The 71,046-nt window shown below is 45.3% G+C and overlaps 4 protein-coding genes across 4 annotated transcripts in view; 2 read left to right on the top strand and 2 right to left on the bottom strand.

Annotated features, from left to right (window-relative positions):
* The first annotated feature begins 14,491 nt into the window (after nt 1-14,491).
* LOC120058504 (POU domain, class 2, transcription factor 1-like) lies at nt 14,492-26,953 on the top strand. Its single transcript, XM_039007217.1, has 13 exons — nt 14,492-14,561; nt 16,913-17,004; nt 20,781-20,963; nt 21,900-22,026; nt 22,149-22,240; nt 22,342-22,518; nt 22,667-22,808; nt 22,930-23,075; nt 23,160-23,354; nt 23,504-23,609; nt 23,729-24,050; nt 24,319-24,407; nt 25,592-26,953. The coding sequence occupies exons 1-13, from the start codon at nt 14,498-14,500 to the stop codon at nt 25,864-25,866; spliced, it is 2,010 nt and encodes a 669-aa protein (XP_038863145.1). The 5' UTR covers nt 14,492-14,497; the 3' UTR covers nt 25,867-26,953.
* Nucleotides 26,954-32,409: 5,456 nt separating this feature from the next.
* On the bottom strand, nt 32,410-36,857 carry LOC120058505 (high affinity immunoglobulin epsilon receptor subunit gamma-like). Its single transcript, XM_039007218.1, has 7 exons — nt 36,689-36,857; nt 33,964-34,058; nt 33,607-33,651; nt 33,460-33,513; nt 33,314-33,349; nt 33,101-33,160; nt 32,410-32,764 (listed from the first exon to the last, which is right to left on the bottom strand). Exons 1-7 carry the CDS (start codon nt 36,744-36,746, stop codon nt 32,699-32,701), a joined length of 414 nt encoding a protein of 137 aa, XP_038863146.1. The 5' UTR covers nt 36,747-36,857; the 3' UTR covers nt 32,410-32,698.
* An 8,898-nt stretch (nt 36,858-45,755) lies between these two features.
* On the top strand, nt 45,756-54,070 carry LOC120058503 (lysosome-associated membrane glycoprotein 1-like). The gene is made up of 6 exons (XM_039007216.1): nt 45,756-46,103; nt 49,231-49,430; nt 49,727-49,855; nt 50,135-50,201; nt 50,684-50,851; nt 51,090-54,070. The coding sequence occupies exons 1-6, from the start codon at nt 46,046-46,048 to the stop codon at nt 51,227-51,229; spliced, it is 762 nt and encodes a 253-aa protein (XP_038863144.1). The 5' UTR covers nt 45,756-46,045; the 3' UTR covers nt 51,230-54,070.
* Nucleotides 54,071-68,840: 14,770 nt separating this feature from the next.
* The window catches only part of LOC120058124 (growth hormone-regulated TBC protein 1-A-like), a 9,610-nt gene continuing 7,404 nt past the window's right edge, over nt 68,841-71,046 (bottom strand). The window contains exons 6-8 of the mRNA XM_039006597.1: nt 69,493-69,665; nt 69,175-69,360; nt 68,841-68,945 (exon numbers count right to left, since the gene is read on the bottom strand). Of these exons, the coding sequence (XP_038862525.1) occupies nt 68,841-68,945; nt 69,175-69,360; nt 69,493-69,665 (464 nt within the window). The remainder of the gene's footprint in view (nt 68,946-69,174; nt 69,361-69,492; nt 69,666-71,046) is intronic.

Here is a 71,046-nt window from a genome sequence, read left to right as displayed (position 1 = left end):
AAACCTAGCTATAGACACCCTAAAGACTCTGGCAATTGGATGCAAACCTAGCTATAGACACCCTAAAGACTCTGGCAATTGGATGCAAACCTAGCTATAGACACCCTAAAGACTCTGGCAATTGGATGCAAACCTAGCTATAGACACCCTAAAGACTCTGGCAATTGGATGCAAACCTAGCTATAGACACCCTAAAGACTCTGGCAATTGGATGCAAACCTAGCTATAGACACCCTAAAGACTCTGACAATTGGATGCAAACCTAGCTATAGACACCCTAAAGACTCTGGCAATTGGATGCAAACCTAGCTATAGACACCCTAAAGACTCTGGCAATTGGATGCAAACCTAGCTATAGACACCCTAAAGACTCTGGCAATAGGATGCAAACCTAGCTATAGACACCCTAAAGACTCTGGCAATTGGATGCAAACCTAGCTATAGACACCCTAAAGACTCTGGCAATTGGATGCAAACCTAGCTATAGACACCCTAAAGACTCTGGCAATTGGATGCAAACCTAGCTATAGACACCCTAAAGACTCTGGCAATTGGATGCAAACCTAGCTATAGACACCCTAAAGACTCTGGCAATTGGATGCAAACCTAGCTGTAGACACCCTAAAGACTCTGGCAATTGGATGCAAACCTAGCTGTAGACACCCTAAAGACTCTGGCAATTGGATGCAAACCTAGCTATAGACACCCTAAAGACTCTGGCAATTGGATGCAAACCTAGCTATAGACACCCTAAAGACTCTGGCAATTGGATGCAAACCTAGCTATAGACACCCTAAAGACTCTGGCAATTGGATGCAAACCTAGCTATAGACACCCTAAAGACTCTGGCAATTGGATGCAAACCTAGCTATAGACACCCTAAAGACTCTGGCAATTGGATGCAAACCTAGCTATAGACACCCTAAAGACTCTGGCAATTGGATGCAAACCTAGCTATAGACACCCTAAAGACTCTGGCAATTGGATGCAAACCTAGCTATAGACACCCTAAAGACTCTGGCAATTGGATGCAAACCTAGCTATAGACACCCTAAAGACTCTGGCAATTGGATGAAAACCTAGCTATAGACACCCTAAAGACTCTGGCAATTGGATGCAAACCTAGCTATAGACACCCTAAAGACTCTGGCAATTGGATGCAAACCTAGCTATAGACACCCTAAAGATTCTGGCAATTGGATGCAAACCTAGCTATAGACACCCTAAAGACTTTGGCAATTGCGCTAGTCCGGTGTCACTTTGATTATGCCTGCACATGAATGGTTCACCAGCAACCGCAAACATCTAAAGAATAAGCTACAGATCAGCCAAAACAAGCTTGTAAGAATTGTACTTATAAACTCATCTGGATGTTGAGCATTTTAAGCAGCTAGGCTGGCTATCTGTGGGAAAAAGACTAGTATTAATTTACCTTGGTCTAGTCCACAGAATTATCACGGACTCAGCCCCCAGGTAACTATCCAACTATTTTTTTCATTTTTTAGAGATGTCTACCAGCATAATACTGAAGCCAGAGACTTTAATATTCCCTGTTTTAAATATAAGAGTTTATCTGGTAAGAACACATTTTTATATTCCGGTGCTGTTGAGTGAAACAAACTACCACAGCAACTCAAAGCCATACCAACCATAACCACTTTTAAAAAATCATGTCAAAAGCTGGCTGATGGAGCCTTTTTTGAATGTATCGCTGTAATGTGGGGCTGGCATAATATACATCCACAGCACCCGAGGAACAGTGGGTTAACTGCCTTGCTCAGAGCCCGGGGAACAGTGGGTTAACTGCCTTGCTCAGGGCCCGGGGAACAGTGGGTTAACTGCCTTGCTCAGGGCCCGGGGAGCAGTGGGTTAACTGCCTTGCTCAGGGCCCGGGGAACAGTGCGTTAACTGCCTTGCTCAGGGGAAGAACAACAGATTTTTACCTTGTCAGCTCGGGGATTCAATCCAGCAACCTTTCGGTTACTGGCCCAACGCTCTAACCACTAGGCTACTAGGTATCTCTGTTATTGTAAATGTATTTATGTAAAAAATAGGGACCACAATGGAATTAAGTCCCCACCTTATTGTGCTATCCCGGTCACTTAAAAAATCTTTGTACTGTGTATATATACAGTACCAGTCAAAAGTTTGGACACACCGACTCATTCCAGGGTTTTTCTTTATTTTCACTATTTCTTATATTGTAGAATAATAGTGAAGACATCAAAACTATGAAATAACACATATGGAATCATGTAACCCAAAAAGTATTAAACAAATCAAAATAATTGTATATTTGAGATTCTTCAAAGTAGCCACCCTTTGCCTTCATGACAGCTTTGCACACTCTTGGCATTCTCTCAACCAGCTTCATGAGGTCTTCACCTGGAATGCATTTCAATGAACAGGTGTGCCTTGTTAAAAGTTAATTTGTGGAATTTCTTTCCTTCTTAATGCGTTTTAGCCAATCAGTTGTGTTGTGACAAGGTAGGGCTGGTATACAGAAGATAGCCCTATTTGGTAAAGGACCAAGTCCATATTATGGCAAGAACGGCTCACATAAGCAAAGGGAAACGACAGTCCATCATTACTTTAAGACATGAAGGTCAGTCAATCCGGATCATTTCAAGAACTTTGAAAGTTTCTTTAAGTGCAGTCACAAAAACCATCAAGCGCTATGATGAAACTGGCTTTCATGAGGACCGCCACAGGAATAGAAGACCCAGAGTTACCTCTGATATAGAGGATAAGTTCATTAGAGTTACCAGCCTCAGAAATTGCAGCCCATATAAATGCTTTACAGAGTTCAAGTAATTGAAAGGAGACTGCCTGAATCAGGCCTTCATGGTCGAACTGCTGCAAAGAAACCACTACTAAAGGACACCAATAAGAAGAAGACACTTGCTTGGGCCAAGAAACACGAGCAATGGACATTAGACTGGTGGAAATCTGTCCTTTGGTCTGATGAGTCCAAATTTGAGATTTTTGGTTCCGACCGTCGTGTCTTGTGAGAAGCAGAGTAGGAGAACAGATGATCTCCGCATGTGTGGTTCCACCGTGAAGCATGGAGGTGTGATGGTTTGGGTGTGCTTTGCTGGTGACACTGTCAGTGACTTATTTAGAATTCAAGGCACACTTAACCAGCATGGCTACCACAGCATTCTGCAGCAATACGCCATCCCATGTGGTTTGCGCTTAGTGGGACTATCATTTGTTTTTCAACATGACAATGATCCAACACACTTCCAGGTTGCGTAAGGTCTGCGTGGAGGCCAGATGATCTGGCCTCCACAATCACCAGACCTCAACACAATTGAGATGGTTTGGGATGAGTTGGACCACAGAGTGAAGGAAAAGCAGCTGACAAGTGCTCAGCATATATGGGAACTCCTTCAAGACTGTTGGAAAAGCATTCCAGGTGAAACTGGTTGTGAGAATGCCAAGAGTGCGCAAAGCTGTCATCAAGGCAAAGGGTGGCTACTTTGAAGAATCTCAAATATAAAATATATTTTGATTTGTTTAACACTTTTTTGGTTACTACATGATTCTGGGCGGCAGGTAGCCTAGTGGTAAGAGCGTTGGACTAGTAACCGAAAGGTTGCAAGATCAAGTCCCTGAGCTGACAAGGGAAGAATCTGTCATTCTGCCACTAAACAAGGCAGTTAACCCACTGTTCCTACGCCATCATTGAAAATAAGAATTTGTTCTTAACTGACTTGCCTAGTTAAATAAAGGTAAAAGAAAAAAAAGAAATTCCATATGTGTTATTTCATAGTTTTGATGTCGTCACTATTATTCAACAATGTAGAAAATAGTACAAATAAAGAAAAACCCTTGAATGAGTAGGTGTGTCTGCACTTTTGACTGGTACCGTATGCATTTTTTAAACTGACAAATAAAATCAATCACTGGGTAGGCTTACAAGGTAGGGAGGGATGTATTTTCTGTTTGTCGCGATTGACATACAGTAGTCTATTTATTGTGGTGTTGAAAATGCAAACCATTATATTGTGTGCTTGAAGTTTGTTAAATTGGTTGTGTGGTGCGTTGGCGTAGAAACCTGTAGGTATATTTTATAAATATAACATCAAAATGTTGAAAATCAGATTTCCCCCTAGCTGATCATTGTATGCTGCCGACTCTGTTCGTAGTGTAGGCCTACCAAAACAGGTAGGTAGAGTAGGCTTGTCTGTGGTGATCGGCGAACCCTCAACCTTCTGGCTCATAGCCCTGCGTGGCATCGACTGTGTGACAAAAACATGCTGAAGGGGTGAAGACGATATCCACATTTATAAACACAGGGTTGCTACAATAGTTATTTGTTGTCGTGAACATTATTTTGAGTTAATTCTATGAGGGGAGGGTGTGCAATTATTTTACAGTGCAAAGGGGAGGTCATGAAAATGTTTTTAATGTTGGGGAGGGGGGTGCCTTTTTTCCCCCGAACAACTTTAATTGGACCAGTGCCCTCCCCCCAATAAATGTCTATCTGTCCCTTATTTTCTTCCTTGGGAAGCATTATATGTCCTTTGTAAAAAAAAAAAAAGATTTTCACATTCACCCTCCTTACTTTCTCCCAGTTTTACATCTCCACCACCCTCATTCCATCCCGAGAGTTCTGAACATGAATATTCATGAATGTAAACATAGTAATCGTGAATAATGCATTATGTTCAGTAATAGATGCAGGGCATCAGAAAGGTGTGCATGAAGTACATACAGACAAGCTGTTCTAGAGTGGGAGTTAGAGAGGAGCATGTCATGTGCAGATAGAGATGTTCTGTAAATGACTCGAATCAGACAGATAGTAAAGGGCATTTCCATGTAAAAGGACACATGAGCACCAACATGTGAAGTTCATAGGTGCATATTCAATTGGGTGTCAAATGAAAGCTAAGAGTCTATATTTTGAGGAAATGAAGGCATATATAAATTTTTCAACCATTTTCAATCCTAAAAATTAGGCATAAGTAAAGGCTTTGAATCTGGATTAACAGATGGAAAAGGGTCTTAGAAAACATCTACCTGAAAAAGTCTTGAACGGTATCAGAAATACATCCAAACATAATGATGTTGACGTTAAGACCCCTGCCAACTAATACTTATATTTTGTTTTGGAGAAATTGTTTACCTTCTGTAAGTTTAAGAAATATTGACTTGTGACTTGTAATTCCGTTACCAAAAACTCCCATATCTTAGAGTTATTTTCTAATTCCTCTCCATCATTAGGAGGTAGGATAATACAATTTCACAGAAGTAACAAGTAATGGTAATGGTAACAAGTAATGGTAATGGTAATGGTAACAGTAATGGTAATGGTAATGGTAATGGTAATAGTAATAGTAATGGTAATGGTAACAAGTAATGGTAATGGTAACAAGTAATGGTAATAGTAATGGTAGACCTACCGATTAGTTATAGTGATTTTACTGATTCCAATTTTGTTTATGAATTACTAAGTGATTAAAACTCTGTTTTTCTAAAGGAATTACAAAAAAATCGAACAGAATTACTGCTACAGAATTGGCTAAAATAGTCACAATAGTCACAATAGTCACAATAGTCACAATAGTCACAATAGTCACAATAGTTTCTGCCGGTAATAGTCATGCAAATAACTGCCGGTCTCAAGGTAATTGACCGTTAATTAACATAAACACGTTTAGCATCTCCAGGCCTCCACGCATTATGCGCACCTTTGGAACATCTACATTTTAAAAAGTCTAGTAAATACCATCACAATAAATTCACAATTTATTTTAGTCAGGTCTAAAGAAACATGATATGAAGAAAATGTATTTCACTTGAATAGAATGTGAGTTGGCCTACTGTGAGTTGGCCTACTGTATGTTATCTGGCTATGCGTAATCTAATTCATTTAGCAGAAAAGATATGCTTATAAGTGCAGTGCCATTATTTTATATAAAATATTTTTTTTAGTAAGAAGAATAAAATAGAAAGGATATTTTTCCTATTCCACAGTGAGTGTTATTACAAAGTTGCCATGTTGAGCGTAAAAGGGATCATTTGAAACAGGTCCTATATGCTAGATTTAGAGTTATTTGGCTACTTTAGTTGTGAATGATACAAACCTTAGAATGATATGGGCGGCATGATGCGACTAAAGGATATTGATGACTTGAGAAAGTCACAAATAAAGCTGCCGCTCTGTTCCTTGCCTCAGGCTCCATACGCTGTTCTCTCATCAAGTGATCATATTTTCAATCATCAGACTATTCTCAATTTGATCTGGTCTTTACTAATGTGTAAAATTAGTTTAGATTTAGAATAGCCCATTATGAAATGGGCAGGGGGGAAAAGACATCCGTATGCACTCTAATAACGAATGGAGGCCGCTATCCCGCAGTTAGTTTTTCAATCATGCTGCGTAGGCTACTCAAGTTTTATAGCGGAGCATGTGCTTAATATGAACAGCTGAGAAATAAATATAGCAGCAGGTGGGATCCTCTTCTTTTTAGTGGCAACCATCAAACTCTGCTTTCACATTGCACATAGAAATGTCTGGGCTTATAGGAACACTTTTACTCCATGCATCAACCACTGTTTGAGGAGCATGCAGCCTCTTGCTGTATGTATGTATTGTATGTATTGTATAACGGCACAGTCATTATTTGAATTCAGTTTTTTTCCCCCGGGCTTGGGCTCATATACATATGTATAAGCTCTTATATGCATATGGGTGTTTTGAATGAATCATCACCTTAGAAAGCGCTGTCCATTTCATTGTTAGGCTTTGAAACAACATCCACAACGACCATGTTCTCCACTCAATTTCAGCCTGTTGTTCAACTTCTTTGTTCAACTTGATCGATCACAGTGTGGTGAGTTTTAAAAGCATGATACTGTTTTGATGATAAGTGTTTGATGTGATTTCTGATTGCATTTGATGTCCACTGGCATACTGTTATGTTCAGCTCATAACTGTTTTCTTTGTGTTTCTGTCATCTGGTGGTCAAACCAAGTGTTAAAACAATTTGTCTGCCCTCTCTCTCTCTCTCTCTCTATTTATTTCTTTCTCCCCCCCAGTCTCTATTTATTTCTTTCTCCCCCCAGTCTCTCTTTCTTTCTTTCTCCCCCCAGTTAATGTCACCTCTCCCAGCTGTTTCTAACACCTACCCGTGAGACCCCTCTCTTTCCATTTACTGTAACCAGCATCCTCAGCCACTGAGCACCAACTGACACCGTACGTCCATGGACGTTGAAAAGTAGAAGACATTTGGTCAGTCCACCCTGGCCTTGATGTTATCGTCCACGACCGGACTGGACCAAATCTGAACCTATCATATCAAATCAAAATCAAATTTTATTGGTCACATACACATGGTTAGCAGATGTTATTGCGAGTGTAGCGAAATGCTTATACTTATAGACTTGTGTTTCACAAGTTTGGATAGTACAGTGAGTAGAGTACAGTCCAATACAGTAGTACAGTAAAGTAGAGTATAGTACAGTAGAGTATATTGTACTGTACTGAACTATACTCTGCTTTACAGAATTCCACTGTACTCTACTTTGCTGTACTGCACTGTACTCTACTGTGCTCTGCTGTGAAACTTGTAAAACATGAGGAGAATAACATTCAAATCCAGAATTATGCATTTCTGTGTTGTACAAATTAGGGACCCATCATGTAATTCCGTTACCGTAATTCCGTTACCGTTTGTAAATCCACTTCATTTACTGTAGTTCAATGACCAAAAAATATTTTTTCAAACTCAAGGTGCCATGTCATAGCTGACACCCCGTTCTTTCTGCAGATATCTTTGAATCTTAATTCAGAGCAAATATTTAACAACGTGGTCGTATTAAAACCTGAGGGGGATTTTACTGTAATTCTGTTATCAAAGTTGGCATCGGCACAGTTCTTCCACTAAATTCGTTTTTTGTACAAATAACAAATATATCATAGCCAGAGAAAATATATAGCGTAGTTCAGGTATCTTTTAGAATGTACTTTAATCAAGGTTGCCAGTAGCCTACTCAAAAGTGAGGACAGAAATACATGATAGATAGGATCAGACACATCCTTACTCAGGCCTCTGCTTTATCCACACATTCTATAGCTCCCCATTTCCTCTGTTTAATTTTTTTTGGGGGGGGTAACAACTCTCGTTACTTGTGAGTTACACCAGCCTACCAACAGCTAGCCTACCTGTGACAAATGGAGAAACATTTGGTCACCGTAGTTGTAGAACAGTGAAATGCCTTAATGCAGACACTGTAACATGCTAAGTACTGTTCTAACAAAGTAGTTTAGGCCCATAGGCTCAACTCGACTATGATATTAATGGGAACTTAGCTTGTAGTGTTGCCGTGACTTCCATACCATGGGTGAAGTTAAATGTCAGTGGAATTTGAATATATACTTATTATTCTGCGCTCGCTATGCCTCATGTCACGTTGAATGTCTCCGCTCACATGAACTGTTCCGTTATATTCACTCTCAATAAAACCGCGCTAATGAGTTACCTATTTAAAATTCTCTCTGCTAAAATATTTGCATAATGCATTGTTCACGCTCCACATTTGGGTTTTGCAAGACACTAGCAACTGCGTTTTAAATAGAGTGCCTTTCTCCTTACTGCTAATGTGTGTTTTGATATTTTCCTCTTTGTTTCTGAACCCTTCTGTTTTCTCTTTAAGAGAGGTAGAGTAGTGTACCGGTTTGGAAGGAGGAAGATGGGGCCTCTGTAGCTTGGTTATCTCTATGATATTTTTTTCCATCAACAAATGTAGGCCTACATGTTGTATTGATTGGTACTATTATATTCTGCAAGGCCCGCTTATTCAGGGACAAGCACCAATATTCCACCCTAATTGAACCAGTATTTTAATTGAACCAGTTTCTGAGAACCTATTCAGGACATTTTAGTCATTAGCAACAACGACCTGATATGGCCTTTTTGGTTGAGAATAACATTGGAGAGTTGGTGGTTGAGACATACTTGCTGTGGCTTTGAGAAGAGGGTTTAAATGTTGTAACCTGGCCTAAATCGGCCTTCTGAAGAAAATGTTTAGTCATAAGTTTCCTTGGCTGAAAAAGTTCTCAAATAAACTAGGCAAATGCCCCACTGGCTGCTGTTTGGTTAGTCCTGGCCTGTCCCCAGCATGGCTACTGTTTGGTTAGTCCTGGCCAGGCCCCAGCATGGCTACTGTTTGGTTAGTCCTGGCCAGGCCCCAGCATGGCTGCTGTTTGGTTAGTCCTGGCCAGGCCCCAGCATGGCTGCTGTTTGGTTAGTCCTGGCCAGTCCCCAGCATGGTTGCTGTTTGGTTAGTCCTGGCCAGTCCCCAGCGTGGCTGCTGTTTGGTTAGTCCTGGCCAGGCCCCAGCATGGCTGCTGTTTGGTTAGTCCTGGCCAGGCCCCAGCATGGCCGCTGTTTGGTTAGTCCTGGCCAGTCCCCAGCATGGCTGCTGTTTGGTTAGTCCTGGCCAGGCCCCAGCATGGCTGCTGTTTGGTTAGTCCTGGCCAGGCCCCAGCATGGCTGCTGTTTGGTTAGTCCTGGCCAGTCCCCAGCATGGTTGCTGTTTGATTAGTCCTGGCCAGGCCCCAGCATGGCTACTGTTTGGTTAGTCCTGGCCAGGCCCCAGCATGGCTGCTGTTTGGTTAGTCCTGGCCAGTCCCCAGCATGGTTGCTGTTTGGTTAGTCCTGGCCAGGCCCCAGCATGGTTGCTGTTTGGTTAGTCCTGGCCAGGCCCCAGCATGGTTGCTGTTTGGTTAGTCCTGGCCAGGCCCCAGCATGGCTGCTGTTTGGTTAGTCCTGGCCAGGCCCCAGCATGGTTGCTGTTTGGTTAGTCCTGGCCAGTCCCCAGCATGGTTGCTGTTTGGTTAGTCCTGGCCAGGCCCCAGCATGGCTGCTGTTTGGTTAGTCCTGGCCAGTCCCCAGCATGGTTGCTGTTTGGTTAGTCCTGGCCAGGCCCCAGCATGGCTACTGTTTGGTTAGTCCTGGCCAGGCCCCAGCATGGTTGCTGTTTGGTTAGTCCTGGCCAGGCCCCAGCATGGCTACTGTTTGGTTAGTCCTGGCCAGGCCCCAGCATGGTTGCTGTTTGGTTAGTCCTGGCCAGTCCCCAGCATGGCTACTGTTTGGTTAGTCCTGGCCAGTCCCCAGCATGGTTGCTGTTTGGTTAGTCCTGGCCAGGCCCCAGCATGGCTACTGTTTGGTTAGTCCTGGCCAGGCCCCAGCATGGCTACTGTTTGGTTAGTCCTGGCCTGTCCCCAGCATGGTTGCTGTTTGGTTAGTCCTGGCCTGTCCCCAGCATGGCTACTGTTTGGTTAGTCCTGGCCAGTCCCCAGCATGGCTGCTGTTTGGTTAGTCCTGGCCAGTCCCCAGCATGGCTACTGTTTGGTTAGTCCTGGCCAGGCCCCAGCATGGTTGCTGTTTGGTTAGTCCTGGCCTGTCCCCAGCATGGCTGCTGTTTGGTTAGTCCTGGCCAGTCCCCAGCATGGCTGCTGTTTGGTTAGTCCTGGCCAGTCCCCAGCATGGCTACTGTTTGGTTAGTCCTGGCCAGGCCCCAGCATGGCTGCTGTTTGGTTAGTCCTGGCCAGTCCCCAGCATGGTTGCTGTTTGGTTAGTCCTGGCCAGGCCCCAGCATGGCTGCTGTTTGGTTAGTCCTGGCCAGGCCCCAGCATGGCTACTGTTTGGTTAGTCCTGGCCAGTCCCCAGCGTGGCTGCTGTTTGGTTAGTCCTGGCCAGGCCCCAGCATGGCTACTGTTTGGTTAGTCCTGGCCAGTCCCCAGCATGGCTGCTGTTTGGTTAGTCCTGGCCAGTCCCCAGCATGGCTGCTGTTTGGTTAGTCCTGGCCAGGCCCCAGCATGGCTGCTGTTTGGTTAGTCCTGGCCAGGCCCCAGCATGGCTACTGTTTGGTTAGTCCTGGCCAGGCCCCAGCATGGCTACTGTTTGGTTAGTCCTGGCCAGGCCCCAGCATGGCTGCTGTTTGGTTAGTCCTGGCCAGGCCCCAGCGTGGCTGCTGTTTGGTTAGTCCTGGCCAGGCCCCAGCATGGCTGCTATTTGGTTAGTCCTGGCCAGGCCCCAGCATGGCTGCTGTTTGGTTAGTCTACTGTCCTCAGGTCTGCTTTGTCATGTCCTTTGTTCAGTCTCTGTTCGTCCTGGTCAATGGTGTGAAGTATTTTGTGAAGGAGTGGTTGGAATAGTTGTAGTTGGGGAGCCGAGAAAAGAGAAGAATGTTTAGTTTTCTGTTGAGGATTCTCTGAGCAAGGCAATGCCACACGTTCGCGCCCTCTTTTTCAGAGATCTATCCACCCAAACAGTAGGAGATTTGGTGGTGAGACATACTTGCTGTGGCTTTGAAAAAGAGGGTTTAAGTGTTGTAACCTGGCCTAAATCGGCCTTCTGAAGAAAATGTAGATTTAATTCTAACATTGCTTTGACACCCCACTCTGTCAGTTGGGCGCCTGCCTGCCCGCCACATTATGTTCCAAGGCATGTTCTTCTACGCTGAATTAAAAAGAGAGAGGGAGGAAAAGCTGAACACGAAAAACGAATCTAATGGAATTTAAAGCTAATCTAAATATGCTAATCTTCACACGCTTCATAAACAGCCGATAGTACCCGTTGCCCCCCTTCTCTCTCTCTCTCTTTCTCTCAGTAGTTGTGCAGAGTGGAATGCCATAGCCACGAGGGGTCCGTCAGTAATGACAGACCCCTCATTAATAGCCCGGCCTGGTCTCTGTGTCTCCTGGGGGAGTTTGGGACCAGCAGTCCGAGACATTCTATTAGTTCTATTAGCGCCCTCCACCTGTCCATGCCAACGTTCCCAGACCACCGCCCGAAAATCCTCACACTGAATTCTGGGAAGTTGTTTCTCATCCTTTTTTACCAGGCCCTCTTAGCTAATTAATCTGTTGCTTGCATTCTGCCGGTAATTGGGTTTGTTCTGTTCCCCTCCCCCTCCCGCCTACGCTGTATGCCTGTTCTGAGCCCATCTCTCTTTTTTTTCTTCTCCTATTCCCCTGTTTTTTTATCATCCTCCAAAAGCCATCCAATTAATATGCTAATGAGATAATACATATTTATGGTGGTTTTAAATTATGCAGACAGCTTTCAGAGCCCGGTGTGAAACGAGTCACTCGCAGAACTTCAAAGCCTTGCATCGCTAACGAGGCAGGGCTTGATTTGCATACTGCTTTAATCAGCTGAATACTGATTATACTTCATTATAGAGTGGGGGGAGAGAGCTGCCAGCTGCAATCGTTTATTTTTCCTTCCAGAGAGGGAGAGAGAGAGAACTTTTCCAGTAGTCGTGACAATCCTCGCGCGCACAGGAGACAGAGAGAGAGTCGGAGAAGAAGAGGGAGACCATTGGAAAGGAAAGAGAAAGGTAGAGAAAGAGAGAGGAAAAAGGTAGAGAAAGAGAGAGAAAAAGGTAGAGAAAGAGGGAGGAAAAAGGGAGAGAAAGAGGGAGGAAAAAGGTAGAGAAAGAGAGAGGAAAAAGGTAGAGAAAGAGAGAGGAAAAAGGTAGAGAAAGAGAGGAAAAGGTAGAGAAAGAGAGAGAAAAAGGTAGAGAAAGAGAGAGGAAAAGGTAGAGAAAGAGGGAGGAAAATGGTAGAGAAAGAGGGAGGAAAAAGGTAGAGAAAGAGGGAGGAAAAAGGTAGAGAAAGAGAGAGGAAAAGGTAGAGAAAGAGAGAGGAAAAAGGTAGAGAAAGAGAGAGGAAAAAGGTAGAGAAAGAGGGAGGAAAAAGGTAGAGAAAGAGGGAGGAAAAAGGTAGAGAAAGAGGGAGGAAAAAGGTAGAGAAAGAGAGGAAAGAGAGAGGAGAAAGGTAGAGAAAGAGAGAGGAAAAGGTAGAGAAAGAGGGAGGAAAAAGGTAGAGAAAGAGGGAGGAAAAAGGTAGAGAAAGAGAGAGGAAAAAGGTAGAGAAAGAGAGGAAAGAGAGAGGAAAAGGTAGAGAAAGAGAGAGGAAAAGGTAGAGAAAGAGAGAGGAAAAGGTAGAGAGAGGAGGAGAAAGGTAGAGAGAGGAGGAGAAAGGTAGAGAGAGGAGGAGAAAGGTAGAGAGAGGAGGAGAAAGGTAGAGAGAGGAGGAGAAAGGTAGAGAGAGAGAGAGGAGAAAGGTAGAGAAAGAGAGAGGAGAAAGGTAGAGAAAGAGAGAGGAGAAAGGTAGAGAAAGAGAGAGGAGAAAGGTAGAGAAAGAGAGGAGAAAGGTAGAGAAAGAGAGAGGAGAAAGGTAGAGAAAGAGAGAGGAGAAAGGTAGAGAAAGAGAGGAGAAAGGTAGAGAAAGAGAGGAAAAAGGTAGAGAAAGAGAGAGGAAAAAGGTAGAGAAAGAGAGAGGAAAAGGTAGAGAAAGAGAGAGAAAAAGGTAGAGAAAGAGAGAGGAAAAAGGTAGAGAAAGAGAGAGGAAAAGGTAGAGAAAGAGAGAGGAAAAGGTAGAGAAAGAGGGAGGAAAAGGTAGAGAAAGAGGGAGGAAAAGGTAGAGAAAGAGGGAGGAAAAGGTAGAGAAAGAGGGAGGAAAAAGGTAGAGAAAGAGAGAGGAAAAGGTAGAGAAAGAGAGAGGAAAAGGTAGAGAAAGAGAGAGGAGAAAGGGCTGTTAGTCTAAACCCTGTTGGGTTTCGTGGAGCACTGAGGCTGTGTGTGTGTGTGTGTGTGTGTGTGTGTGTGTGTGTGTGTGTGTGTGTGTGTGTGTGTGTGTGTGTGTGTGTGTGTGTGTGTGTGTGTGTGTGTGTGTGTGTGTGTGTGTGTGTGTGTGTGTGTGTGTGTGTGTGTGTGTGTGTGTGTGTGTGTGGCTGGCTGCAGTTGTACTGGACTCAGCTCGCTGACCAGTGGAAAGTAGAGAGGGAGGAGTGGGAGGGGCAGTGTGCCGACTGGACAGCCTGACGGAGGGTCTGTCCGGTGGAACCAAGCCTATCTGCTGCCTCTAGCTTATGCAACCATGCTGGAAAATAAAGGGGCACCAGAAGTGGGTGAGTCGTGGGGTCCGATGTAGTGTGTTTGTGTATGTGAGAGAAAGAGATCATCAAGGTCAAAAGGGGGAAAAATGTACTCTTGCTGGGCTTTTATGGATGTAAACGCATGCTCCAGGGTCTCTGTTATTTGCCATTTGCTTGGTTGAGGATGTTGATTCTCACTGTATTTAATGAGGCTTTCTAATAAGTTAGAAAATGTAGGCGCCCACGAAGAAATTTAGGCGCACAATGGAAAATATTTGAGGTATTTTCAAGGCGCACTGGTGCTCCTACATTAAAATTCCAGGTCACACAGCTAAATATTTAGGAGCATGTGCAAGTAAAGTGGGTGCATTGTAGAGCTCTATTACTGTGTGTGTGTGTATTTATTAGAAAACATTATCATGCTCTGTTGAAGGAGTGGGATGTGTCTACTGTCATTATAGTAGGGTAGAAGACATCCGATCTTTATAAGATGTGGGCTTTAGGGGCTGTTTTGGGATGGGATGGTGGGGGCGTCGCTTTTAAAGGGTCAATGACCGTCGAGTAAAATTCTCTCTTGTCTGCCTCTTCCAGATTCTAGAATGAGTAATGCGTCAGAAACGAGTAAATGTGGAATGGAGAGTCAGAGTGGGGACGGAAACACAGGTGAGTTACCTGTTGTGACCTGCTGCTTTGCTCTGCCTGTCTGTAACTCCTTCAACTGGTCACAAACGGATAATGAAAAGGACCTTGGTTCATTATACTATAAGTTCAGTTAATGGTCTTCTGATGGAAAACCTTTGGTCCTTTTTGTTGCCCTCTGAACACATGCCGGGGTCTGCACTCTGCACACAGCCATGCCTGTCCCAGTGTGTGTGTGTGTGTGTGTGTGTGTGTGTGTGTGTGTGTGTGTGTGTGTGTGTGTGTGTGTGTGTGTGTGTGTGTGTGTGTGTGTGTGTGTGTGTGTGTGTGTGTGTGTGTGTGTGTGTGTGTGTGTGTGTGTGTGTGGAGCAACCTAACGGCATGAGAGGTTCAGTGAGTTGTTGTTGTGCTGTAATTAGAGACTACTTTTCATTTTTATTTCACCTTTATTTAACCAGGTAGGCCAGTTGAGAACACCTTTATTTAACCAGGTAGGCCAGTTGAGAACACCTTTATTTAACCAGGTAGGCCAGTTGAGAACACCTTTATTTAACCAGGTAGGCCAGTTGAGAACACCTTTATTTAACCAGGTAGGCCAGTTGAGAACACCTTTATTTAACCAGGTAGGCTAGTTGAGAACACCTTTATTTAACCAGGTAGGCCAGTTGAGAACACCTTTATTTAACCAGGTAGGCCAGTTGAGAACACCTTTATTTAACCAGGTAGGCTAGTTGAGAACAAGTTCTCATTTACAACTGCGACCTGGCCAAGATAAAGCAAAGCAGTGCGACACAAACAACAACACAGAGTTACACATGGAATAAACAAACACACAGTCAATAATACAGTAGAAAAATCTATATACAGTGTGTGCAAATGAGGTAGGATAAGAGAGGTAAAGGCAATAAATAAGCCATAGTGGCGTAATAATTACGATATAGCAATTAAACACTGGAGTGATATATGTACAGAAGATGAGTGTGCAAGTAGAGATACTGGGGTGCAAAGGAGCAAAAATAAATAAATAACAGTATGGGGATGAGGTAGTTGGATGGGCTGTTTACAGATGGGCTATGTACAGGTGCAGTGATCTGTGAGCTGCTCTGACAGCAGGTGCTTATTAAAGTTAGTGAGGGAGATATGAGTCTCCAGCTTCAGTGATTTTTGTAGTTCGCTCCAGTCATTGGCAGCAGAGAACTGGAAGGAAAGGCGGTGCTTGTGTTACTTCAGTGCTTGTGCTATGTCAGTGTGTGCATTATTTTCACACATGTTGATTTGTGTGTGCTATGTGAAACTGGGGGGGTGAGAGTGCTATGTGAAACTGGGGGGTGAGAGAGTGCTATGTGAAACTGGGGGGAGAGAGAGTGCTATGTGAAACTGGGGGGGTGAGAGAGTGCCATGTGAAACTGGGGGTGTGAGAGAGTGCCATGTGAAACTGGGGGTGTGAGAGTGCTATGTGAAGGGGGGGGTGAGAGTGCTATGTGAAACTGGGGGGGTGAGAGTGCTATGTGAAACTGGGGGGTGTGAGAGTGCTATGTGAAGGGGGGGGTGAGAGTGCCATGTGAAACTGGGGGGGTGAGAGTGCTATGTGAAACTGGGGGGTGTGAGAGTGCTATGTGAAGGGGGGGGTGAGAGTGCTATGTGAAGGGGGGGGTGAGAGTGCTATGTGAAGGGGGGGGTGAGAGTGCTATGTGAAGGGGGGGGGGGTGAGAGTGCTATGTGAAGGGGGTGAGAGAGTGCTGTGTGAAACTGGGGGGTGAGAGAGTGCTATGTGAAACTGGGGGGTGAGAGAGTGCTATGTGAAACTGGGGGTCTGTGAGAGTGCTATGTGAAACTGGGGGTCTGTGAGAGTGCTATGTGAAACTGGGGGGTGAGAGAGTGCTATGTGAAACTGGGGGGTGAGAGTGCTATGTGAAACTGGGGGGGTGAGAGAGTGCCATGTGAAACTGGGGGGGTGAGAGAGTGCTATGTGAAACTGGGGGGTGAGAGAGTGCCGTGTGAAACTGGGGGGTGAGAGAGTGCCAATGCGAAACTGGGGGGGGAGAGAGTGCTATGTGAAACTGGGGGGGGAGAGAGTGCTATGTGAAACTGGGGGTCTGTGAGAGTGCTATGTGAAACTGGGGGGGGAGAGGGTGCTATGTGAAACTGGGGGGTGAGAGAGTGCTATGTGAAACTGGGGTGAGAGAGTGCTATGTGAAGGGGGTGAGAGAGTGCTATGTGAAACTGGGGGGGGGTGAGAGTGCCAAGTGAAGGGGGGGTGTGAGAGTGCTATGTGAAACTGAGGGAGTGAGAGAGTGCCAAGTGAAACTGGGGGGGGGGTGTGAGAGTGCTATTATTTTCTTCGTCTGATGACTTGATTGCTTTTCTGTTCTCAGAAATCCAAACGAATGGACTGGACTTTCAGAGGCAGACGGTTCAGACCACAAGCGCAATCACCAACGCACACACACAGGCTCTCCTCCAACAGGTAACAGCGACACACACACACAGGAACAGTGCATTTAAATGAGTTAGGCGCTCTCGGTATCGGCTAGGAACAAGGCAGATTAATCACCCTGTATGCTAATTAGCTGCTCTGCGGTTGCTCGGAAACAGATGGCGGAGAATATGCAAATCTATGCAGAATTCACATGCACTGCATAACATTTCTAATTTTTTTTAAAATTAACTTCTTCACTCACCCCCTCCCTTCTTCCTTCCCTCTCTCCTTCCTCTCGCTGTTCTCTGTGGGCTGCAGTACATTTCAAACACCCACCTCCCTTCTTCCTTCCCTCTCTCCTTCCTCTCGCTGTTCTCTGTGGGCTGCAGTACATTTCAAACACCCACCTCCCTTCTTCCTTCCCTCTCTCCTTCCTCTCGCTGTTCTCTGTGGGCTGCAGTACATTTCAAACACCCACCTCCCTTCTTCCTTCCCTCTCTCCTTCCTCTCGCTGTTCTCTGTGGGCTGCAGTACATTTCAAACACCCACCTCCCTTCTTCCTTCCCTCTCTCCTTCCTCTCGCTGTTCTCTGTGGGCTGCAGTACATTTCAAACACCCACCTCCCTTCTTCCTTCCCTCTCTCCTTCCTCTCGCTGTTCTCTGTGGGCTGCAGTACATTTCAAACACCCACCTCCCTTCTTCCTTCCCTCTCTCCTTCCTCTCGCTGTTCTCTGTGGGCTGCAGTACATTTCAAACACCCACCTCCCTTCTTCCTTCCCTCTCTCCTTCCTCTCGCTGTTCTCTGTGGGCTGCAGTACATTTCAAACACCCACCTCCCTTCTTCCTTCCCTCTCTCCTTCCTCTCGCTGTTCTCTGTGGGCTGCAGTACATTTCAAACACCCACCTCCCTTCTTCCTTCCCTCTCTCCTTCCTCTCGCTGTTCTCTGTGGGCTGCAGTACATTTCAAACACCCACCTCCCTTCTTCCTTCCCTCTCTCCTTCCTCTCGCTGTTCTCTGTGGGCTGCAGTACATTTCAAACACCCACCTCCCTTCTTCCTTCCCTCTCTCCTTCCTCTCGCTGTTCTCTGTGGGCTGCAGTACATTTCAAACACCCACCTCCCTTCTTCCTTCCCTCTCTCCTTCCTCTCGCTGTTCTCTGTGGGCTGCAGTACATTTCAAACACCCCCTCCCTTCTTCCTTCCCTCTCTCCTTCCTCTCGCTGTTCTCTGTGGGCTGCAGTACATTTCAAACACCCACCTCCCTTCTTCCTTCCCTCTCTCCTTCCTCTCGCTGTTCTCTGTGGGCTGTAGTACATTTCAAACACCCCCTCCCTTCTTCCTTCCCTCTCTCCTTCCTCTCGCTGTTCTCTGTGGGCTGCAGTACATTTCAAACACCCCCTCCCTTCTTCCTTCCCTCTCTCCTTCCTCTCGCTGTTCTCTGTGGGCTGCAGTACATTTCACTCACCCCCTCCCTTCCTGCTTTTCTCATGTAGATCATTTTCTGTTAAGACAACACCTTCAATAGGTTACCTAGTATTGAAACCCTGTGTTTGTGGATATCTGTCAGTAGGAGTGTGTTTTGTCTTGGTGTGTAGATGTTTTTCCACTTCTAGTACACTCCAAGGTTGAAAAGTAAAGTATGGGTCTTTCTCTAGTCAAGAATCTGACAACTAGATATTTGGCTTCTGTATACAATAAGTAGCCGTCAACATCATTATTTATTTAAAAACATATCGATATGGTGTACAGAGAACAGACGACTTGTGATAAATGCAACGTCTCGAGACTGGACTAAACCACAACATGCAGTTGTAAAATAATGCAGATATATTGGGACTGGAAAACAGTATTGCACTCAGTTTACAGTCAGAGTTTACACTTATCTGGAGTTGACTGTACCATGGGTCTGTTTCTATATGACATGTCTTCTGGGAAGGTTATCCTATCTATATGAGGTTATCCTATATAATAAAGGTCAAATAAATAAAACATGAGGTTATCCTGTATAAGGTTATCCTATATAATAAAGGTTAATTAAATAAAAAATATTAGGTTATCCTATATAATAAAGGTTAAATAAATAGAACATGAGGTTATCCTGTATACGGTTATCCTATATAATAAAGGTTAAATAAATAGAACATGAGGTTATCCTGTATACGGTTATCCTATATAATAAAGGTTAAATAAATAGAACATGAGGTTATCCTGTATACGGTTATCCTATATAATAAAGGTTAAATAAATAGAACATGAGGTTATCCTGTATACGGTTATCCTATATAATAAAGGTTAAATAAATAGAACATGAGGTTATCCTGTATAAGGTTATCCTATATAATAAAGGTTAAATAAATAGAACATGAGGTTATCCTGTATAAGGTTATCCTATATAATAAAGGTTAATAAAAAATAAGAGGTTATCCTATATGACGTTATCCTATATAAGGTTATGCTATGTACTCTGCTTCTAGTCCAAGTCAGAAGACTCGGGTGCAATTCCGACCTCCGTCCAGCAGGGCGTGCTGCCTCAGGCCCAGCTCATGCTGGCTGGGGGACAGATAGCTGGAGTAAGTGGCAGTCTGTCTGGCTGCCTGCTTGCCTGTCAGTTCACCTGTTTGTCTGTAATGTGATGGATCTCTATGGCCTTCTCGTCTCCTCTCCCTCATCTGCACTGATCTGAAAGAACAGCAAATGCCCAGTAGGCATCGTCCACCATGATGCTTTCACTGTTCTTAGATCAGGGCTGATAAAGAGAATAACACACACACACACACACACACACACACACACACACACACACACACACACACACACACACACACACACACACACACACACACACACACACACACACACACACACACACACACACACACAGAGAGAGGGTGTTGTTATGTCCAAATACTATTTTCCTTGTTTCCTCTCCTTAGTGACCAGTGATTCATATAAAGATTGGATGGGAATTGATCTACCTATCATATGCATTCCATTAATTCCTGCTATGATCAGTGTGGATGGGAGGAACTGTTTTAAGAGTATTGGGATGTAACCTGCTTGTGCATGCAGATCATGCCAACTCCCCTGACACCCATCACCCTGGTACCGTGTGTGTGTGTGCGTGTGCGTGAGCCCAGGCGTCATGCTCATCCGTGATCATTCTGTCGTTGTCACATTGCCAGCATGCCCTCACATGTGACCTGAGGGTCAGACAGCCAGTGGCTGTGACGTCTTCATCCAGTAAGGCTTCACAGCAAAGTCATCTTCTGTCCAAAAGCATGAGTCCTTTCCTCTCTCCATCTCTTGGCCCCTGGACACGCCGTCACTGAGTCACATGTACTGCTTGACGTTGTATTCATTTGAAACATGAACATCCTTTGACTTTTGAAAATAATAGTTAGGACAACCTACTGTTTCTCTTCTTCCCTGCTGTCTCTCTTTATTTCTCACACCGCTCTACCCTCTCTCCACAATACGTCATCTCTCGCTTTCTATCTCCCTCCTTCTCTCTGCCCCCCTCCTTCCCTCCTCCTCTCCTCTCCCACTCTACCATGTCCTCCTCTCACTCTCTCTCCCCTCCTTTCCTCCTCCTCTCCTCTCCCACTCTACCATGTCCTCCTCTCACTCTCTCTCCCCTCCTTTCCTCCTCCTCTCCTCTCCCACTCTACCATGTCCTCCTCTCACTCTCTCCCCTCCTTCCTCCTCTCTCCCCCCTCCTTCCTCCTCTCTCTTCCCTCTTCCTCTCCTCTCCCACTCTACCATGTCCTCCTCTCACTCTCTCTCCCCTCCTTCCCTCTTCCTCTCCTCTCCCCTGCTCTCTCTAGTTGACCCTGTCTCCAGCGCAGCAGCAGTTGTTGTTGCAACAGGCCCAGGCCCAGCTCCTAGCAGCAGCCATGCAGCAGCAGTCAGCCAGCCAGCAGAGCAGCACTACGGGGGCAAGCATCTCTGCCTCTGCAGCCACCCCTATCACACAACTGCCACTGTCCCAGCCCATCCAGATCACCTCTGTAAGAGATTCGCACACACACACACACGAGAACCCGCATGTGCTCAAACACACACACACACACACACACACACACACACACACACACACACACACACACACACACACACACACACACACACACACACACACACACACACACACACACAGGTAGACACACACACAGGTAGACACACACACAGAGACGGGTAGACACACACAAACACACCACATCATCACTAGGGCTAGACGGAATCTGCAGGGGGCAGAGTATCCTGCTACCTCTAGAATGGGGTGTGAAATAAAATAAAAACTATGTAATGATGTCAAACCCAATACTGTCCCACTATATATCATATACCAACCACAGTGTCATCATTAATTGAATATGCAGGAACCATGGAGCTCTGTAGGTAATGTTAACATCGTTCCCCCTCAGATTCCCTCTGGTTCTACCCATCTTCCAGGCCAGCTAAGCCAGCTGGGATACCCCTATGAGATGGCGACCTTCAGCAGTTACCTACCTGTAGTACACCTTTTTAAATCACTGTTACATGAATGACTGGACCTGTATAATGTAACTGTAGTGGTACATCTGTAAAACAGTGTAGTAGGAATGAGTGTGGTTTTATCTGCAGTACATTAGAACCTGATCTCCATGTGGACGCTTGATGAGAACCTTCCTCTGTTTATCTCTGCAGTATGAAGCGAGAAGGGAGACCTTTGGAGCCCTGTACCACTCTTACCTGTAGGACTATAGCCTGCTTGTTAATACTGTTTTACCTCTAGATACGAGGGCTCCATGTTTGTGTGAGATGAACAACAACAGCATGAAGGGATTCTGTTTACCTTTAGTGATGTGTGTGTGTGTGTGTGTGTGTGTGTGTGTGTGTGTGTGTGTGTGTGTGTGTGTGTGTGTGTGTGTGTGTGTGTGTGTGTGTGTGAGGACTTTCAGCAGTTACAACAGCTGCAGCAGCAGAACCTGACCATGCCCCAGTTTGTCCTGGTTCAGCCTGGCCACCACATCGCCACCCAGCTGCAGCCTGGCCAGTTCATCATCTCACAGTCGCCGCAGGGCCAGCAGAGTATGTCCTACACACACACATACACGAGCACGCAGATACACCCACACGAACACAGACACGAACACATATACTGTCACCCTCCCTTTATGCCTCTTAAAAGTTCTCCATTATTCCCTCAACAGGTCTCCTGCAAGGCCAGAGTCTTCTAACTCAACTACCTCAAAGCCAAGCCAACCTCCTGCAGACTCATCCCAGCATCACGCTCGCCACACAGGTCAGACACTACCAGATACAGCTACCATGTTTCAAACCTTTCAAGTTTAAACCATGTTTAGTTTGTCTAACCCCATACGCACCCCATCTCCCGTCTTGTAGCCAGCGACTCCGACCCGCACAATAGCAGCCACGCCCATCCAGCCTCTGTCCCACAGCCAGACCTCGCCCCCTAAACGCCTGGCCACGCCCAGTCTGGAGGAGCCCAGTGACCTGGAGGAGCTGGAACAGTTTGCCAAGACCTTCAAACAGAGACGCATCAAACTGGGCTTCACACAGGTGGGTGTGTGGTTGGATTTGTCAGGGAGCTGTAGGAAGGTGTGTGTGTGGTTGGGGTTGTCAGGAAGCTGTAGGAAGGTTTGTGTGTGTGTGTGTGTTTGTATGATAACAGCAGAGCTGTCCCTTACCCTCTCTCTGTCTCCCCCAGGGAGATGTTGGCTTGGCCATGGGCAAGCTGTACGGTAACGACTTCAGCCAGACCACCATCTCCCGCTTCGAGGCCTTGAACCTGAGCTTTAAGAACATGTGCAAGCTGAAGCCACTGCTGGAGAAGTGGCTCAACGATGCAGGTTTGTCCCTGAGCTGACCGCCAGCCCTGTGTGTGTACTGGATTGTGTACTGTATTGTGTACGTAAACGTACCTGGTCTTTACCTTTGTCCCTGTCCTTTGTCGCGGTGCTGTTTATGCAGACAACCTGTCGTCTGACCAGGCCCTGTCTAGCCCCAGCGCCCTGGGCTCCCCTGGCCTGGGTATGGAGGGGCTGAACCGCCGACGCAAGAAGAGGACCAGCATCGAGACCAACATCCGCTTGGCCTTAGAAAAGAGATTTCTGGAAGTGAGTGACATTTCATATTCTAGATTATCTCTCAGGAACTGCCCCATACTGAAAGGGAATCCCTGGGGTTTTGCCCTCTTCAAGCAGAACCAAAAACCTACCTCTGAGGAGATCACCATGATCGCCGACCAGCTCAACATGGAGAAGGAGGTGATCCGGGTTTGGTTCTGTAACCGCAGGCAGAAAGAGAAGAGAATCAACCCCCCCAGCGGTGGATACAGCAACACAGGGACAGGCAGCAGCCCCATCAAAACCATCTTCACCCCTACGATCCCCCTGGTATGGACAACACACACACACACACACACACACACACACACACACACACACACACACACACACACACACACACACACACACACACACACACACACAGTGGTTTGTCCTATTCCGTGTTCAACCCCTCTCCTTCTCCTTCCCTGTTGCAGGTGGCCAGTACGGCCAGCCTTGTGACCAGTAACACACCGACCACACTGACTGTAAACCCAGTGATGCCTCTCAACAGCACCAGCGTGTCTGGCCTGACCTTCACAGGTGCACAGGGAAAGGGGCAGGACAGGATCATATTTAGCTAGGAATCAAGCAATATTCTCTTCCCATTTCCCACCTTCTGGTCCTCAAATACTAAACACCAGCCTCCCGTTCTGTCCCAGGCACGACCATAGGAGCGACCACAAACACGGCATCCGTCATCTCCACTGCACCTATGGTTACTGCGGTGACCAGCTCCCCATCGCTAAGCCCCTCCCCCACGGCCCTCCAGGCCACGGGGACGGGCGGAACCCAGGAGCACACGGTGGTCACGCAGGCACCGTCGTCCCTAGCGACCACTCTGGGGACGGGTCAGGTGATGGTGGCTGGACTGGGCCTGTCGGCCGCCCTGCAAGGTGCCGCCCAGTTACCCACCAGCGCTAGTTTCGCTGCCATGGCCGGGCTTAACCAAGGACTTATGGCGTCATCGCAGTTCACTCCTGGGTGAGTAGGATGGGGAGGGGATATTTGAGCAGGGTCTGATCACAGCACATATCAAACTACAGGAAGGGCTGTCCTCATGCTATATCTGGAATGCAGAATTATATAATGAAATATAATCTTTCAATAGTATTTGTGAATAGTCAAAACGTTTTGAATAATCATAGTATTAATAGTAGCATATCATCATCACAATCTCAGGAATTGAAGGAGGAATCAGAATGATTTTTAATCTCTCCTGCTTTCTTACTCTGTGTGTCTCTGTGTGTAGGGGGGCCTTGCTGAGCTTGGCTCCAGGGGGGCTGGGAGGGGCTCTGAACACCGCCATGTTGAGCAACAGCACCCTAGCCACCATCCAAGGTCTGTGGAGCGGCAAGTACACCTGTTTAATTACCTCACTCATTTACATAGGCTGTTCTCATATTATACTGAATAAAAATATAAACGCAACATGCAACAATTTCAAAGATTTTCCTGAATGACTGTTCATATAAGGAAATCAGTCAATTGAAATGAATGAATTAGGCCCTAGTATATGGATTTCATGTGACTGGGCAGGGGCACAGCCTGGGTGGGCCTGGGAGGGCATAGGCCTACTCACTTTCCCCACAAAATGGCTTTATTACAGACAGAAATAGTCCCCCCACTCAGATGATCCCACAGGTGAAGAAGCTGTAAGGAGGTCCTGGGCTGGCGTGGTTACACGTGGTCTGCGGCTGTGAGGCCGGTTGGACGTACTGCCAAATTCTCTAAAACAACTTGGAAGCAACTTATGGTAGAGAAATTAACATTCAATTCTCTGGCAGAAACTCTGGTGGACTTGAGACATCTGTGGCATTGTGTTGTGTGACAAAACTGCACATTTTAAAGTGGCCTTTTATTGTCCCCAACTGTGTAATGATCATGCTGTTTAATCAGTTTCTTGATATGCCACACCTGTCAGGTGGATGGATTATCTTGGCAAATGAGAAATTATCATGAATAGGGATGTAAACAAATTTGTGGACAACATTTGAGAGAAAGAATGGAAAATATCTGGGATCTATTATTACAGCTCATGAAACATGGGCACAATACTTTATATGCTGTGTTTATACATTTGTTCAGTGTAGTTTTATACTGTTTGTCCAACATCAATATATTTAAGACTACCTTTATCATTGCTCTGAACCTTCCACTTATACACCTGTAGAACAATGGAGGCTGCTGAGGGGAGAGTGGCTCATAATGATGGCTGGGACAGAGCAAGTGAAATGGCATCAAAACACCTGGAAACAATGTGTTTGATGTATTTGATACCATTCCACTGATTCCACTCCAGTCATTACCACAAGCTCGTTCTCCCCACCTGTATAACTAGTCTGTACCGGACACTGTCCTTCTGGTCTTCACCACACGTCACACCATCCTGTACAAGACGTAATGAGAACTCCCGCTAGCTACATTACCCTTCATATCCATCCACAGTTAGCTGTAACTCCACCAACTGAGGATGTCTAGATATCTAGGTAAACCCCTCTGTCCCTCCTCTCCTCCCCCTGCAGCTCTGGCATCAGGCGGCGCTCTCCCCATCACCTCGCTGGACGGGAGCGGTAACCTGCTGTTCGCCAACACCTCCGCCGGCAGCACCCCCAACCTGATGCAACCCCTCTTCCTGAACCCCCAGAACCTGTCCCTGCTCACCACCAACCCTGTCAACCTGGTGTCAGCCGGAGCTGCTGGGGGCGGGGCCCTGCAGGTCTCAGCTGACCACCAGGTCACCACGGCGACTGTACCAGTTCCCGCTTCCACCATCACCACTGCCTCCAGGACCCAGTGAAGCTGGAGGCCTCAAATGGAACCCTATGCCCTATTTAGTGCACTACTCTTGGTTAAATGTAGCGTACGATATGTCTGGCTCTGGCCATATTAGGGCACTATATGGGGGAATAGGGCTGTTGTTTGGGATTTGGCCTTAGACTAATGGCTCTACCCACCTGTTCCTCCTCTTCCTTCTCTCTGTCATCTGTCATTATTTAAATATTTTGCTGCCACCAAAAAGAAACCCTCTGTGAAGCGGGTTGGATTTTTTTTTTTTTTTTTAATGTTGGTCTTTTTTTCATTCTCTCTTCCCTAGTACTCCAAAAATGATGTTTTTGTCGTTGGACGCGGCGGGTCACACAGGAGGACTGGGGCGGCCATTTTATGAGGCATGATCATCTTGAACTCTATGGTTTGTGCTCCTTGTGTGACCCCTGACCAACGTCTTGGGAGAGTAAATAACAGAGAAGACCCACCTTTTCTACTCCGTCACCTTTTTCACAAGTAGAGATCTTTCTCTTCCCTGTTCAGAACTTCTTCTGAAGTACTTCTAACCAAAAATGTGTGATTTTACTTTTAAAAATGTTATTCTAACAAAAATGATTTACTACTAAGTTCACAATCTACATCATCACTAAAAGGGGGGTTTGTGCGTCTCCCCTGTCTAGGTTGAGTTTATTTAGTGTCAGAGGCTCTGTTGGAAAGGCCTCAGCACAAAAGTTTTATTTTCGAGGCGTTCTCGTTTTAGTTTGTTTTCTCTTGTTTTTATGTGAGTGGACATTTTCAGAACTTTACGTCTAACATTAAGTTTTAACTGCTATATATATATAATTGGTTTTATCGTGGTTATAAGGCTTTAGAAATCTCGTAATAATAAGTGGCTGATATAACGGTTATCGTTGCTTTAAGGAACAGGGTTAGCTGCGTGGTCTCTCTCTGGTCCTCTCTGTCTGGTAACACTGAGTTTGACATTTCGCAGTAGCCCAGTGGCCATGGAGCATTTGTAAATGGTAGTCTAGGTGCGGACCATAGACACTGATATAAGAAATGATAACGCTTAGAGCTTTAACCCGGGTTACATATGGACCCATGTCTGTGGGGTGTCGTGGTGGTGGTTGTGTGTTGTGGGGATCATGGCGGGGGGGTTCAGGGTTCACAGTTCAGGGGTCAGGCAGTATAGGGGCTAAGTGGTTTTCTTGTGACCTTTACAGCTCAGGCAAATACAGACGCCTCGGTTAGCTGTATGATACATGGAGTTCTGTGACTGAGTGTTCTCTGACGGTCTGTCTGTATGGTTGCCATGCCAACTGGATGACGTTGGTGTGCGGTAGATGGAGACGTTGTGTATTTTTGCTCAGATACTTTTCATTTTTTTAATGCCATTGTTTTTTTAATGCCACCAATGAACTGCAGTCTGCCTGTTTTGAAAGACTTAAACATTCTGTCACGTTTTTTAACATGTTTTATGGTCCATTATTTCTGCAGTCTTTCGACTGCCTTACTTCAAGATATACCAAAAATATTTGTTAAAACTAGTGCTGTTTATTGTCAGTGTTGCTTAGCCTAGTCCTAATATTTATGAGTACAAACTCTCTCTCTCTCTACACAACAGGAGATGAAAATGCAATATGTTGATGATCACTTTCCAAAGACAAACTTATTTTTAAATTTGACTATGGCTCTCCCTGCTCAGCTTTAAAGTAGCAGGGCAAATAACCAAAAAGAAAGGTATGGGAAGACGGGAGGTCAGGTGTAGTGTCTCCCTGTATAAAGTTCATATATTTGAGGGGTGTTTAGGTTTGAATGGTAGTGGTTATATGATATCAATGGGTGCTTATCCTCAAGGCTCGGTCCCGTTTCTCTACATGTTTCCCCCTATGATGATATGGCAGACTGTCCTGATCCTTTCTAGACTGGCATATCCGCTTGGGCAACAGTTTGGACTGTAGTCAGGCTTTAAATAGTCGGGTAAGGGCTGTCCATTTGAGTTTTTCTACTAATCCTCAGCCATGAAATAAAAAGCTTGAACCAAAGTCGTTTTATCACTAGCTGCTGTGCCTGTGTGAGCCAGCAAGTGCTGTTCACACGATCACTATCTTACATAATATTACTACTGACAAGTTTTCTCCTCTTAAACCCACCTGTGTGCATCCCCCACCTCTAACCCGCTTCTAAGGAACAAGGATATTTTAGCTTTAATGACCAGCTGCTTTAACTTAGAATGGAGGCAAACGTTCTGCGTGTTTTCTTCTAGCTTTGTGACCATATCCTGTTAGCAGGTCTCGGTTTCCTGTGGTTGAAGCCTTCTCTCCTTCCCCTCAATGTCCAACTAGCTTTACTACGGGGAGCTCATCCACTGGCAGCACCAGTAAAGATGTTTCGGACTTACCAAGATCCTGACCTGTAACCAAGCAGCGTAGCCTCCGTGCTGCCCTTATCGAACTGCCCCTTTTCGTAACAACAACACCACACAACAATAGTGTCGTTCTATCGGCCCTAACATAACCAGAATAATGACTGCCTAGTTTGAAAGCAGAGAATTCGCTCCATGCTGTTCAGTTTTTATCTGCTCCTTTTTCACCCGTGAATTACTTTGACTAAATACCTCAGCAGCACATAAACATTAGGTTCTCTGAGAAATCTGACACCCGCTGAATATTGTAGAATGTACAAGAACTGTAATGGCTGAATTGTACAAGATGGCAAAAAAGAGTCATCGTTATCTCAAACTAGGACAAACTACTACTGCTATTTTCTAGTACTACTACTTATGGGTATTTCCAGGTTTTAACAGTTTAACATTATTTTGTGATCCTTCTTGCCAAAGCAAAGCGAAAGCCTTTCTCTCTGCGGCTGGGTTGATGTCTCCATGCTGCTCTTTTGGCTGGTGTTCTGTTTGAATGGGACTTGTCGTTCTATTTGTAGTCCTGTTTGTAGTCACTCACCAGTCATGAAGTGCGGTAGCTAGGTGAACCAGTGTCCATTGGCACCATTGGAAGTTAATGAAATATTTATCTGCGGAACGACTAAAGGATAAGAGAAAAAAAGCTTTTTTTTCTCTTCTTAATTCTATACATATATATACACAACACATGTAAGATATTCATATTTTATATTTGAACTAGTATGTTATCAAGACTGAATGTAGTGTTTTGTCATGCTTATATTCAAAAGACAAAAAAAAATATTTTTATTAATCATAGCAATTTTGAAAAACTTTCAAGACCAAAAACTTAGACCGCGCCCCCTTGGTGCATGAATCGCAGACACCTGTAGCCATCACGTGTGGTCTGTTGAGTGGGAGGGGCTTGCTCTGGTGCTCCTATTGGACAGTCTCTGGTTGTGCTGTTGCTTGGGAAACGGACTCTGAAGCGCCTAATCTTAATCTTTCATTGTCTTTTTTGTCTGTGTTTGGTTTACTATGGACTTGATTTTGCTGTGCTGTTTTTAACAATCGTTAGATTTTTTTTTAATTACGTTTGCCTTTAATTGTTTTGTATAGCACGAGAGGGCAAGATCACTGGCTTCCTTAGTTTGACAAAATATGAAAATTATAATTTACGCCTTATCGTTATTTAGAAGACAAAAGCATTGTAACATATGTTTGTGTGAGAGTAATCTAGTGAGAGAGGCTGCCTCCTCGCTATCTTTTGTGTTTAGCTAGCCTACTCAGTGCATAGTTCTTTGGCTTGTGCTGTTCTGGCACAGTTATGTTGCTACCTATGACTTTAGGGGTGACTCATGCAGGTGGGAATACCTGTAGGAAAAGCTTTACTAATAACTGAACTCCAGCAGAGGTGTGTGTGTGTGTGTGTGTGTGTGTGTGTGTGTGTGTGTGTGTGTGTGTGTGTGTGTGTGTGTGTGTGTGTGTGTGTGTGTGTGTGTGTGTGTGTGTGTGTGTGTGTGTGAGAAGGGAGAGCTGACTGCAGACCACAACGGTGCATTTGTTCTCAGCTTACAGATAAAGTATAATGATAAGAGCATTGAGGGAAGATGGGAATATGGAACAGTAACTGAAGTGTCTCAGTGATCCATTGCCTGTGATGGAGGCTGATACAGGATCTTTGTTGGTATGCGATGGTGCACCAGTGAATCCTCTGGTTTGCTATATTTAATTATAACCTGTTGTGATGGCTCAGTGGATCCTTCAAACATACAGGATCTTTGTGCGTTAGTGGGGATCCCCTTTGATACAGTTTTATTGTGTTTGGTGCAGTTGTGGATCTGGATGTCTCTCTCAGGTTTGTCTGATGCTCTAGAAGTGGTTCTGTGTTGATGTATGTGGCGCAGTGGTTCTGTGTGGTGGGTGTAAAGGTTTTGTAAAGGGAGAGGGCAGCGAGACACCAGGAAGTCTGGGGTAACTAGCTTGGTTAAGGGAGCTGCTGTATACCTCATTTCTATCTCTAAACTGAGTGAAACTTGCTTTAATCTACTTTAGTAAAGAAAAATATTAAACTTAAGAAAAAAAACATAAACAACACCAAAAACACATGGTCCTATCAGAGAAGCTCACAAATGTCTGTTTTAAGAGTACAGAGTGTCATGACAGTTGCTGCCACCGGGGGGAGACAGGACACACTCCAGCACTCAAGAATGTCTGCTTCTCTTAATTTTTTAGACGAAAAGCATCATCATCATCATCATCGCTCACGCTAAACACACAGCGACCTCTCACACTTCCACCTCCTATTATAATGCTGAAAGTATACTCACATTTCAGTTTTTAGTAGTATGTACTTGATTTATCCCACTCCTATTCTGTTTTCTATGATTTGACAATCCTGTCCTTTTTATATTCTTATTTAGATTGTAAATGTAGATGTTGGTGTGTGTCTACTCACCTGGTGGCACGCTGCCTCGCTGCACTCTCTTTCCTGTGGTAATGTTAACCAAAGACTTCCAAAGTGATTGTATATGGACTACACCATCTCTCACCCCTCTCCGCCTCATCATCCCACGAGAAAAGACATGCAGCTGTGCTCACACACATTCTTCCCTGAGCACCTGTAATGACGATACGCCTGTATGGCAGAGCTGTGTGTGTGTGCGCGCCGCGGACACAACAGGCACCTGTAGCAGGGCCTGTGGGTGAGGATAGGTAGAGTTTGGAGGGGCAAAGTGAGGTTCTCTGATAGACAGATCAATTATCCAATCCGGTGATGGCTGGGTGATGTTTGTTAATACACATTGAGGGTGCATCCTGTGCACGCTGTAAAGGCTCAGGAGTCACTGTTTCTGTCCCTCTGTCTGTCTCCGGGACTGTTGCTAGGACACACCTTTTCCGTCTCAAAGACTGTCACAAAAATACACTGTTTCTGCTTCTTGGATACAGTGCGTCTGTCTGGCTCCCTATCTGTGTATTGTAGTTGCCAGGATACATTGTCTCTAGGATACAAATTCTCTGCTTCTTTCTCTCTGTCTCACCACTGTTTTCTTTCTTTCTCTGTGTCTCTCTCTTGCTTCTCTCTCCCGCTGTGACACTATGCATCATGGTCCTTCACTCTAGATGGCCTGTGTCTGATTGGCTAAGCTCTTTGGTCAATGGAGTCCCAGGGAAACATTGTATGATGCTTTATTCCAAGCGGGGGAGTTGTAGGATCTCACAAGCGCTATCCCAAAGCAAAAAATATCCCAAAAATTTAATGTTTGACAAACGCAGATACCAAAGATAACTCTCTCTGTCCTGTCACACTCTCTCTCTCTCTCTCTCTCTCTTCCTCTTTCTCTCACCCTGCAGCTTGTGTATTAAGAGAGAACCCAGCACTGGCTTTAGCCCTAGCCCCAGTAATTCCAAAGCTTAGATGTATATTTTGGTATATTTCTGAGAAATCTAAATGGGGAAAAAGTCTGTTTTTAAACAACAATCTTGTCTGTTTGGTGTATCGATCTTTTTCTGTCACAGCATGGAACTAATTGCAGAATTGTCTTACTCTTGGTAGATTAAAGATATATAGTATTTTTGTATGTTTTGGGGTGTGTAAAAAACATTCTGTGTGTGATTATATCAGTTAACACGGCCCAAGTGTCCATGGTTTAAAAAAAAAAAACAAGCAGAAAAAATACAATAAAAACAAAAGGTCAACTTGTAAATATTACTTCTGTTTGTGGATTTTTGAGGAATGCATTCTGTAAAATCATTGATAATTGTCCCTCTGTAAACCAAGCTTGGGCTAAACTAAAGGAATGTGTCCCCTTTATCTTCTGACTAGTTTTTCCTCTGAATACTCCCTGTCTGTCACGCTAGAACTCTGGGAGCCATGCTGTCGTTGTGACGCGCGGTTCCACTGTTACACCATGGACTAGAACACTGCTCACTGTTGCCACGGGGACACATGCCTCATATCCGACTAAGAACCCCCCCCCCCCCCCCCCCCAGACATGGTGGTTGGCAGCATATAGAACATTAAGTATGTGAATCAGGATACATGGTAGATTTGATGCATTTGTTTGCTGTATTTTTGTTTTAGTTTTTTATATATATATATATAAAGATAATCTTTTACTGTAACTGTACAGTTCTCTTTTGTTGTAAACGTCATTAAACCATTTTCCAAGTGTTTTAACATTGGAACGTTCCAGTCTTTTATTACGGTCATAATGTTGACATTACCACACAGCCATAGATGGACTTAACAAATGACATGATAATACACATTGACATGCACACTTTTCTGCTGAGTTGTAATATGTAATAACAGGCCAGGGAGGTTGAGCTCAGAGGTAGAAGACTGCTATGCACATTGAAGTCGGAAAATAATCTAGAAGGTACTCTTCAGAGATTGGATCAGTGCAGGGCAGAGCTGCAAGTGGAATCGACTGCTGCCTCCGTGCCCAGGGCTGACTGGGTCAGATCAGTGTGGTGGGGCAGTGGTCCGGGTCTTTGCACTGAGAGACTGGGGGACTTGGGCCTTCTTGTTCTTTTTGCGAGCATGTGAGGAGAGAACCCACAGGAAGAAAGTGTAGGTAGGTTAATATCCTTTAGAGTTATTCTACAGACGGGTAACATTTCACATTGAGTTGCCTTAGTTTTGTCTTCCTTTACTCATGTAAGTTTGATAGCAGCGTTATGACACCCTGATGACTATCCACACTCTACGGAGTGGATATTTCCATCTCTCAAATGTATATAAATAACCTATGCATACACTACCCTGTCTATTTCAATCTTCTATGTCACATGTTGATACATAGTTGAGATGGAACATGACATTTAGGAAATAACTGTCCATGTGAGTGATCTGATGGACTCTTACCTTCCCCGTGGACATGATCACCTGGTAGTCATCATTCCCATCATCTTTTATCTGGAGGGCCTAGAGAACAAAATACAAGTTCAATATGAAGAGCTCCTGGAAGGCTTGTGGAAGTGGATGAACCTATCCAAAACACTGGCTGCATTCAGGGTCTCAGTGTTCTGCAACGTCTCAGCACGCTAATAAACTTGTGGTATAAAGAGAAGTCTTTACCTGGTATGTGTCGTCACTAGCTTCCTGTTTGCGCTTCTGAGACGGACAAACATAAACACATTAGCAAGACTGTGCGGATCACGAATATCTGTACACGGAATTAGAACAAGGCCTCTCTCACACACCAGCCATAATAGTTCACTCACCCGTCTAGTAGCTGCAGACTGTTGGTCGTCAGCATTAGCACCTGGCTGGAGTTTCTTAAAAAAAACATATATTCAGAATGTCAGTACCACGTCATGTCCATGATGCCACACACACTTGAAAGGTATGGGACGTTTTAGGGAACTCACTGCATGTGTGGGATCCTCTTTGGGTTCAGGTGAAGACTTGCACCACTACAGACAAAGACAGATAGAGATGAGGGAGAGCGATGATGAGCGATGATGAGAGAGGGAAAAGCAGAGATTAAGGAGAGAGATAATGAGAAAGGGGAAAGCAGAGAGAGATATGAGAGAGGGGAAACCAGAGACAGAAGAGATAATGACACTCTTCTATATCCATGTACATTATCTATAATACATCCTCTCACAGTGTTTAATTGTACGGGAACATGCCTCTGTAATTACCTGTGTACAAACTCACCCCCACTGTATACACATGAATAACTAGTACCCGACCAGTGGTAGACAGTCTGTATTGTGACCCACCTTGGCTCTGAAGAAGAGCAAGGTGGTGATGATGCAGTAGAAGAGCAAGATTCCATCCAGTATGTAGCAGATGGCTGGTTCAGTCATTGAAGCCTCTACAGGCCACACAGAAGACCAAGAACCATTAAAACACAGACAGGGCACACAGACGAGCACAGAGTCAGTCATTAAAACACAAGACGAGTGCAGAGGAAGAGGGGGGTAAAATATATAATTCTAAACTAGGTGGCTCGAGCACTGAATGCTGATTGGCTAATAACCGTGGTATATCAGACCGTATACCACGGGTATGACAAAACATTTATTTTTACTGCTCTAATTACATTGGTAACCAGTTTATAATAGCAATAAGGCACCTCAGGGGTTTGTGGTACATGGCCAATTTACCACGGCTAAGGGCTGTATCCAGGCACTCCGCGTTGCATCGTGTGTAAGAACAGCCCTTAGCCTGTTGTAAATCGGCCATATACCACACCCCTCGTGCCTTATTGCTGAAGTAAACACAGTCAGTTGAACAGGTGCATGGATAAAGAACTAGAAGAACAGGTGCATGGATAATGAACTAGAAGAACAGGTGCATGGATAATGAACTAGAAGAACAGGTGCATGGATAATGAACTAGAAGAACAGGTGCATGGATAATGAACTAGAAGAACAGGTGCATGGATAATGAACTAGAAGAACAGGTGCATGGATAAAGAACTAGAAGAACAGGTGCATGGATAATGAACTAGAAGAGCAGGTGCATGGATAATGAACTAGAAGAACAGGTGCATGTATAAAGAACTAGAAGAACAGGTGCATGGATAATGAACTAGAAGAACAGGTGCATGGATAATGAACTAGAAGAACAGGTGCATGGATAATGAACTAGAAGAACAGGTGCATGGATAATGAACTAGAAGAACAGGTGCATGGATAATGAACTAGAAGAACAGGTGCATGGATAATGAACTAGAAGGGATAATAGGGTAGTACTGAGCACAGGGCTATACCCTTACACATGTGGACATTTTAGTAGAGTACTCTAAAGTAAGAAACAGACACCCTATCATCGCAAAGACAAAACGACCCTGTAGATAACTGTCTTCCTGTCAGCGCTCTCTCTCTATCACTCTCCCCCTCTCTCCCTCTTTGTGGTTTGTGTCTGTGGAACTCAGTATGTAGTTCAGTGGTTTCTACAGACGCTGTGTTGTGACAAATTGAGCCTTTGGTGGTGTAACTGATTGGGGGGGGGGCATTTAGTTGTGCCCAGCTGGTGATCATCTACACATCTGCATCAAGAACAAATTCACTATTGAGTCCACACACTACTCAGGAGCAACATTGTCTCAGAATAATCACTCACCACTTCCACTTCAGTTCTCATTCACCAACAGGTGTTACTGTCTCTCATCTGTCTGTGACTCTCTGTCTTTCTGGTAACGTTGAAATGAACAAAGCTTTCATGTTCTACACAGACGCAAAAATAGATGTGTAGAAACGTAGCCACTCAATCACAAACACGAACAGGTAGCACACACCAATAGAGCTCCTGGAACCTTCTCTCTCTCCTGACCAGGGAGAGGACACTTTTCATACCCAGGGCAGAGCGCCTCTGGGTCACAGGAGGTTGGTGATGGGAGAACGGCTCATAATAATGGATGGAATGGAGTGGATGGAATGGTATCAAACACTTGGAAACCATGGAAACTGTGCATTTGATGTGTTTGATACCATTCCATTCAGTAGTGGTGTGGGGTAAAATCACTGGGGAAGCTAAGCCAGAAAAAAGGTGTGAGGGAAAATTGTATTGTCTGAAGAGACAGCCTTGAATTGTACACAGCATCTCCTCTCACTCTATCTTGGTTCGTGCCATTATAATCATTGGCCAGTAAGGAGAATTAAGTAAAACCACAAGTCCAAATCCCTATCTCCATCCATGGCTAATTTAGGAAAGGGACAATTTTAGCTAGCTAGCTAACTACTGGAGAACAACAACACAACATGAGTTTCTGTTAGTGACGTATGCGCTTGATGCGATGTGATTGGAGTGAAGACAAATCCAAACGGGCTTCCCTTGACACTTTTTTTGGTGCACCAGGATCATTCACAGTTGAGCTTCTTTTTTTTTATCAAGGGAGGCCAAATGCTCACTGTCTTCCCTTGCCCTCAATGATACGGGCGGCAACGATGTCACAATATTTTAGACCAGACAGCATCAGATATATGGCCTACACATACAGAGACAGAGGGGCGCTGTTTTGCTCGCTCGGATGCCTTCTCTGGTGAGATACATTCAGCCTCTTGTGAATTTAAATACTTTTTGGGGTAGCCTGGCTTCCCTTGGCATCCATGAACAAACACACACCACTGATTCTATTTATTCCGTTCCAGTCATTACTATGTGCCCGTCCTCCCAAATTAAGGTGCCACCAGCCGCCTGTGCTCTGGGTCGGAAACGAGGTGAAGGCGGTGATGGTGGGAGAGTAAAAATCTAGGGCGTTGGACAGAAAATAATGCACTGTAGTACAGGAAACGTACTATCTGGCCACACTAAAAAGTACAGAAGTCAAAACTTTCTAACCAAACAGACACTTTAACGAACTTTAACGAAACATTGCCCTAACCTTAACCCTGACACTAAATTCAGGTCAAACACCTCCGTTTTGATGGTATCGCCATTTCTGTCCATTCCACCATGGCTAGCACGTGACTCCCATGGTACAGCTGGATTGGTACTTACCTGCAGAAGACACAAGCTTCAGCATCACCACAACACCTGTCCTCCATGGAGCAGTCATTCTCCCTTTTTTCCTCTCTTTCCCTCCGAGGAAACAAGTGATGATCTCTCTCTTTCTGTCCTGGGGTGAATGATGGCGGTGGCTCTAGAGGACTCTCTTGGTTAATCTCTTTCTAGCCCTCCCTCCCTCTCTCTTTCGCTCTCTTGCACACTCTCTCTCTCTCTCTATCGCTGATGACAGGAAGTGGCTGCACTGACACAAATATCTCTGCCCCCTCTCTCTCTTTCCGTCATTCTCTCCAGCTCTCTAAGCATCCTCTTCCTTCCTAAGCATATCTACTTGTCTTTGTGTTTCTCGGTTTTCCCGTCTCTTTATCTCAGTGTCACTTCCTTGCTCAAACCATCATTCTCTGACAGGTAGCCTAGCGGTTAAGAGCGTTGAGCCAATAACTGAAAGGTTGCTGGTTTGAATCCTGAAGCCAACTAGGTGGAAAAATCTGTCTGTGCTCTTGAGCAAGGCACTTAACCCTAATTGCGCCTGTAAGTTGCTCTGGATAAGAGAGTCTAATAAAAGACTAAAATGTAAATGTATCTATCCCCTTATCTCTTAGGATTTGTTTATCTAGAGTGTAGGTTCACTAGGCTGTCTCTCCATTTGTTACAGTTGTCATGCTTTAACAACAGACTGTCTATGAATCTAAAATCAGAGAAGATAAATTACAAAGGCCATGGTCTCTGCTCTTTTACGGTGTCATGAGTCATTTTCTAAAGAAATGGTATGCTTCCTCCAGCAATAGTAAAGAAGAAGGTAAGCATTACTGTGCTTATTGGCACAACCTGATGGTTAGACCTGCAGGAGCCTCGATTTGGCTCATGTTGTTACAGCCCACAGGTCACGTCAGAAAGAGGCGTAATCTCCCCCACCACGGCAAAGTGCCAGCTCCAGTATTGTGGACAGTGAGCAAGGATATCAAATTATCATCACATTTCAAAGCTATGGTTCAGAATAACTTGGAACTCTCTAGGGTGTACCATTGACATCAACAGGTGACATTATCTTAGTAGTTAAATGCATCTTTACTCATCTGGAGCTCATCTTTCTACAATGAGTTTCCAAGTCTGACATTTCTCAGTTTCCAAGTTGCCTATATGTTATGGTGGCTGTGGTGTAATGATGCCCTTGTGAAATGCCCCATTACCACAAGACAACGTCATCTTGACCTTGGACTCTGGTAAGCCAAGCTATCCTATCCTTTGTATGACCGGAGTATTTCCTCATCCCTGTTTTTAAATATTATTGACCAAAATGGAGGTTTGTGGACTCGTCAATAGGCTTAATTAAGGTGAAGGAGGGGGTAAATAGCATGGGACGAAAAAGCCTTTTGACATCCCTGTGTGAAATGCCCCCCTGGCATCATCTGATTATGGTGGATTGCTACTGGTCTGAATGATGAGGGAAAATGCTCTCCAAATGTGACATGATGATAGTGAAGAAAGAAAGAAAGAAAGAAAGAAAGAAAGAAAGAAAGAAAGAAAGAAAGAAAGAAAGAAAGAAAGAAAGAAAGAGAGAGAGAGAGAGAGAGAGAGGAGAGAGAGAGAGAGAGAGAGAGAGAGAGAGAGAGAGAGAGAGAGAGAGAGAGAGAGAGAGATGAAGTAGACCTGGGCATACACCTGCTTTCAAAACGAATAAGATGTTATTTGTTCTTTACTTTTTGTATATCGAAAAAACTGTATCATTGTTATTACAACGAGGCTACCTCCTCGAACCAAAAATACCAAATACAGAATGTGCCACTTGTAATCTTCAGTGCAACATTGTATCCAACTTTACTGTAACTCCACCGCTGTTATCTTAATATACACTGCTCAAAAAAATAAAGGGAATACTAAAATAACACATCCTAGATCTGAATGAATGAAATATTCTTATTAAATACTTTTTTCTTTACATAGTTGAATGTGCTGACAACAAAATCACACAAAAATTATCAATGGAAATCAAATTTATCAACCCATGGAGGTCTGGATTTGGAGTCACACTCAAAATTAAAGTGGAAAACCACACTACAGGCTGATCCAACTTTGATGTAATGTCCTTAGAACAAGTCAAAATGAGGCTCAGTAGTCTGTGTGGCCTCCACGTGCCTGTATGACCTCCTTACAACGCCTGGGCATGCTCCTGATGAGGTGGCGGATGGTCTCCTGAGGGATCTCCTCCCAGACCTGGACTAAAGCATCCGCCAACTCCTGGACAGTCTGTGGTGCAACGTGGCGTTGGTGGATGGAGCGAGACATGATGTCCCAGATGTGCTCAATTGGATTCAGGTCTGGGGAACGGGCGGGCCAGTCCATAGCATCAATGCCTTCCTCTTGCAGGAACTGCTGACACACTCCAGCCACATGAGGTCTAGCATTGTCTTGCATTAGGAGGAACCCAGGGCCAACCGCACCAGCATATGGTCTCACAAGGGGTCTGAGGATCTCATCTCAGTACCTAATGGCAGTCAGGCTACCTCTGGCGAGCACATGGAGGGCTGTGCGGCCCCCCAAAGAAATGCCACCCCACACCATGACTGACCCACCGCCAAACCGGTCATGCTGGAGGATGTTGCAGGCAGCAGAACGTTCTCCACGGCGTCTCCAGAGTCTGTCACGTCTGTCACATGTGCGTGTGAACCTGCTTTCATCTGTGAAGAGCACAGGGCGCCAGTGGCGAATTTGCCAATCTTGGTGTTCTCTGGCAAATGCCAAACGTCCTGCACGGTGTTGGGCTGTAAGCACAACCCCCACCTGTGGACGTCGGGCCCTCATACCACCCTCATGGAGTCTGTTTCTGACCGTTTGAGCAGACACATGCAAATTTGTGGCCTGCTGGAGGTCATTTTGCAGGGCTCTGGCAGTGCTCCTCCTTGCACAAAGGCGGAGGTAGCGGTCCTGCTGCTGGGTTGTTGCCCTCCTACGGCCTCCTCCACGTCTCCTGATGTACTGGCCTATCTCCTGGTAGCGCCTCCATGCTCTGGACACTACGCTGACAGACACAGCAAACCTTCTTGCCACAGCTCGCATTGATGTGCCATCCTGGATGAGCTGCACTACCTGAGCCACTTGTGTGGGTTGTAGACTCCGTCTCATGCTACCACTAGAGTGAAAGCACCGCCAGCATTCAAAAGTGACCAAAACATCAGCCAGGAAGCATAGGAACTGAGAAGTGGTCTGTGGTCACCACCTGCAGAACCACTCCTTTATTGGGGGTGTCTTGCTAATTGCCTATAATTTCCACCTTTTGTCTATTCCATTTGCACAACGGCATGTGAAATTTATTGTCAATCAGTGTTGCTTCCTAAGTGGACAGTTTGATTTCACAGAAGTGTGATTGACTTGGAGTTGCATTGTGTTGTTTAAGTGTTCCCTTTATTTTTTTGAGCAGTGTATATATATATTAATATATATATACATACACAGTTGAAGTCGGAAGTTTACATACACCTTAGCCAAATACACTGCTCAAAAAAATAAAGGGAACACTTAAACAACACAATGTAACTCCAAGTCAATCACACTTCTGTGAAATCAAACTGTCCACTTAGGAAGCAACACTGATTGACAATAAATTTCACATGCTGTTGTGCAAATGGAATAGACAAAAGGTGGAAATTATAGGCAATTAGCAAGACACCCCCAATAAAGGAGTGATTCTGCAGGTGGTGACCACAGACCACTTCTCAGTTCCTATGCTTCCTGGCTGATGTTTTGGTCACTTTTGAATGCTGGCGGTGCTCTCACTCTAGTGGTAGCATGAGACGGAGTCTACAACCCACACAAGTGGCTCAGGTAGTGCAGCTCATCCAGGATGGCACATCAATGCGAGCTGTGGCAAGAAGGTTTGCTGTGTCTGTCAGCGTAGTGTCCAGAGCATGGAGGCGCTACCAGGAGACAGGCCAGTACATCAGGAGACGTGGAGGAGGCTGTAGGAGGGCAACAACCCAGCAGCAGGACCGCTACCTCCGCCTTTGTGCAAGGAGGAGCACTGCCAGAGCCCTGCAAAATGACCTCCAGCAGGCCTCAAATGTGCATGTGTCAGCATATGGTCTCACAAGGGCTCTGAGGATCTCATCTCGGTACCTAATGGCAGTCAGGCTACCTCTGGCGAGCACATGGAGCGCTGTGCGGCCCCACAAAGAAATGCCACCCCACACCATGACTGACCCACCGCCAAACCGGTCATGCTGGAGGATGTTGCAGGCAGCAGAACGTTCTCCACGGCGTCTCCAGACTCGGTCACGTCTGTCACATGTGCTCATGTGATCAGTGTGAACCTGCTTTCATCTGTGAAGAGCACAGGGCGCCAGTGGCGAATTTGCCAATCTTGGTATTCTCTGGCAAATGCCAAACGTCCTGCACAGTGTTGGGCTGTAAGCACAACCCCCACCTGTGGACGTCGGGCCCTCATACCACCCTCATGGAGTCTGTTTCTGACCGTTTGAGCAGACACATGCACATTTGTGGCCTGCTGGGGGTTATTTTGCAGGGCTCTGGCAGTGCTCCTCCTTGCACAAAGGCGGAGGTAGCGGTCCTGCTGCTGGGTTGTTGCCCTCCTACGGCCTCCTCCACGTCTCCTGATGTACTGGCCTGTCTCCTGGTAGCGCCTCCATGCTCTGGACACTACGCTGACAGACACAGCAAACCTTCTTGCCACAGCTCGCATTGATGTGCCATCCTGGATGAGCTGCACTACCTGAGCCACTTGTGTGGGTTGTAGACTCCGTCTCATGCTACCACTAGAGTGAGAGCACCGCCAGCATTCAAAAGTGACCAAAACATCAGCCAGGAAGCATAGGAACTGAGAAGTGGTCTGTGGTCACCACCTGCAGAATCACTCCTTTATTGGGGGTGTCTTGCTAATTGCCTATAATTTCCACCTTTTGTCTATTCCATTTGCACAACAGCATGTGAAATTTATTGTCAATCAGTGTTGCTTCCTAAGTGGACAGTTTGATTTCACAGAAGTGTGATTGACTTGGAGTTATATTGTGTTGTTTAAGTGTTCCCTTTATTTTTTTGAGCAGTGTACAATTAAACTCAGTTTTTCACAATTCCTGACATTTAATCCTAGTAACAATTCCCTGTCTTACGTCAGTTAGGATCACCACTTTACTTTAAGAATGTGAAATGTCAGAATAATAGTAGAGAGAATGATTTATTTCAGATTTTATTTCTTTCATCACATTCCCAGTGGGTCAGAAGTTTACATACACTCAATTAGTATTTGGTGGCATTGCCTTTAAATTGTTTAACTTGGGTCAAACGTTTTGGGTAGCCTTCCACAAGCTTCCCACAATAAGTTGGGTGAATTTTGGCCCATTCCTCCTGACAGAGCTGGTGTAACTGAGTTAGGTTTGTAGGCCTCCTTGCTCGCACATTCTTTTTCAGTTCTGCCCATCAATTCTCTTTGGAAGTATGCTTGGGGTCATTGTCCATTTGGAAGACCCATTTGCGACCAAGCTTTACCTTCCTGACTGATGTCTTGAGATGTTGCTTCAATATATCCACATAATTTACCTCCTTCATGATACCATCTATTTTGTGAAGTGCACCAGTCCCTCCTGCAGCAAAGCTCCCACCACAACATGATGCTGCCACCCCCGTGTTTCAGGGTTGGGATGGTGTTCTTCGGCTTGCAAGCCTCCCCCTTTTTCTTCCAAACATAACGATGGTTATTATGGCCAAACAGTTCTATTTTATTTCATGAGACCAGAGGACATTTCTCCAAAAAGTACAATCTTTGTCCCCATGTGCAGTTGCAAACAGTAGTCTGGCTTTTTTATGGTGGTTTTGGAGCAGTGGCTTCTTCCTTGCTGAGCGGCCTTTCGGGTTATGTTGATATAGGACTCGTTTTATTGTGGATAGAGATACTTTTGTACCTGTTTCCTCCAGCATCTTCACAAGGTCCTTTGCTGTTGTTCTGGGATTGATTTGCACTTTTCGCATCAAAGTACGTTCATCTCTAGGAGACAGAATGCATCTCCTTCATGAGCGGTATGACGGCTGCGTGGTCACATTGTGTTCATACTTGCGTACTACTGTTTGTACAGATGAACGTGATACCTTCAGGCATTTGGAAATTGCTCACAAGGATGAACCAGACTTGTGAAGGTCTACAATTTGTTTTCTGAGGTCTTGGCTGATTTCTTTTGATTTTCCCATGATGTCAAGCAAAGAGGCACTGCGTTTGAAGGTAGGCCTTGAAATACATCCACAGGTACACCTCCAATTGACTCAAATGATGTCAATTAGCCTATCAGAAGCTTCTAAAGCCAGCCCTATAATCTCAATGTAATGTAATCTCAAAATAATTTTCTGGACTTTTCCAAGCTGTTTAAAGGCACAGTCAACCTAGTGTATGTAAACCTTTGACCCACTGGAATTGTGATACAGTGAATTATAAGTGAATTAATCTGTCTGTAAACAGTTAAGCAATAAGGCACAAAGGGGTGTGGTATATGGCCAATATACCACGGCTAAGGGATGTTCTTATTAACGACGCAACGCGGAGTGCCTGGATACAGCCCTTAGCCATGGTATATTAGCTATATACCCAGGGGCGAAAATCTGATATCAACTTTGGAGGGGACAATTACATGAAATTTTCTCAAGAGCAATTCCTGAGGGGGACACCAAAAGTAGTGCTGTAACACATAGCCTACATTGTAGAAAATTTCATGTAATTGTCCCCTCCAAAGTTGATATCAGATTTTCGCCCTGGGTAATAATTCACTAACAAATCTTAGTTCAGTCACCAGTTTAAGTTGAGAGTGGGGGTATCCATGGCATTTTCCAATTATGTCCCTATTTTACAACTTTAAAAAATTGAGAACCTTTCATAATGTTGCCAAACAAAGACTCAACAAACTTACCTGAGACTCCCTGTCTCTGCCAGTCTGTCCCTGCCCAGCTGTCCCCAACTCTGCTGTCTGTGTGCCATCTGATGCCTGCTCTGCCTAATGACATCATTGTGAAACATTTCCATTAGCATTTCACTTCTTTCTTATGAACATTTTATCAACTAGTCTTTGAGATATTAGGCTACTAGGGTTCTTACTTTGCGTTTTGGTGTACTGAAAAATACTCTGATGTCCGTCTTTTTTCTGCCATTTTTCTACCTGGCTGGCTGGCTACACACACACACACACACACACACACACACACACACATACACACACACACACACAGTATGTAGGTTATTTACAGTAGGAGATGGGCTTCTATCATCTTATCTTCTATCATTCTATATGGGCTTCGATCTAAAAGGTAGCTAGCAAATGTGAAACGGATTGCAGTGACAAGAGTTGACAGCTGTATGAGTTCACCATTTACACAACATATGCTGCAACCTTTGTTAGGATTTATGTTTATGCACTATAGCCCGCTAGCATATTGTTTGAAGATGAATATTGTTTTGTTACACACACACACAAACAATACAGATGTGTGTGTGTGTAGGTGTGTAAAGACTGACCAACATAGAGTGACAGGCCATAAAAGCTGTGGTCAATCTGGAGAGGGGAGGGGTGCATATCTCTAGGCCAACCAGGGAGGTCAGGGCACTGGACAATACCAAATAAGGGACTGTTTGAGTGTAGAATCGGGGGAGACACAAGACGAATCTAATCTACCCAACAACCAGATGCGGACAGAGGAGAGCACTAAGGGACTTGGACAAGTCCGAGTGCCAGCATAGGCTGAGCAAAGTTTAAACCGCGCTCAGCCTCTACTATGATAGGCCAACGGACGAGTTGGAACTAAAGCTGTCATAGTATAAGAACTGGTATTTGAGTACATTCCACAGTTCCCTGTTTTACCCTGCGCGGTGATACAGCGAACCCGTATATACGAAAATTGCATTTGCCATTTATTGTTTGCGTTAATTAAACATAATTAAAGAAAGTTAGCAGACCTTGCTTTTATTTATCCTGATACCGGATTTGTTACACGCAGCGTTCACACCTTTCGTAATTTGAATATAGTTTGTTTCATATTGGCTGGCTTCCCAACAATAGCTGAATTTGCAAAGCTAGCGAGCACCAATTCCGTTTCTGTGGTGTTTGCTATAATCTTTGCTACCTGGTTAAATAAAGGTGAAATAAAATTAAAATAAAAAAGTTCACTAGCGACAATTTAGCTTTTGCAACGAGACCATTAAATATATTTAAGACAATGGTAGAAGAGTGTAGTTCTGTTCAGTTTGGACTTCAGTTTATCGCTAACCTTATCACAGGGACTTTGAAGCACTCCAGCTGCATGCTGATCTTGGAATAAACTGACGATAGCAAAGATTACATCTTTGACGACACCACATACATGGAATAGGTACTAGCTAGCTTGATGGTTAATGTTTGCTTTAGTTTGCGTGCTAGCTCTGCAAATTCAGCTAGTGTGTGTGTGAACCCGGCCAACATAAAAAAAAAAAAAAACATTGCTATGGCCGATTGATTAGATAAACCTCACGTCAGTTACGTGTATTGAGTGCCTTTCACACAGTAGATACGGTCTTTTACCTTGCCAGCTAAGGAACTGGCAGTGGATGAAACCATTGTGAGGAAAAGGGCGGGGTCGCAATCTTTTTAAACTTAAAAACGCGCTATTAAGTGTCTATAATCAGCATAGTGCTTTCATTGCGTATTATTAATATTATTGAAATTACATAGTTATGTTTACAGTGATATATTGGGGGGGACAAATCATATTTTTTCCAGGATGGGGGGGTCGTGTCCCCCCCGTCGCCCCTGGGATTTCCGCCTATGCGATATACCACAAACCCCCGAGGTGCCTGATTTCTATTATAAACTGGTTACCAACGTAATTAGAGCAGTAAAAATAAATGTTTTGCCATACCCGTGGTATACGGGTATGGCTGTCAGCCAATCGATATTCAGTGCTCGAACCACCCAGTTTATAATTAATGTTAATGTGCTAGTATCTGTAGCCCCACAGCTGTTCAACGTCAACGAATCCCCACTCATGTGATTATTCTGGGCGGTACTTAAACTCTTGATCACATGACCGTTGTCACTTCTTCCTGGTGCAGAAGTCATTCGTGGTATGTGACGATCCAGACACTCAACGAAGACCAATTTAATCAGCACCAACTAAACCAAAATGAGAAAAGAACACTGAAGGAAAAGGGCACATTTCCGAAGATTTGTTTCGTGAGGATTCTAGCTTGCGGCAGCAGAGAGAGTACGAGCCGTGAGCTTGCGTTGTTGCTAGTAAAGCTCGCTTACTGTCCTTCGTTTCTATCGCTGGACCGTGTGCATGTTGTTGTGATTCGCCCCTTGCCTTGGCAAACAACTTAACAGAAATATGACACAACAACATAGCCGCAAGCAACCTTTGTCCATTGCATTCATCGCGCTTTTAGGTGAGTATGTTGATGCTGGATGGACGCAGTAAATACAACACCATACATATAGAAATAGTAGCTCATACACCATAATTCGGTATTCAACCTATTTTTACCTTGCATGATGGTTAAACATGGTTCTACGTTTTCCAGATGACTTGCATTTCTGCCTTAGATTATGTATTACAGATCGATGCGAGACCAGACCGAGTTATTTTTCTTGCTTAGTGGCTGGCTGACAGCTCGATCGGTAGGTCAAGAGGTGCAGGTGGGCTGTTGTGCAATGGGACCCTCACGTGATATCAAAAGCGCTGTGCCTAGTGTTAAAAAAAACAACGGGCTATGTTTTTTTCATTTATTGATGACATTGCACTCATTTGTTTTGTTTACACTCTGCTTGTTTCTTGGCAAGTAACCTTTTTAGCTTTGGGTTAGAAGCTGGTGGTCACGTACTGAGTAGCTCAAGGCTTAACCAAAGGCCAGCAGATGGTGCTATTGAGTCGTTTCATTTTACCGTACAAAGGGAATCCATGCAGCTGGCTATAGTCGTATCCCCCGTTGATGGGTTCATACATAAAACATTTTCCATCCAGGCTGCGAATGCGTTGATTTCCTCAACTTGATTTAATGTCGAAGGTGAAAAAAAAGAAAATGAAAGTATGCCTGTTCTCTTTATGGAACACCCTTTATACCACCATGTTAGATTAGTCGAAGGTATTTTCCAAGAGTGGGAAAAACCAAGCCCTGCCTGATGCCTGGGTGGGCATGGAAGCAAGTGCATCCATAACTACCAGGACCAGCACACCGCATGAAACCAAAACATAAATAGCGACACACAATGATCCTGCACCCACCCTCACCTCTGATTTGGAGGACTTCAAACATTTTACACTGTACATTTGTGTATATAATTATTCCAACACATCAATTCTACCCTTCAGACTTCCACAGATCAACTCATCTTTCCCAATAAAACATCATTCTACCATGTCCTCTCCCAATACATCCCTCCATTCTCCCATGGTGTTTCACGAGGGACTTGAACCTCCCCATCTGCAACACTTCTGCCGAAATTGCCTCAGAAGATACACATTTTACCCAAGAGCACAATGATATTTCCTATTGACTGCCTGTGGTCCTTCAACTCCCCCAGTAATACAATTTGCAGGTGTAACTGACCCTGATAATATGGCATAATAACCATTACTGGACCTGACTCCAAAAACAAGCCACCGATGGACAGTACCAGAAGGGATCCTCTATTGATTCTGTTTCCGTAGGGCAAAGTCTGCACCGATCTGACTTGAATACCCCATCAACGGAGCATTCTTTTTGTAGTGAGAATTTTAAATAGAAGCTTAAATTGAAAAGGAATTGATGCGTCAATTGTTTAGGATATCAGTCTGCTGTTAGCGGAGTTGCCAACAACCGGATACATCCGGTTTTTAGGAATACAGCTAATTCAACTTAGCTACCTTTTCTGATAAACCGTCTGTGGGAACTCGCTCAGGTGTTTATTTGACACTTTCTACGTTAGGTTACCCTTGGTCTGAACACTGTATACAATGTCAGGAAGTAGTATTAGCCACCATATCGTAGTGGTGGAAAATGGTGTTTCATAAGAAAGTATGCATATCCCACCCACCTTCTTGCCATTGAATCAAGTTAAGGAGGAAATCGACGCCTTTGCAGCCTGAATGGAGAATGTGTTTTGCACGAACCGGTCCACAAGCATTTTACTACACCCGCAATAACATCTGCTGTGTATGTGACCAAAAACATTTGATTTGAAGGGAAACGAGTGTATAGCCAGTTGCATGGATTCCCTTTGGATGGTAATATGAAGTGACTCCATAGCACCATCTGCCGGCCTTTGGGCTAGGCCAAGGCAAGCTATTACATATCGATCACATTTGCACAGCCTGTCTTTGTAATATTCTCTTTGTAGGACAAACTGGGCCTAAATGTAGCCTAAATGTCAAGATATCAGGGAAAGTGATAGTCAAACAGATAAGAGCGACCAGGAGGTGTGAACAGATCAATGATACAGGGGAACTGAGTGTGTGACAAACCCTGATGAAGGCTGTTAAAATGCCGTGGTTTGAACATGAAGATATATTATCAACTTCAATTGTCCTCAGAGTTGCTGAATATTTGACATTTCAGGTTTCCTCATATTCATACACTTTGGATCCAAATCAAATTGTATGTCACACGCGCCAAATACGACGGGTGTAGACTTTATCATGAAATGCTTGCTCTTTCCTGAGGGAAAAGACGCCGTCATGCTCTCTTTAAGACTGTCCGGGTGTGTGTGGAGCATGCTAAGTTCTTAGTGATGTGGATGCCAAGGAAGCTCTCGACCCGCTCCACTACAGCCCCATGGATGGGCGTGCTGTCCCCTCTTTCACCTGTAGTCCACGATCTAACTTTGAGGGAGAGGTTGTTGTCCTGGCACCACACTGCCAAGTGTCTGACCTCCTTGTAGGCTGTCTCATCGCTGTCGTTGATCAGGCCTACCACCGTTGTTTCGTCAAAGCAAGGCACTCACTAGTATTTTTAATCTGCACAGACAGGTAAGACATATCAGCTGAAGACGATGTAATTGACATCAGTAGTGACGAAGCCACGTGAGACTAGTATTGTAGAAATGAGCCAAGTAGCAGACCTGCTTCATTCCAATGGTTATTTTGTGGTGTGACCCACTAAAGCTTTTGGAATGTATGTGGACTGCCACATCAATGGAATCAGCAGTTTAAAAAAAATGTTTTTTTAGTTTGTTGGCACAATCCAGTCTGCCACCATATAAAAGGAATTGGCCACAACATTACTCCAAAGTTACTGACCTACTCAGTGGTTGCATCGCTATAGTCTCAAATGGCTCATCCGTTCCAGCTCTTCTCCTTCATCTGCACTTAACTAATATCTTATCTAACCCACATGATGGGTGAAAGCAACATTATGGTGGTGAATGCATACGGAGGTTGCTTATCAACTTCTTCTTTCACGTCTGTGCAGATACAGGAAAGGAGGTGAGGAGAGGAGGTCTCTTAAAGACTATTGAGAAGACTTTACCAGCCGCCAGCTTAGGATCAAACAGTGCTGTGTCTGTCTATCCAACTGTGGTTGTCTTATGTCATTACAGCGGTCACGTTGCATCAGAGCTTTGCTGCCACTGACGCCCCGCCCACGGCTGCCTCTCAAACCACGTCTCCGCCTCCTGCACCCCCGGGTCGGCCCGAGAGAGGCAACTACACTGTAACCAACGGCAATGGGACCGCCTGTCTGATGGCCCGCATGGGACTGCAGCTCAATGTCAGCTTCAGCTCTGCCTCTCTCAATAAGGTACACACACAGACTTGCACATACTTTGAAGCCCAGCACCTCTCACAGTCTTGTTTTACCAACCTTGTGGGGGGACACAATTAATTCCCATTCAAAATCCTATTTTTCTTAACCCCTAAACTGAACCTTTAACCCTAAACCCCCTAGGAATAGCCATTTTTCCTTTGTGGGGACTGACAAAATGTCCCCAGTTGGTCAAATATTTGTTCACTATTCTTGTAGAGACTTCTGGTCCCTACAATTATAGTTAAACATGTCCACACACTGCCCTGTGTCTTGTTGTCCTGCATGTGCAGACTGTGCTGGATGTGGTGAACCTGCAGCCCAATGTGACTAAGAGCTCAGGGTCATGTGACTCGGACAGCGCCACCCTACTGCTGAAGGCTGACGAGGAGACAACCAGCCTCACCCTCGTCTTCTCCCTGGTCAGAACTCTCATTTGACCTTTTTGTTTCTCTTTACTTTTCTGTGTCTGCCACTTGGTGCTCTCTCTCGCTCTTTATTTCTTCTTGCATCCATCAATACATTAGTACATGCAGTAAGGTTTTCTTCTGTATCAGTAGTAGAAGGCTTTTGGCACTAACACCTGACTGCCACAAGATGGAGCCTCATGAACAAGCTGAGGACAGGCACTCGTGAACTATTGTTCCAGTCATGTGTGTGGTGTAGATACTGTGGGGTCACTGGTTCTCTTGTGTCTGCAGAATGCCACGTCCAGTAAGTACCACCTCGGTGGAGTGACCCTGTCGGCAGCCTGGCCGGACATGCGTGGTGAGTCTGGATCCAACAATCACTAGATCATCTAGTGAATAGTACATGCATATAATTAATCTGTCTATCCTCTTACAACCCCAATCTTCAGTGTTGAAACCCCTATAATCCTCCTTTGCCACACTCTTCCATCCCCGTCATTACTGTAACGTCTTTTTCCATCCTTTCTTTATCCTGTTTCACATCCCAACCATTACCTCCCACTGAGCTGACAAGGTAAAAATCTGTGGTTCTGCCCCTGAGCAAGTCAGTTAACCCACTGTTCCCCGGGCGCCGATAACATGGATGTCGATTTTTAAGGCAGCCCCCGCACCTCTCTGATTCAGAGGAGTTGGGTTACATGCGGAAGACATATTTCAGTTGACTGCATTCAGTTGTACAACTGACTGTATCCCCCTTTCCCTCGATCTTCCCTTTCTTACCCCACCCATAACCTCCCTCCTTCCCACCATTATCTCTCACTCTCCCTGTCGTCCCTCCAGTGCACTTCTCAGCCAGTAACAGTAGTCTGGACTACCTGCGTGGTACCCTGGGGCGTAGTTACATGTGTCGTGAGGAGCAGACTCTGGCTGTGACTGTGAACTTCTCTCTCAACACCTTCCAGCTGCAGGTGCAGCCCTTCGGCATCACCGGGGACCAGTTTGGAGCAGGTACTTTGGGTTACCACTTCATGTGGTACTATTTCAGTATGGGACTGTGGGTTACCATTCAATGTTTCAGGAGAGGATTGTGATCCACATTTCTGAGATTGGAATAATAGATTCTGGTGATTATCATTCCATCACTATTATATTTTTTTTTAGATGGCTTGTTTTTCTCCACTTTCCCTCGCCTGCTCTTCGGTCTCTAATTCCCCCTCTCTCACTGCCTCTGTCTCTCCCTCTCCAGCGGAGGAGTGTCAGCTGGATGAGGATAACATGTTGATCCCCATCATCGTGGGCGCTGCGCTTGCTGGCCTGGTCCTCGTCGTTCTCGTGGCCTACCTCATCGGCAGGAAGAGGAGCCACGCTGGCTATCAGACCATCTAAAACCACTTCCTGTCAACTGACCCCCCCCCCCCCCCCCCCCAATAGCCAGAGAGCGCAAGCCCGCCTCATCTCACCCTCCAGCTACTGACATCACCTGGATTGACTGAACCTCACTGCGACCCTTAAACTGAACTTCCTTATCCCCATTCAGTTGGTCTCATCTTAGAATCCTTGCTGCCCCATCCTCCCCTCTGAACTCTCACTAGCTCCACGTTGGGTATCCATGGGGTTGATATGCGCTTTCAGGACTGAACTGCTCCTTTGTATGAAAAAAAAAAAAAAGAAGTGGGAATCTGCTGAGTGATTATTATTTACATAACGAAACACTCTTGACAGTAGAGCTTTTCACGGATCCACCTATACCCGAGACCTGATCCAGAATTCGAAATGTCACGAGTTGAATCTGAACTGATTATCACGGGTAGGCCTACATGTAACTTTAATTTACTTGTCTGGAAGAGCCCGTACAGATCCAAACGCGACTGCTACAGTAGAGAGAAATGTAGTAATTTATGCTGCTGCTCTAGCATTTCACGAGAGTGGCGTTTGTTGTTGGCTTTGATAAATTATGATTGGCCACAATAGGCTAGTCATAGAGCCTTCCTGTGTGGCAAAAGTTATGAGATATATAATTAAAAGTTAAAGGAGAAGGATGGGCTACAACGACCATAGTCTGAATGGCGTAAGTGTAAGATGAGAAAGCGTATGCACTGCAGCCTCAGTTAGCCTAGCTCGCTAATATTAGCTAGCTTAATTAGCTTCTCCCGGTTTGATGCAGTCAAGCCTGGTACTACGTAATCATATTTGATAAATCATTTAGCTATGGCAGCTATTAATCTACTATAGCACGAGTCGGCTTGGTTGGTTGCTGTCTCATCTCTCCCTCACTCGCTCACAGTACGGCCCCTCCCCCACCTGCTGGAGCGGCTCCAGTTAAAGTAGCTTTTAAAAATAAAAAAAATCTGTTGCTTCCCTCACTCGGATCGGACCGGGTCTGGATCTGACCAGGTCTATACGGAACGGGTCTAGCTGTCTCTGGGTCCGTTCGGGAATGCATCTCTGACTAAAAAATTCAAAACATTTATTTATACATATCGGGTTCGAGTAGGGAAAGCCCAGGTCCATTTTGGAACAGGTCCAGCTTTTTGGACCTGTGAAGACCTCTACTTGAGACACCATCACTCAACATGGCGGGGGGTGGGGTGGAGTTCTCATATAACCATATGCTGAATAATAATCCACACTCTGCTATTTGTAGCCTAGGGTCTCATATCATGCTTACATTTTACTGGTGTTTGACAGGAATTCTGAGGGATTGTTTGTGTACAACCATTGCTGCTGCCGTTTAATGGCTACTTCTCTGTTTTGGTTGGTGGCCATTTTGTCAGTCACATCAGAATAGGAGGCCGTTGTTACTCCTGTGTAAAGGGAATATTATGACTGTCGCTGGCTGCTCCAACCAAACTTGTTGCTTAAGGTTTTCAACGTCATTAAACATAATGAAGTTTTAACTCTGAATATAATATGGAGTTGATGGAAGTTGCCCCCTAACCTAAGTTCGAGGGTCAGATATTTTTGCATTCACCTAATGGTTAAGGCTATGATTTGGGGCTGGGAAATCTGATCTTAGATCTGTGGTCAGGGGCTAAGCTGGGTACCAGCGGCAGTTTTGAGAATGGTGTTTCTCAATCCATCTCTTAGGGGTCCCCTAGTTGGACATTTTTGTGCACCTTCTTGGGTTCCTCTTGGACAGGGTAAAGTTAATTTGATGGTGAAGCAGTTGAGGTCTGCATACCACCGTTTATAGTTACATTTATTAAACGGCGCTTCATGGTCAATCCGACATCTGCATTGGCTGTGCAGCATTTACGGTGATACTGCCTCTGCAGAAGTCAGGGCATTCGTACTTGTTGTGCTACATGGAGCAAAGCAGAGCTGTTAAGGAAGTGATGCTATACGGAGCCCTCCGCATTGTTACAACATTTGAGAGGCATGGTCATGTGGTACGGAGCTTGATTTGGCCTCTGCATGCTTCAAAAGGCTCCACAATTGGTTCACACCCTCCATACGAAGCCTCTGATCACATTTGCTGACTAATCATAAATTGGCTTTAAGATGGGGTGATATTATTATTTTCTTCTTCTTGGGTGGTTGTACTGATGGTACGTCCAGTGATACACTAAGGGGAGGGTTGTTACAGTTGAATTTTATGGTGCTTACAAATGGCTAACACTAACTCAAAATGCACCTATGTATCTTGGAACACTTTAGTGAATAGTCACATTTATTAGGTGGTTTTCTCAAGTTAGAATTCCAGATATTAGTTTAAATTATTCTGTTGGAGTTACTGTCAAAAGAACAGCACCATTTTAGGGAGGACATAATTTCTCCACTCCAAAATAATGTTAAGCCAAATGGAATCTGTGCCTCCCCACTTACAAGAAGGATGGGATCTATGCTAATGTTCTAGAGTTACTCGCACTAATCTGTCTCAATGACACCCTATTCCCCATGTAGTGCATATCTTAGTTGGGTGTCATTTGAGTCATAGCCTTTTGTCTCTACATGGCGTTACCACAGAACAATGAGACATATTTCACCGGATGTATAAATGGCTGTGGTCTATCTTGGTTTAGTTATTAAGATCTTTGGCGTCTTTCTTAGATTTTGCCTTGCCTGTTGAATGATCAGAGGATGCATTATTTGGAGTAATGAAACTGCATTTTTGTTCAACCCCTCATCTAGAAGTGTTAATATCCATAGGTAGTGATTTAATATGGCTTTAAGAATGTTTTAATTGTTTTAAGTGTAGTGGTCAATAAAAAATATAAGCTGAAGGAATGAGCTCTGTGTTTGTCTTAATTTGTTGGGCTGGCGTTTGCCAAAACCTTTCGCTCTATTCTAGAGGACTTGTATTTGGGAACCGATCGCAATGCTTGGAGAACAAAGCAGGGCCGTAATTATAATATAGATTGGGGGGGGGACACATTTCTAAGGTCTTCGAGAGCCAAGTTAACAAACATCGCCGACCATTTCGAATCCCACCGTACCTTCACCACTGTGCAATCTGGTTTCTGAGCTGGTCATGGGTGCACCTCAGCCACGCTCAAGGTCCTAAACGATGTAACTGCCAGCGATAAGAGACAATACTGTGCATCCGTAGCCTTGGCCAGGTCGATGAATATCAACTCTGTCAATCACCACATTTCGTATCGGCAGACTCAACAGCCTTGGTGTCTCATGACTGCCTCGCCTGGTTCACCAACTACTTCTCTGATAGAGTTCAGTGTGTCAAATCGAAGGGCCTGTTGTCCGTAACTCTGGCAGTCTCTATGGGGGTGCCACAGGGTTCAATTCTCGGGCCGACTCTCTTCTCTGTATACATCAATGATGTCGTTCTTGCTGCTGGTGATTCTCTGATCCACCTCTACGCAGACGACACCATTCTGTATACTTCTGGCCCCTCTTTGGACACTGTGTTAACTAACCTCCAGACGAGCTTCAATGTCATACAACTCTCCTTCCGTGGCCTCCAACTGCTCTTAAATGGAAGTAAAACTAAATGCATGCTCTACAACCGTTCGCTGCCGGTCCAGCATCACTACTCTGGACGGTTCTGACCTAGAATATGTGGACAACTACAAATACCTAGGTGTCTGGTTAGACTGAAGTCTCCTTCCAGACCCACATTAAGCATCTCCAATCCAAAATTAAATCTAGAATCGGCTTCCTATATCGCAACAAAGCATCCTTCACTCATGCTGCCCGTCATACCCTCGTAAAACTGACTATCCTACCGATCCTTGACTTCGCCGATGTCATTTACAAAATAGCCAACACTCTACTCAACAAATTGGATGCAGTCTATCACAGTGCCATCCGTTTTGTCACCAAAGCCCCATATACTACCCACCACGGCGACCTGTACGCTCTCGTTGGCTGGCCCTCGCTTCATACTCGTCGCCAAACCCACTGGCTCCAGGTCATCTACAAGTCTTTGCTAGGTAAAGCCCCGTCTTATTTCAGTTCACTGGTCAACATAGCAGCACCCACCCGCAGCACGCGCTCCAGCAGGTATATTTCACTGGTCACCCCCAAAGCCAATTTTTCCTTTGGCCGTCTTTCCTTCCTGTTCTCTGCTGCCAATAACTGGAACGAACTGGAAAGATCACTGAAGCTGGAGACTTATCTCCCTCACTAACTTCAAGCACCAGCTGTCAGAGCAGCTCACAGATCATTGCACCTGTACATAGCCCATCTGACTACCTCATCCCCATACTGTTATTATTATTTTTTGCTCCTTTGCACCCCAGTATCTCTACTTGCACATTCATCTTCTGCACATCTATCACTCCAGTGTTTAATTGCTATATCGTAATTACCTCGCCACTATGGCCTATTTATTGTCTTACCTCCCTTATCTTACCTCATTTGCACACGCTGTATATAGACTTTTTCTACTGAATTATTGACTGTTTATTCCATGTGTAACTCTGTGTTGTATGTGTCGCACTGCTTTGCTTTATCTGGGCCAGGTCGCAGTTGTAAAAGAGGACTTGTTCTCAACTAGCCTACCTGGTTAAATAAAGGTGATTAAATTTTGAAAAAATATATTTTTTTAACTCCAAGTTCCTGGAAATTTCTGGGATGGAATGGTCCTAGCCCTCACCCTCTAATCCAACAGCTCCCAGATGTGCTCAGTGGGATTGAGATCCGGGCTCTTCGCTGGCCATGGCAGAACACTGACATTTCTGTCTTGCAGGAAATCACGCACAGAACAAGCAGTATGGCTGGTGGCATTGTCATGTCAGGATGAGGCTGCAGGAGGGTACCACATGAGGGAGGAGGATGTCTTCCCTATAACGCACAGCATTGAGATTGCCTGCAATGACAACAAGCTCAGTCCGATGATGCTGTGACAGACCGCCCAAGACCATGATGGACCCTCCACCTCCAAATCGATCCCGCTCCAGAGTACAGGCCTCGGTGTAACGCTCATTCCTTTGACGATAAACGCGAATCCGACCATCACCCCTGGTGAGACAAAACCGTGACTCATCAGTGAAGAGCACTTTTTGCCGGTCCCTGTGATGTCTGGTGAGGACCTGCCTTACAATAGGCCTACAAGCCCTCATTCCAGCCTCTCTCAGCCTATTGCGGAAAGTCTGAGCACTGATGGAGGGATTGTGCGTTCCTGGTGTAACTCAGGCAGTTGCCATCCTGTACCTGTCCCGCAGGTGTGATGTTCAGATGTACCGATCCTGTGCAAGTGTTGTTACACGTGGTCTGCCACTGCGAGGACAATCAGCTGTCCGTCTCTCCCTGTAGCTCTGTCTTAGGCGTCTCACAGTACGGACATTGCAATGTATTGCCCTGGCCACATCTGCAGTTCTCATGCCTCCTTGCAGCATGCCTAAGGCATGTTCACGCAGATGAGCAGGGACCCTGGGCATCTTTCTTTTGGTGTTTTTCAGAGTCAGTAGAAAGGCTTCTAGTGTCCTAAGTTTTCATAACCGTGACCTTAATTGCCTACCGTCTGGAAGCTGTTAGTCTTAATGACCGTTCCACAGGTGCATGTGTATTAATTGTTAATGGTTCATTGAACAAGCATGGGAAACAGTGTTTAAACCCTTTACAATGAAGATCTGTGAAGTTATTTGGATTTTTACGTATCATCTTTGAAAGACAGGGTCCTGAAAAAGGGACATTCCTTTTTTTGCTGAGTTTACTCAGACTTCACGTGGCCTTTCTGACAAAGTGTCAATCATTTATGTTGCGCTGCATGTGTAATTTATGTAGACAGTAGTAGCTTTCATTTATTGCATATTTGTATAGTATACTGTATAGCTGTACTTATGATAAAAAGCATTATTAGTGTTTGATTAAAGTGCACACAGTTTTATTAGTCAGCTTTCATTCACAGTGATGTCATCATGAGCAAGAGGAAGGGTGGCAGTGACATTCATCTGTTTTTTGGGCCTCAGAAAAGAAGAAAAGTAAGTTGAGAGCAGTGAGAAAATGAGTACCAGTTAGATGATAGAAGTAGTACAAGAGATGAATCAATATTTCTTGATATAATAATCATTGCCATTCTGAGAGGGAGCATGAGGATGCCGACAGGGCAAGGAGAGGGAGAGCATGAGGATGCCTGCAGGGAGAGGGAGAGCATGAGGATGCCGACAGGGCAGGGAGAGGGAGAGCATGAGGATGCCTGCAGGGAGAGGGAGAGCATGAGGATGCCTGCAGGGAGAGGGAGAGCATGAGGATGCCGACAGGGAGAGGGAGAGCATGAGGATGCCGACAGGGAGAGGGAGAGCATGAGGATGCCTGCAGGGAGAGGGAGAGCATGAGGATGCCGAGAGGGAGAGCATGAGGATGCCGACAGGGAGAGGGAGAGCATGAGGATGCCTGCAGGGAGAGAGAAAGCATGAGGATGCCGACAGGGCAGGGAGAGGGAGAGCATGCCGACAGGGCAGGGAGAGGGAGAGCATGAGGATGCCGACAGGGCAGGGAGAGGGAGAGCATGAGGATGCCGACAGGGCAGGGAGAGCATGAGGATGCCGACAGGGAGAGGGAGAGCATGAGGATGCCGACAGGGCAGGGAGAGCATGAGGATGCCGGCAGGGAGGATGCCGGCAGGGAGAGGGAGAGCATGAGGATGCCGACAGGGTAGGGAGAGGGAGAGCATGAGGATGCCGACAGGGAGAGGGAGAGCATGAGGATGCCGACAGGGCAGGGAGAGGGAGAGCATGAGGATGCCGACAGGGCAGGGAGAGGGAGAGCATGAGGATGCCGGCAGGGAGAGGGAGAGCATGAAGATGCAGGCAGGGAGAGCATGAGGATGCCGACAGGGCAGGGAGAGGGTGAGCATGAGGATGCCGACAGGGCAGGGAGAGGGAGAGCATGAGGATGCCGGCAGGGAGAGGGAGAGCATGAGGATGCCGGCAGGGTGAGGGAGAGCATGAGGATGCCGGCAGGGAGAGAGGGAGCATGAGGATGCCGGTAGGGAGAGGGAGAGGGAGAGCATGAGGATCCTGGCAGGGAGAGGGAGAGCATGAGGATCCTGGCAGGGAGAGGGAGAGCATGAGGATGCCGACAGGGCAGGGAGAGGGAGAGCATGAGGATGCCGACAGGGCAGGGAGAGGGAAAGCATGAGGATGCCGGCAGGGAGAGGGAGAGCATGAGGATGCCGGCAGGGAGAGGGAGAGCATGAGGATGCCGGCAGGGAGAGGGAGAGCATGAGGATGCCGACAGGGCAGGAAGAGCATGAGGATGCCGACAGGGCAGGGAGAGCATGAGGATGCCGACAGGGCAGGGAGAGCATGAGGATGCCGACAGGCCAGGGAGAGCATGAGGATGCCGACAGGCCAGGGAGAGCATGAGGTGAGGGAGAAAAGGAGCAAATATTGATGACTGATCTGATATCGCCGTGTTGTTCCTACAACATAATTAATGTTGGCACAACTGAGGTTAGGTTTAGGCACAGGTGTCACTGAGGTTAGGGTTAGGTCAAAGGGTGGGGTGCAGGGGAATATTCTGTCTTTGGACTGGGGTAACCAACTAATTACAGGTCAGTAGCAATGATGGTCCTGGAGCAACATTTATGTCGTAGGAACAACACCAATACGGCGATGTCAGATCGTGCAAATATTGATGGCATCCATCATTGCAAATGACCTGTAGTTAGTTGGTTACGAATAATGCCATCACAACAGTCTAATCCTAATGTACAGACTCCTGTTGGCTTCCATATGCGTATCAACATTCTTTCTAGCCATTAGTTTACTGATATTTCTTTCATGTTCACTCTGGTGCGTTCAGAGTAAAGAGAGAGGGAGCGAGAGAGCACGAGGACGCCGACAGGGCAGGCAGAGCAGGTGACATGGAGGTAAGTGAGAAAAGGAGCAAATATTGATGGTTAAGACCGAATAATGACATTACAACAGTTTAATCCTGATCATTTAAGCTGAGATATTCCCCTAAGTATGGCTCCTCATGTGTATTTCAAATAATACAATCAAGCAGGAAGAGTGCGTATGAGACAATGGCAGACAGGCAAGCAAAGATGAAGGTGCAGGAGAGGGAGGGGAGGAGCTTGGACCTTGCCCAAATCAGCCAAATGTGAATGTCATACCTAGTCAAACCCTACCAAATCAAATCAAATCAAATTTTATTTGTCACATACACATGGTTAGCAGATGTTAATGCGAGTGTAGCGAAATGCTTGTGCTTCTAGTTCTGACAATGCAGTAATAACCAACAAGTAATCTAACCTAACAATTCCACAACTACTACCTTATACACACAAGTGTAAAGGGATAAAGAATATGTACATAAAGATATATGAATGAGTGATGGTACAGAATGGCATAGGCAAGATGCAGTAGATGGTATAGTGTACAGTCTATACATATGAGATGGGTAATGTAGGGTATGTAAACATTATATTAAGTGGCATAGTTTAAAGTGGCTAGTGATACATGTATTACATAAAGATGGCAAGATGCAGTGGATGATATACAGTACAGTATATACATATACATATGAGATGAGTAATGTAGGGTATGTAAACATTATATTAAGTGGCATTGTGTAAAGTGGCTAGTGATACATTTTTACATAATTTCCATCAATTCCCATTATTAAAGTGGCTGGAGTTGAGTCAGTATGTTGGCAGCGGCCACTAAATGTTAGTGGTGGCTGTTTAACAGTCTGATGGCCTTGAGATAGAAGCTGTTTTTCAGTCTCTCGGTCCCTGCTTTGATGCACCTGTACTGACCTCGCCTTCTGGATGATAGCGGGGTGAACAGGCAGTGGCTCGGGTGGTTGTTGTCCTTGATGATCTTTATGGCCTTCCTGTGACATCGGGTGGTGTAGGTGTCCTGGAGGGCAGGTAGTTTGCCCCCGGTGATGCGTTGTGCAGACCTCACTACCCTCTGGAGAGCCTTACGGTTGTGGGCGGAGCAGTTGCCATACCAGGCGGTGATACAGCCCGACAGGATGCTCTCGATGGTGCATCTGTAGAAGTTTGTGAGTGCTTTTGGTGACAAGCCGAATTTCTTCAGCCTCCTGAGGTTGAAGAGGCGCTGCTGCGCCTTCTTCACAACGCTGTCTGTGTGGGTGGACCAATTCAGTTTGTCCGTGATGTGTACACCGAGGAACTTAAAACTTTCCACCTTCTCCACTACTGTCCCGTCGATGTGGATAGGGGGGTGCTCCCTCTGCTGTTTCCTGAAGTCCACAATCATCTCCTTTGTTTTGTTGACGTTGAGTGTGAGGTTATTTTCCTGACACCACACTCCGAGGGCCCTCACCTCCTCCCTGTAGGCCGTCTCGTCGTTGTTGGTAATCAAGCCTACCACTGTAGTGTCGTCCGCAAACTTGATGATTGAGTTGGAGGCGTGCATGGCCACGCAGTCGTGGGTGAACAGGGAGTACAGGAGAGGGCTCAGAACGCACCCTTGTGGGGCCCCAGTGTTGAGGATCAGCGGGGTGGAGATGTTGTTACCTACCCTCACCACCTGGGGGCGGCCCGTCAGGAAGTCCAGAACCCAGTTGCACAAGGCGGGGTCGAGACCCAGGGTCTCGAGCTTGATGACGAGTTTGGAGGGTACTATGGTGTTAAATGCTGAGCTGTAGTCGATGAACAGCATTCTCACATAGGTATTCCTCTTGTCCAGATGGGTTAGGGCAGTGTGCAGTGTGGTTGCGATTGCGTCGTCTGTGGACCTATTGGGTCGGTAAGCAAATTGGAGTGGGTCTAGGGTGTCAGGTAGGGTGGAGGTGATATGGTCCTTGACTAGTCTCTCAAAGCACTTCATGATGACGGAAGTGAGTGCTACGGGGCGGTAGTCGTTTAGCTCAGGTACCTTAGCTTTCTTGGGAACAGGAACAATGGTGGCCCTCTTGAAGCATGTGGGAACAGCAGACTGGGATAAGGATTGATTGAATATGTCCTTAAACACACCAGCCAGCTGGTCTGCGCATGCTCTGAGGACGCGGCTGGGAATGCCGTCTGGGCCTGCAGCCTTGCCAGGGTTAACACGTTTAAATGTTTTACTCACCTCGGCTGCAGTGAAGGAGAGCCCGCAGGTTTTTGTAGCGGGCCGTGTCAGTGGCACTGTATTGTCCTCAAAGCGAGCAAAAAAGTTATTTAGTCTGTCTGGGAGCAAGACATCCTGGTCCGCGACGGGGCTGGTTTTCTTTTTGTAATCTGTGATTGACTGTAGACCCTGCCACATACCTCTTGTGTCTGAGCTGTTGAATTGCGACTCTACTTTGTCTCTATACTGGGACTTAGCTTGTTTGATTGCCTTGCGGAGGGAATAGCTACACTGTTTTTGTATTCGGTCATGTTTCCGGTCACCTTGCCCTGGTTAAAAGCAGTGGTTCGCGCTTTCAGTTTCACGCGAATGCTGCCATCAATCCACGGTTTCTGGTTTGGGAATGTTTTAATCGTTGCTGTGGGTACGACATCGTCAATGCACTTTCTAATGAACTCGCTCACCGAATCAGCGTATTCGTCAATGTTGTTGTTGGACGCAATGCGGAACATATCCCATATAGGACACTACTTTCAGGAGAAATGGTTTCAAGATTTTCCTTGGCTCCATTACAGCCCCTCCTTAAAGGGGGTCCTCGGTGTCTATTGTGCTAAATACTTTGCAACACAAAAGTCTAAGCTTGGGTCAAAAACAGATTCAGCTTTTGTCATGACTGGCTTTCAAAATTGGAAGAAGGCACTGGAGAAATTTAGTGCGCATAAAGACAACCAGTGTCACAAACTAGCTGTGATGACTCGGATTCAGGAGCCACAGCCTGTTCATGTGCAACTTTCACGTGAGCTTGAAAGACGGCAGCAACAAGCGAGGAGAAATCTTATGAAGATTGTTGGGGGTGTGAAGTACTTGGCGTGGCAAAGTCAGGGTTTTCTAGGCTATGATAAGGAGAGTGGGAATTTCAGCCAGCTTCTAAAGTACAAGGCAGAGGGCGATGCAGGGCTGACCACCTGGCTGAAAGGTCACTTTGATTTCACCAGTCCCCAAAGGCAAAACTAAATTTTGAAGCTGGTGGGCAATATAATCGTCAAAGAAATCTTGTGGGAAATAACGTCAATGCCAGTGGTCCAGTTCGCACTTATCATTGATGGAACCCAGGAGTCGATCAGGAGTCAATATGTTTGATGGTACCCAGGATATATCAGGAGTTGATCAGGAGTCAATATGTTTGAATCCACCCAGGATATATCAGGAGTTGATCAGGAGTCAATATGTTTGACGGCACCCAGGATATATCAAGAGTTGAGCAGGAGTCAATATGTTTGATGGCACCCAGGATATATATATCAGGAGTTGATCAGGAGTCAATATGTTTGATGGCACCCAGGATATATCAGGAGTTGATCAGGAGTCAATATGTTTGATGGCACCCAGGATATATCAGGAGTTGAGCAGGAGTCAATATGTTTGATGGCACCCAGGATATATCAGGAGTTGAGCAGGAGTCAATATGTTTGATGGTACCCAGGATATATCAAGAGTTGAGCAGGAGTCAATATGTTTGATGGTACCCAAGATATATATATCAGGAGTTGAGCAGGAGTCAATATGTTTGATGGTACCCAGGATATATCAAGAGTTGAGCAGGAGTCAATATGTTTGATGCATCCAGGATATATCAAGAGTTGAGCAGGAGTCAATATGTTTGATGGTACCCAGGATATATCAGGAGTTGAGCAGGAGTCAATATGTTTGATGGTACCCAGGATATATCAGGAGTTGAGCAGGAGTCAATATGTTTGATGGTACCCAGGATATATCAGGAGTTGAGCAGGAGTCAATATGTTTGATGGTACCCAGGATATATCAGGAGTTGAGCAGGAGTCAATATGTTTGATGGTACCCAGGATATATCAGGAGTTGAGCAGGAGTCAATATGTTTGATGGTACCCAAGATATATCAGGAGTTGAGCAGGAGTCAATATGTTTGATGGTACCCAGGATATATCAGGAGTTGATCAGGAGTCAATATGTTTGATGGTACCCAGGATATATCAGGAGTTGAGCAGGAGTCAATATGTTTGCTGGCACCCAGGATATATCAGGAGTTGAGCAGGAGTCAATATGTTTGATGGTACCCAGGATATATCAGGAGTTCATCAGGAGTCAATATGTTTGACTCTGTAGATGCAGATCTACAACCAATGGAACAATTCATGGAACTCTACGATGTGTCATCAACGACAGGGCAAAATATAGCCAAGATGGCATGTGATGTGATGATGCGTCTAGGCCTTCCTCTGTCCCAACTTCGAGGACAAACCTATGACGCTGGATGATTGCAGGGGGTGCAAGCCATTTTAAGGAAAGAACAACCGCTGGCTATGTATTGTCACTGGTCCACACTGCGTGAACTTAGTTACGCAGGCTGCAGGTGTAGCCTCTCCACTAGGAAGAGATTCAATGGGTCTGGTGCATGAATTGGGGGGCTTCTTTAATCAATCTGGCAAGTTCAAGGTGATTTTCCAGGAAATCGCAAAATCAAAGCATTGTTTCACCTCGTTGAAACCTCTCTGTCCCACCAGATGGACTGTTCGCACCCCTGCCATCCGCTCAGTTCTCAGCCAGTATGAGTCAGTGCTGACAGCCCTTGAAGAAATGGCATCATGCAGGTCATCTGACACTTCAACTAAGGCTAATGGTCTTCATGGAACATTTCTAAAAGGGAACACTGTGCTCGGCCTTGTAGTGGCTGAAGACCTGATGGGGGATTTGGAGTGCCTGAACACCTCTCTACAGCTTAGGAAACAGACCGTTTCAGGCATGTTGGAGGCTGTGGACCACGTCAAAACAAGAATGCAGGACAAGCAAATGGAGGAGCACTTTGATGTCTTGTTCACAAAAGCAACTGCTATGGCAACAAAGTTGGACCTACAACCTATTCAGATGCTTCATATCCGCAAACCTACAAAGCATTACACCGGTCAGGCTGCAGCCCATATCCATCCGGATGCCCAGTCTTTGTACAGAGCCCAATTCTACAACGCCTTGGACACAGTGAATACTCAATTCATAGAGAGGTTTGATCAAGCTGGATTCCACAAGCTGCAACAGCTTGAAAATGTGCTGCCACGCGGAGACATGGACAAGGTGGTAGACAAGTATCCTAAATTGAATTCAAGACTACTGCAGGTGCAGCTGGCCATGTTTGGGGCTAATTACACATATCAAACGAGCTCAGATGTTGCTAGCATTATTTGGGAAATGGTGCCAGAGGTGAGAGGTCTCTTCAGTCAGGTGGAAGCTTTAGTAAGGCTTCTGCTGGTCGTCCCTGCCTCCTCTGTAGAGGCTGAGAGGAGTTGTAGTGCCCTGAAGAGGCTTAAGACATGGCTTAGATCATCCATGAGTCAAACAAGGCTGAATAATGTGGCCATGTGTCACGTGCACCAGGAGAAACTGAACAGACTTGACTTTGAAGGTATAGGCCAGTCTATTATTGGTGTCCAAGATAAGCACAAAAAGGCCTTTGGATCCTTTGCTTGTTGAATGACAAGTCAAAACACATGTCATCGCCTGGAGAGGATATGAGAGAATAGGAGAGGAGAGCAGAGGAAAGGAGAAGAGATGACTGGAGAGCAGGGGAGAGGAGAGAAGAAGAAATGACTGGAGAGGAGAATATAGGACCAGAGGAGAGGAGGAAAGAGGGCTGGAGAAGATAGGATGAGAGGAGAGCAGAGCAAACACCCCTGCTGTCCACCCAAGTTTACTTGTAAATAAAAACAACAATTTGCTAAACCTTGGGAACAATATCTGGACTTGTATTCATATAACAATGCATATATTTATGTTTATATGATTATGGTTATACTTTATTAATCCCTAATCTCTGCCATTACATACAATGAAAGAAGATGATCACTTGGCTACATAGCTGATGCCTGCTGGACTGTTCATTAATCACGGTACTCCAATTTTTTGTTTATCTGTCCACCCCAGCCTCAAACTCAGGCCCTGTGTGTAGTTAACTGACCCTCTGCCCATTCATCGCCATTTTACCTGTTGTTGTCTTAGCTGATTAGCTGTCGTTGTCTTACCCGTTGTTGTCTTAGCTAGCTCTCCCAATCAACACCTGTGATTGCTTTATGCCTTGCTTTGTCTCTCTCAAATGTCAATATGCCTTGTATATTGTTGTTTAGGATAGTTATCATTGTTTTAGTTTTCTGCGGAGCCCATAGTCCCACTCAACATGCCTCAGATACCTCCTTTGTCCCACCTCCCACACGTACGTAGTACTAACTAGTACGTCCAGTGATGCAACCTTTCTTATCGTCAAAAAATGCCTGGGTTTACCTCCACATTACCCGTACCCCACCATACCCATCTGTACATTATGCCCTGAATCTAATCTACCACGCCCAGAAATCTGCTCCTTTTATTCTCTGTCCCCAACGCACTAGACGACCAATTTTGATAGCCTTTAGCCGTACCCTCATCCTACTCCTCCTCTGTTCCTCGGGTGATGTGGAGGTTAATCCAGGCCCCGCGTGTCCCCAGGCACTCATTTGTTGACTTCTGTAACCGAAAAAGCCTTGGTTTCATGCATGTTAACTTTAGAAGCCTCCTCCCTAAGTTTGTTTTACTCACTGCTTTAGCACACTCCGCCAACCCTGATGCCCTTGCCGTGTCTGAATCCTGGCATAGGAAGGCCACCAAAAATTAGATTTCCATCCCCAACTACAACATTTTCCATCAAGATAGAACTGCCAAAGGGAGAGGAGTTGCAATCTACTGCAGAGATACCTTGCAAAGTTATGTCATACTTTCCAGGTCTAAACCCAAACAGTTCGAGCTTCTAATTTTACAAATGAATCTCTCCAGAAAAAAGTCTCTCACTGTTGCCACCTGTTATAGACCCCCCTCAGCTCCCAGCTGTGCACTGGACACCATTTGTGAATTGATTGCCCCTCATCTATCTTCAGAGTTCGTTCTGTTAGGTGACCTAAACTGGGATATGCTTAACACCCTGGCAGTCCTACAATCTAAACTAGATTCCCTCAATCTCACACAAATTATCAAGGAACCTACCAGGTACAACCCCAAATCCGTAAACATGGGCACCATCATAGATATTATCCTGACCAACTCGCCCTCCAAATACACCTCTGCTGTTTTCAATCAGGATCTCAGCAATCACTGCCTCATTGCCTGCATCCGCTATGGGTCCGCGGTCAAACGGCCACCCCTCATCACTGTCAAACGCTCCCTAAAACACTTCTACGAGCAGGCCTTTCTAATCGACCTAGTCCGGGTATCCTGGAAGGATATGGACCTCATCCCGTCAGTAGATGATGCCTGGCTATTCTTTAAAAGTGCCTTCCTCACCATCTTAAATAAGCATGCCCCATTCAAAAAATGTTGAACTAAGAATAGATATAGTCCTTGGTTCACTCCAGACCTGTCTGCCCTTGACCAGCACAAAAACATCCTGTGGCGTTCTGCATTAGCATCGAATAGTCCCCGCGATATGCAACTTTTCAGGGAAGTCAGGAACCAATACACGCAGTCAGTCAGGAAAGCAAAGGCTAGCTTTTTCAAACAGAAATTTGCATCCTGGAGTACTAACTCAAAAAAGTTCTGGGACACTGTAAAGTCCATGGAGAACAAGAGCACCTCCTCCCAGCTGCCCACTGCTCTGAGGCTAGGAAACACTGTCACCACCGATAAATCAACTATAATTGAGAATTTCAATAAGCATTTTTCTACGGCTGGCCATGCTTTCTACCTGGCTACCCCTACCCCAGTCAACTGCCCGGCACCCTCCACAGCAACCCGCCAAAGCACCCACCATTTCTCCCTCACCCAAATCCAGATAGCTGATGTTCTGAAAGAGCTGCAAAATCTGGACCCCTACAAATCAGCCGGGCTAGACAATCTGGACCCTCTCTTTCTAAAATTATCTGCCGAAATTGTTGCAACCCCTATTACTAGCCTGTTCAACCTCTCTTTCGTATCGTCTGAGATTCTCAAAGATTGGAAAGCTGCCGCGGTCATCCCCCTCTTCAAAGGGGGTGACACTCTAGACCCAAACTGCTACAGACCTATATCTATCCTACCCTGCCTTTCTAAGGTCTTCGAAAGCCAAGTTAACAAACAGATTACCGACCATTTCGAATCCCACCGTACCTTCTCCGCTATGCAATCTGGTTTCAGAGCTGGTCATGGGTGCACCTCAGCTACGCTCAAGGTCCTAAACGACATCATAACCGCCATCGATAAGAGACATTACTGCGCAGCTTTAAGCACCAGCTGTCAGAGCAGCTCACAGATTACTGCACCTGTACATAGCCCATCTATAATTTAGGCCAAACAACTACCTCTTCCCCTACTGTATTTATTTTGCTCCTTTGCACCCCATTATTTCTATTTCTAATTTGCACATTCTTCCACTGCAAATCTACCATGCCAGTGTTTTACTTGCTATATTGTATTTATCTCGCCACCATGGCCTTTTTTTTGCCTTTAACCTCCTTTATCTCACCTCATTTGCTCACATTGTATATAGACTTATTTTTCTACTGTATTATTGACTGTATGTTTTGTTTATTCCATGTGTAACTGTTGTTGTGTGTCAAATTGCTATGCTTTATCTTGCAAATGAGAACTTGGGGGCGAGTTTGGTCCCCCCCAATGTTGACTCCATGGCCTATAGCCTTGGAACAAAGCAATACATTGTTTAAATCCTCACATTTTAAACCGACAGTAACTAACTTCATCTACAAAGGTGATGACAGTAAGAGAGCAGTTCTTTATTGTGGCAAAACATTAAAAAGGTCCAATTCCAAAACCTTATACCCTAAAGTCAAAATCTATAGAGGTATGATTGCACAAGCATAATTCATGCATTCAATGGAAGATTAGTGCAGAAACATACATGCACAGATCAAGTTAGGATTCGGGCCTAAGGATGTACTTGTTCATGTATTAAAAGCATTTGGATGGTGTAAGTATAGGCTGGAATTTATTTTCCCAGACGATTCCTGGGTGGGAGTGAATGATCCTACACTTCGTGGAGGAGTGGACTACAGCCCGTGACTTCATTTCAGAGGTGACACCTCATTGTCTTCAACCCAACAAGCCTATGCTTACATATTGGGGTGGCACGTAGCCTAGTGGTTAGAGCGTTGGGACAGTAAACGAAAGGTTGCGGGATCAAATCCCCGAGCTGACATGGTAAAAATCTGCCATTATAAAATAAGAATTTGTTCTTAACTGGACTAAATAAAGGTTCATAAAAATATAAAAACAACCTCCACTCTGACATACCCCAACCTATTGTTTCCAAGATCCTACCACAGGAAAATTACAGGTAGCTTTTTACAATGCAAAGAATTGCTACCTGAGAACAAATAAATAATATTCAGTTAGATGGGGTACTACAATCGCTCAGACCATTTTAGCACCTCAGATGTCATCATATGGTTCCTGAGATATTACACATTTCCCCAGGGATTGTGAGATCTAATAATCTGTTTAGCGTCAGGGCAACAAAAATGACCTGGAACACGGCCAGGCGAACCGCAAGGCGATTGCTTTAGGGAGGTTATTAGTGGTGGTCAGGGGCAGAGTCTGGTCTCCTCCGCCACGATACGCTCTCTGTACGTCTCCCGCAGCTTATTGATGGTTGCCATGGAGAGACTTCCTGGTTCCCTGAAGATTTCCTGTCAATATCAGGAAGAAGAGAAAGGAGGATTTCCTGTCAATATCAGCAAGAGAAAGGAGGCCTTCCTGTCAATCAGGAAGAAGAGAAAGGAGGCCTTCCTGTCAATATCAGGAAGAAGAGAAAGGAGTTAGTAAACTGTTTGTGGAACAGATTAAGTTACCAATATACACTGATCACAGACCCTAGATCTGTGCCTAAGGTTACTTCTCTCTTTTGGAGTACCTTACCTGCATGAAGGTGTGGCAGTCGTATGTAAAGGCTCCCTGGGTGATCAGTTTGAAGCGCTCACACACCTCGACCATGGAGCGGGCCTGCAGGATCTCAGCCTGGTGGTGGCGAATCAGAGTTAAGGCCACGCGGAACAGGATCTTAGAACCCTCGTAAAACAGGCAATCCCAGATCCGCAGAACTGTCTAGGGAAGACGAGAGATGTGAGAAAGACAAAGAGAATCATTATCTTACAGAGGGTGGTGATGACAGTATTTCAGTCTGGGTCCTGTGTCAACAAGCACACGGAAACACCCCCCCCCCCCCCAGACCCTCACCTCTACAGGCAGGACGTCGATGTAGAGGCAGATGAACCATTGGGAGACCACCAAGGTCCACATGACGTTGTGTTGGACCATGGCCTGCCACACGGCTGGGGCTTTGACCCTTACCAGCTCCCCCAACACCTCCTGGTCCGTCTTCAACCCCAGCATGGCCGGGCTGTAGTAGTCTACAACAACATGGACTGCTCAGGTTAATTCAGTTCTGTGTGTGAGATGAGGTTGTGTGTGTGTGTAAAATCAAATTTTATTTGTCACATGCGCTGAATACAATGGGTGTACACTATATAGCCCTTCCCAATGATGCAGAGTTAAAACAATATAATAAAAATAAATATATTAACACGAGGAATAAAATACACAAGAATGGAGCTGTATACAGGAAGTACCAGATCAATGTGCAGGGGTATGAGGTATTTGAGGTAGATATGTACATGAAAGCAGGGTAAAGTGACTAGGCATCAGGATAGATAATAATAAGAGTAATATAAAAAAAAAAACAGTAGCAGCAGCATATGATCAGTGTAAAGGTGTGTGTGTGGTACATAAATGGTATATATTCTGAGAAACATCCTGTGGTTATTAATCTTGTAATGTGAGCCTGACAAACCAACAGCAAACAGTGTCTTACCACAAGCCACGTGATCATGGTGCTATTGCACAGAAGCACACAGCAATAGAGCCTTCCAGGAGTGACGGACTCCATCCTAGCTGGAGGGGTGCTCTCATCTTATCTACTAACATAGATAGGGCTCTAACTCCTCTAGCTCCACAATGAAATAGGGTGCAGGCCAGGCAGCAGGCTGTTAGCCAACCTGCCAGCTTAGTGGAGTCTGCCAATAGCACAGTCAGTGTAGTCAGCTCAGCCATCCCCATTGAGACTGTGTCTGTGCCTCGACCTAGGTTGGGCAAAACTAAACATGGCGGTGTTCGCCTTAGCAATCTCATTAGGATAAAGACCTCCTCCATTCCTGCCATTATTGAAAGAGATCGTGATACCTCACATCTCAAAATAGGGTTACTTAATGTTAGATCCCTCACTTCAAAGGCAGTCATAGTCAATGAACTAATCACTGATCATAATCTTGATGTGATTGGCCTGACTGAAACATGGCTTAAGCCTGATGAATTTACTGTGTTAAATGAGGCCTCACCTCCTGGTTACATTAGTGACCATATCCCCCGTGCATCCCGCAAAGGCGGAGGTGTTGCTAACATTTACGATAGCAAATTTCAATTTACAAAAAAAAAAAAGACGTTTTCGTCTTTTGAGCTTCTAGTCATGAAATCTATGCAGCCTACTCAATCACTTTTTATAGCTACTGTTTACAGGCCTCCTGGGCCATATACAGCGTTCCTCTCTGAGTTCCCTGAATTCCTATCAGACCTTGTAGTCATAGCAGATCATATTCTAATTTTTGGTGATTTTAATATTCATATGGAGAAGTCCACAGACCCACTCCAAAAGTCTTTCGGAGCCATCATCGACTCAGTGGGTTTTGTCCAACATGTCTCTGGACCTACTCACTGCCACAGTCATACTCTGGACCT

Source organism: Salvelinus namaycush, chromosome 13, assembly GCF_016432855.1.
Source record: "Salvelinus namaycush isolate Seneca chromosome 13, SaNama_1.0, whole genome shotgun sequence".
In the NCBI taxonomy this organism is placed as follows: domain Eukaryota; kingdom Metazoa; phylum Chordata; class Actinopteri; order Salmoniformes; family Salmonidae; genus Salvelinus; species Salvelinus namaycush.
This window is presented reverse-complemented; position numbering and strand designations above follow the sequence as displayed.

What these genes read in the sequence shown, in the direction of transcription:
- LOC120058505 (XM_039007218.1), bottom strand. Translation starts at nt 36,746, where the DNA reads ATGACTGCTCCATGGAGGACAGGTGTTGTGGTGATGCTGAAGCTTGTG. An exon ending in TGCTCTTCTTCAGAGCCAAG is followed by an intron (nt 33,652 to 33,963) that starts GTGGGTCACAAT and finishes CTTTGTCTGTAG; the next exon opens with TGGTGCAAGTCTTCACCTGA. An exon ending in CTAGTGACGACACATACCAG is followed by an intron (nt 33,161 to 33,313) that starts GTAAAGACTTCT and finishes TTTGTTCTCTAG; the next exon opens with GCCCTCCAGATAAAAGATGA.
- LOC120058504 (XM_039007217.1), top strand. Translation starts at nt 14,498, where the DNA reads ATGAGTAATGCGTCAGAAACGAGTAAATGTGGAATGGAGAGTCAGAGT. An exon ending in GCATCACGCTCGCCACACAG is followed by an intron (nt 22,241 to 22,341) that starts GTCAGACACTAC and finishes CCCGTCTTGTAG; the next exon opens with CCAGCGACTCCGACCCGCAC. An exon ending in CACCCTAGCCACCATCCAAG is followed by an intron (nt 24,408 to 25,591) that starts GTCTGTGGAGCG and finishes CTCCCCCTGCAG; the next exon opens with CTCTGGCATCAGGCGGCGCT.
- LOC120058503 (XM_039007216.1), top strand. Translation starts at nt 46,046, where the DNA reads ATGACACAACAACATAGCCGCAAGCAACCTTTGTCCATTGCATTCATC. An exon ending in TGCATTCATCGCGCTTTTAG is followed by an intron (nt 46,104 to 49,230) that starts GTGAGTATGTTG and finishes ATGTCATTACAG; the next exon opens with CGGTCACGTTGCATCAGAGC. An exon ending in TCACCCTCGTCTTCTCCCTG is followed by an intron (nt 49,856 to 50,134) that starts GTCAGAACTCTC and finishes TTGTGTCTGCAG; the next exon opens with AATGCCACGTCCAGTAAGTA.